We start from the raw sequence: 70467 nt of genomic DNA, 5'->3' as shown, positions 1-70467 counted from the left end.
TTTACGAGGTCTGTTGAATTTCTGTAGTTCAAAACGAGGAGTCCCATCTATCGTAATTGTCAGCAGAACTGCTACCCTGGACTTCCGGGGGGCAGACTTGGGGCTTTTCAGGAGCCTGGTTGACAAAGTCCCCTGGGAGGCAGTCCTCCAGGGCAAAGGAGCCCAGGAAGCCTGCATGGTTTTCAAGAAGGAAGTCTTAAAGGCGCAGGAGCAGGCTGTCCCCCTGTGCCAAAAGACAAGCCGTTTGGGAAAAAGACCGGCCTGGCTGAACGGGGAGCTAGGGTTGCAACCTAAGGAGAAAAAGAGGATTTATGGCCTTTGGAAGGGCAGGCCACTCATGAGGACTACAAAGAGGTAGAGAGGCTATGTAGGGAGAAAATCAGAAGGGCCAAAGCCCAGCTAGAACTAAACCTGGTTTCTGTTGTCAAGGGCAACAAACAAAGTTTCTATAAATGTATTAGCAATAAAAAGAAGACTGAGGATAATCTCTATCCTCTAGTAGATGGGACCAGTAACATCGTGACCAAGGATGAGGAAAAGGCTGAGGTACTTAATGCCGTCTTTGCCTCAGTCTTCAGCAGTAGAACCAGTTGTTCTCTGAGTGCCCAGACCCTTGAGATGGAAGACAGGGATGGGGAGCAGAACGCATCCCCTGTAATCCAAGGGGAAATGGTGAGGGACCTGCTTCAGCACCTGGAGGTACACAAATCAATGGGGCCAGATGGGATCCACCCAAGGGTACTGAGGGAGCTGGCGGAAGTGCTCACCAGCCCACTTTGCATCATTTATGAGAAGTCCTGGCTAACCGGGGAGGTCCCAGCTGACTGGAGGTTGGCAAACATGACACCCATCCACAAGAAGGGCAGGAAGGAGGATCCAGGGAACTACAGGCCGGTCAGTCTGACCTCGGTGCCTGGGAAGGTCATGGAACAGATCATCCTCAGGGCCATTACATGGCACATGCAGGAGAATAGGGTGATCAGGCCCAGTCAGCATGGGTTTGTGAAAGGCAGGTCATGCCTGACAAACCTCATCTCCTTCTATGACAAGGTGACCCACTTAGTGGATGAGGGAAAAGCTGTGGATGTAATCTACCTGGATTGTAGCAAAGCTTTTGACACCGTTTTCCACAGCATTCTCCTGGAGAAACTGGCTGCTCATGGCCTGGACCAGGTGTACTCTTCGCTGGGTAAAAAACCATCTGGATGGCCGTGCCCAGAGAGTGGTGGTGAATGGAGTTCAATCCAGTTGGTGTCCGGTCACAAGTGTTGTATCCCAGGGCTTGGTGCTGGGGCCGGTTCTCTTTAATATCTTTATCAATGGTCTGGATGAGGGGATCGAATGCACCCTCAGTAAGTTCGCAGATGACATTAAACTAGGTGGGCGTGCTGATCTGCTTGAGGGTAGGTTGGCTCTGCAGAGGGATCTGGACAGGCTGGACTAATGGGCCGAGGCCAATGGTGTGAGGTTCAACAAGTCCAAGTGCCGGGTCCTGCACTTGGGTCACAACAACCCCCTGCAGCACTACAGGATGGGGGCGGTGTGTCTGGAAAGCTGCCCGGCAGAAAAAGACCCGGGTGGACAGCCGGATGAATGTGAGCCGGCAGTGTGCCCAGGTGGCCAAGAAGGCCAACAGCATCCTGGCCTGTATCAGGACTAGTGTGGCGAGCAGGACTGAGGCAATGATCATCCCCCTGTACTCGGCCCAGTGAGACCCCAACTCGAGTACTGCGTTCAGTTTTGGGCCTCTCACTACAAGAAGGACATTGAGGTGTTGGAACGTGTCCAGAGAAGGGCAACGAAACTGGTAAGGGGTCTGGAGGACAAATCTTATGAGGAACGACTGAGGGAACTGGGGTTGTTTAGCCTGGAGAAGAGGAGGCTGAGGGGAGACCTTATCACCCTCTACAACTACCTGAAAGGAGGTTGTAGAGAGGTGGGGGCTGACCTCTTCTCCCTGGTGACAAGTGATAGGACCAGAGGAAATGGGTTCAAGTTATGTCAGGGGAGGTGTAGATTGAATATTAGGAAACACTTTTTCACTGAACGGGTTTTTATAATTGGAATAGGCTGCCCAGGGAGGTGGTGGATTCACCATCCCTGGAGGTGTTTATAAAAAGGGCAGATTTGGTACTTAGGGACATGGTTTTGAAGTGTTTTTTGTCAGGGTAGGTTAATGGTTGGACTTGATGACCTTAAAGGTCCCTTCCAACCTCAGCAATTCTATGATTCTATGATTCTACAACATGTACTGCTGAATGGTGTTACTGCTGCCTGGGCATTTCCCCTTGTTGAACTCGGTGAAGTTCCCCTCTGCTCCTTTCTCCAGCCTGCTGAGGTCCCTCAGAAGGGCAGCACAACCATCTTGTGTAGCAGCAGCTCCTCTCAGTTTCATATCATCTGCAACCCGCTGAGGGTGAACTCTGCCCCACCATCCAGGCCATTAACCTAGTTGTTAAAGAGTGTTGGTCCCAGTGTCGACTCCCCACGTACAGACGTAGTAAATGACCTCTAGATGGATTGCGTATCTCTGGACACAACCTTCTGACCCCAGGTGTTCAGCAAGCTTCCAATCGACCGCCCTTTCACAGAACCACAGAATCATAGAACCTATGATAGAGAACTCCTATATTCTTTTCTGTGTTCTCTCTCTAATCATAGAGATCTGCAGTGACAATAATGGCATTGTTCCCCTGTTCAGCCCCACATTGCCTGACAGAATTTGGGGCAGCTACTCAATTTCATGTTCAAACCTAGGCCCAGAGAGCTACATGAGATGCCAAGGCTGGCATGGACCACACGGGACCTACGAGAAAACAGTTCCCATTCAGGGTGGATGCATCACAGATGCCCCAGACAGCATCGCAGAGAGTGCTATTTGGTGTCTGTTCTGTTGTGTGATGCCATCATTCAGAGGCATCAGTCAGAGGCATCAGTCACCAGGTCTATTCAGAGGCAAGGTCTGACCCCTCTCTATCCCACAGTGACACGCGTTGCATGGCCATGAAGCACATCGCACAGGCATCTTCACTCACTCCCTTGGTGATACAGTCAATGAAAAGACCAATAACTTGAACAGTGTGCCTGGATACATCTTGCCCTAAAGGAGAGCACTGTCCAGGCGCAGCAATGGTCCATATCAAAACTGAATTGAAACTCAAAAGGAATTCCAGGGCACCAAGATGAGCTTTTGCTACTTCTGGAACAGTTAAAGAAGCCCAAGGGATAATGTAGCAGCACTGCTGAATTTAGTAGGAGTAGGTGTAGATAGATCTGAGACACTTGATGTCCTCTTTTCCTCTGTTACCACCAGCAAGGTCTCCCAGGCCTTTGTGCTTTGAGGCAGGATTCCAGAGGAGAACAACCAGCAGTGGATGGGGAACAAGCCAGGGTTCACATGAGCCAACTACACACTTACCAGTGCGTAGGACCAGAGAGTTTGCATCCAAGGGTGTTTTTTTTCACCAGGAGGTGCTGGTCTGTGATGATCCCAGCAAGAAAGGCACTCAGCCTCCATAAGGGACCTTTGAAACTGTTCTGACATCTACCCAGAGAAGCCTCCAGGTTCATGAGCAGGTTCCCATGAAGAACCGTAAGTATCCTGGCATTCAGTGGCCAGGCAAAGCAACAGGGTGCCAACAGTCTGGAGGATCTTGGGATGACTTCTTAACACAGCTGCCAGGTGGGCCAGGAAGGGTGGTGCTCACCTAGCCCAGGTACTGGCCAACATGGAAGAGCTGGTCAGGATGTGATCAACAGTGTCAGCCCTGGCTGTCGTGACCAGGAAATAGTGGTGTCCCAGGTGCCAAAGAGGAGTGAGGAAGGCCAGCAGCGGAGCACAGATGGGCGGGCTCCAGAGAAGACGACTTTGATGTGTGTGGGAGACTGATACAAGCGGTGCCCTGGGAAGCAGCTCTGAAGGGTGAAGGAGCTCAGGGAATCTCATAGGCCTTACAGGACAGCATCCTCCAAGGGCAGGAAGGATCTCTCTGAATAGCCATGAAGAGAAACATCCCTCTGAGGAGGCTGCTGGTGTAAAGTGAGTGAGCGCCAGGGCCAAAAGGCAGCAGGCAGGAGGTGGAAGCAGGGGGCAGCTGCCAAGGAGGAACTGAGAAGCCTTGGCCCAGCATGGAGGGAGGGTGTCAAAGCCAAAGCTGCCATGGGCTGGAGCGTTGCAGTGCTGGGGAGCAAAAGCCCAATGAGCTGATGCAGGCTTGGAGGGTCATGGGGAATGAGTCAGCCTCTGCCAGGAGGCCTGTGACAAGTGGGCACTGCAGAGGTTTGCATCTTGAATGCATGCCTCAGCCTAGGAGAGGGGGGGTGCCTCCTGCAAGGGATGGTGCGGGGTCTGTGCCAGTCCATCCATATGGCTCTGGATGGTGCCGACTCTACTTGAAGTCATTCCTCTAAGCCAAACGCATTGGCATTAATGCCAAAGGGGCTAGTTAAAATCAAACATGTTATTCCCTTTGTCTCTCTGCTTTGACATCTTTTCACTTTGACTGCACTCCCAAAATCTCTTTAATGAGCCACATCAGACCTGAAGACTAAAGGAAAATTATGCCCCAACTTGGTTCCTTCGGGTGGTTTTTTTTGTGGGAATGAGCCCTCTGGTGCCGAGTTCCTGAACTGCAGCTCCTGAAAGGCTGACCAAGCTTCTGGAGAAGCAGCAAACCTGGAGGTTTCTGAGGGTGTTGGCAGGCCCTGCTGACGTCCCTCACTGAAGAGACCATGGAGGGAATGAGCAGGCAAAGCACCTGTCTCTGGGGACTGGTAAAGCAGGAAGTCGAAGGCACTTGGTACAGGAGGAAATTTAAATGTGAAGACCCCTGTGAAAACCCTTGATGTGCTTTACCAAGCAGAATGGTCAAGCCCAGAGCCCCAGCCCCTGGGAAGGGGTATCCTTGGCCTCTTAAAATACTCTGGTCACTTTGTGGGGGCAATGCAATGTGGGAATGTGTAACACCAGGTGCAGATCAGCAGTAGCGCACGTCCCAGGCTCTGTGGAGGGCAGGTGAGGAGAAAAAATGCACTGGAGCTGTCAGAATCTGGTGTCCTCTCGTGGCACACAGTGGAAGAGACAGAAGCCATAGCTGAGCAGACAAGGCTCTCAGTTCTGTTTGGGTGTCAAAGCCCCACCAAGGTCCTTGGCCGTCCCCACCACAGCTACACACTCCTACTCCTGTGCCTGCTTCCTTCCTGCCAGCACTGGGGTTTTCTGGGGCTATGCCAATGCCTGTGATTTCCCGACAATGCATGTGGATTCTTCAGTCATGATGACCTTCCAAAATGTATCACAGCAGCCCTCTTGTGACATTGGGCTGCTCTCCCAACATCTTTAGATTCATCCCATCTGGTCCAATGGACTACTAAGGGTTGACCTTAGCTAAGTATCCCCAGACTTGATCTCCATCCACTGCTGGGTTTTGCATGGGGTTTTGCCTCTTAGGCACATGGAACTGGGAGGCCTTGCTGGTGAAGAAGGAGGAGAGAAGAGAACAGAGAAAAACTTGGATCTACACATGCTCTTAGCGAATTCGGCAGTGGTCACACACGATGTTCAATTCTTCTTTCAAAGTTCCTGGAGTAGTAACAGCTCATCCTTATGCCCTTGAACTTCCGTGCAAGTGTCAGCTCTATAGGACCTGTGGCTTTTCTAAAACCAACCGTATTTCTGAATTCTTCCTTTGTTTTAACACATGCCTCCTCATCTCACATGCTTCATTTTCTCTATAGAGCTTCCCCATGAATTTTCTGTTTCCCCAAGCTCCTCTCCTGACAGCTGGGCTTGTTTTTTTCTGACTATTGGTATGACTACACTCTCATACTTGACACATGCTGTCCTTGCAGATGAGGTATACTGAGCTCTGCTGCCCTTCTGTGCTGCTCACATGTGCTCCCCGACTAAAAGTCACAAGATGAGGCCAAAGGCTGCTCCTCTGAGGTCTAGCATCTACATTCTTCTATTCTCCTTCCCTCTGGGGGGACAGGCCCCACTATTTCATGGACATGATAGCCAAAACTGACATTCTTTAGACGTCCATGTCCAGCTCTACCTTCATGGAAATTAACAGATGCAGATGAGCATTACCATTGTTGGCCGATCTGGCAGCTGTGCTATAAAGACTGGGGTCCTCAGCTGTGTCTTGACCAATATTCTCGAGAAGCCTCCAGGACAGTTTGCATGCAGTTGTGGTCCCCTTCCAGTGAATGCCAGGGCAATTAAAGTTGACAGGGTGATGTAAATAGGTTTGTTGTCTCCCACCACAATGTAACCCTTACCAGTCTCTTTTCTGACCCTTACTGGTTCACCCAGTTTATTTATCACCTAGAGGAGCTCCACAAATCTAAGCAGGTCCTTCACCCTGAGGGCAAGCCTCTCTCAAAATTTCTGGCCTCCTGATCATCCTGCACCCACCCATCACAGCACCCCAGTCATGGGAGATGTCCAAACACCCCTCAGCTCTTCTTCCCTCCAAGTGGAATGAAGAGATGGCACACACAGCTCCAGCCCCTCCTCTCTGTGCCCAGGCTGAAGACCTTGGGGCATGGCTGGGCTGCGGCACCTGAGCTGTGGCACACTTGGGCTGAGAGCAGACTCACAAGACCTGCTTCCAAGGCCCCAAGACCTCAGTTGCGCAAAGGATTTGCTTCAGAGCAGAGACATGCTGGAGTGGATGGCAAAGGGCAGTGTGAAGAGGAACTGAGGTGCACACAAAGGGAGCAAACTCTGTGGTGGAGATGAAGCTGGTCTGAGGAAGAACAAGATGGTGTTGAAAATGTCCTTGGTGTGAACATGCTGTGATTCAGGCCCACTGTGAAAATCATTGGCCTGATCCATGATTCTATCATCAAGGGGATGGCTAAACAATTCAGGAGAGAAGAACCAGCATAGTTTGAGAGTGAAGGAGCATGAGAGGAGACCCTGGTGTGATGTGCTTGCTGTTCAGGCGCTGCCCAGTTTCTCTGGAGAGAGAAAGGGACAGAGCTTGTGCCAGTGCAGGGGTGGGACTCAGTCAGTGGCCCAAAGGCACCCACTCTGTCTGAGATGCTCTGGGTGATGGCTGTCACACAGCCAGGCTGGATGGGGACGGGGTTCCTGTACAGGACCTCGGCTGTCCCTGTCAGGCACATGCAGTTGTGCTGGAGAGCCCTGGCACCTCCCCTACCACTACAGCCCTGAATTTGTAAACTAAATTGAGGTTCAGCTGCCCTGAATTAGGTCAGGCAATGAAGGGATGCACGTGAGACACCTGCCATTCTACTCCAGGGACATGTGGAAAAGACAACTGATGGAGAAGAGAGAAACTTAACTCTGCCTGTGCCGCACGACTCCATTTGGTCAGCTGAATCCCTCTATGGGCTGCCCTGGGCAGAAGGAAGAGTTACAGGGGCACTTGTCCTCCACGTGGACACCTTCTGTCATTGAAGTTGGCCAAAGGGATTTCCCCCCAGCCTCCACCAAGATGCCCCCAGATGCTGCCCTGTCTCTCTGAACTGCTCCAATAGAGCTTGCAGTTCCCAACATGCCTCTTGGTCACCTCTGGCACCACAGATGTCCCCAGGTGTCTGTGTCCGAACATCTTCCTCCTGCCCTCCCTCTCCACTCATTCACAAGTGAGCTGAGACCAGGAGCTCTCATGCAGGAGCTGCTCTTGTGCCCATGTGAAGTGAGGCCAGAGGAATGCCACCTGCTGGGGGTTTGTGGTGGGCATGGGATGGAGCTAACTCCTCTTGTAGCCCCAGGGACTACAAACCCAGGCTGAGAAGCCTCCATTGACTCAGCTGAATCCCTTCCCTCCAAAGAAGAAAAGGAGATTGCTCCCTGGCATTATCCTGCTGTCATGTCTAATACTAAAACAAAACAGTTACTCTTAGACTTAAATTTGCAACAGCTAGAAATAAGTCTCTCTCCACATCTAAGGGTGGGAACACGAGGGACTCCTTCAGGCTGTTTACCAGTAGGTTCCCCTGGAGCCCCAGGGACACCTCCAGGGAGCCCAGAGGGGACAGAGAGAGTGCCACCGTGGGCTGGTCCTCTGCTGCTGAGCTGGGCCGGGCTGCTGGGCCGGAGGGAGCTCCTGGCAAGCGGGCAGCGCTGCAGAGAGACAGCTCTGCCCAGGAGCAGGGCTGGGGGCACTGCCTGCAGGCAGCGAGAGGAGACTTGCGAGGCAGAGAGAGCTTAAAGGCAGTTGGGAGTGGGGGGTGCTGAGAGCTCAATGGGGCAGAAATCTTCACCGCCCTCTGCGTGGTAAGTCTCGGGGTGCCGGGCAATGCAGCTCCAGTTCCTGGAGGGATCTCCTCAAGCTGGTCCATCTGAGAGCTGCTGGGCTCTGTCAGGAGGACTCTCTCAGTTTCTGTGCTGTAGAGGAGGAGGATGTGCTCCAGAGCAGGGCTTCCCTGCTGCCCGGTGAGAGGGACAGGGCCCGAGGGCTGCCTTCTGCTGGGGATGGTTGTGGAGGTGTGCGTAGGGGTGTGCAGGCAGGGGTGGGCAGGGCTGTCCTTGCCAGCAGGGTCCTTACACCCCAGGGGCTGTGTGCCGGGGCAGGGACTCTGCCAGGGTCAGCTCTGCGCCTGCCCGGGGAGCTCCCACGGAGCTTCTGTGGGGAGAAGCAGTGGGTGGAAGGAGTGACTGCCAGCAAGGCAGATGCCTTCTGTTGCTGAGATGGACCTGTGTGGGTCAGGGCTGCTCCAGATCCCCATCACCCCCAGGACATTTGCAGAGGGCCCGTTTTGAAGAAGGACATCGAGGCACCTTTCCCCTGAAAGGGAACAAGTCTGTGCTGTGGGATTTCTCCTCTCGGGTGCTGGGTGGGCAGTGGGAGGTGGGAAAGGATTTCTCCTTTGTGGAGAAGGCACAGAGACCCTCGTTCTCAACAGCACTTCCCTGAACCCCTCCTGAGCCCCCACACACCCAGAGATGCCCCCGGACAGCGCTGTGCTGCCAGGAGGGGTCTGCAGGGCAGAGCTGAGCACACAGCGGGTGGGATGGGCTCTGGGGCACTGGCAGGGAGGAGACCCGGGGGCAGAGAAGCAGCTCCAGGCAGGGGCAGCTCCTGGCAGCCCAGACACAGGCAGGGACAGAGAGGGAGCTGCTGCCAGAAGTGCCCAGGCAGGGGTGATCCTGGCACCTCCGGCCACCCCCTGACCTTCAGACAACTTCTCGGCAGGAAGCCTCTGCTCTTCTCTCCCGCCTGCCCCACAGCCAAAGGGTCCAGAGCCCAAGATGCCTTCTCAGCAGCTGCACCTCCAGTCAAGGAGATGTGTGTGTGTCCTACAAGTGATGCACAACATAAAAGCAAGTGCCATGCAGTGTCTCTGTCTGGAGACAATGTCACTGAGGAGAAGGCTTCACTGCACGCCTGCCTGACTCCCTCTCCTCGCTTCATTTTTTCAGAGAACATACGTGTTTCTCCTTGTTTCCCCACCCCTCTGTTGAACTCTGCATCTAAGGAGTTTGGGAGGGGGTGCGGGTCAGCTTCTCTTCTGCCTCTGACTCTGCCTCTGACTCGTGCCCCAGAGGTGCCCTCATGGAAAGTTGGTGTCGAGGCAGTATTTTACCCGATAAGGGAGAGTGTCACTGAGTTTGTGGGGTTGGGAATGAGCTGGGTCATTCCTCATTCAGCTGTGGGAGGGGGATTTCTGTGAGGAATGGCATTGGGATTTCCTCAGAGAAGTCTCTCCCAGTTTGTCACTGCCTTTTCCTCCTTGGACAGGTCCCCCTGCCCAGAGGCAGCAAATGTCCAACAGCAGCTCCATCACCCACTTCCTCCTCCTGGCATTCGCAGACACACGGGAGCTGCAGCTCTTGACCTTCGGGCTCTTCCTGGGCATCTACCTGGCTGCCCTCCTGGGAAACGGCCTCATCATCACCGCCATCACCTGCGACCACCGCCTCCACACCCCCATGTACTTCTTCCTCCTCAACCTCTCTGTTCTTGACCTGGGCTCCATCTCTACCACTCTACCCAAAGCCATGGCAAACTCCCTCTGGAACACCAGGGCCATCTCCTATGCAGGATGTGCTGTCCAGCTCTTTTTCTTTCTCATTTTTACTTCAGCTGAGTATTCTCTCCTCACCATCATGGCCTATGACCGCTACGTTTCCATCTGCCATCCCCTGCACTACGGGACCCTCCTGGGCAGCAGAGCTTGTGTCCACATGGCAGCAGCTGCCTGGGCCAGTGGGTTTCTCAATTCTTTCCTGCACACGGCCAATACATTTTCACTGTCCCTCTGCCAGGGCAATGCCGTGGACCAGTTCTTCTGTGAAGTCCCCCACATCCTCAAGCTCTCCTGCTCACACTCCTACCTCAGGGAAGTTGGGCTGATTGTGGTTAGTGCCTGTTTAGCATTTGTGTGTTTTGTTTTCATTCTGCTGTCCTATGTGCAGATCCTGAGGGCGGTGCTGAGGATCCCCTCTGAGCAGGGACGGCACAAAGCCTTTTCCACATGCTTCCCTCACCTGGCCGTGGTCTCCCTCTTTATCACCACTGGAGTGTTTGCACATCTGAAGCCCCCCTCCATCTCCTCCCCATCTCTCGACCTGGTGGTGGCAGTGTTGTACTCGGTGGTGCCTCCAGCAGTGAACCCCTTCATCTACAGCATGAGGAACCAGGAGCTCAAGGATGCCCTGTGGAAACAGGCCCAATGGACGCTGTTTCACCGACAATAACCTGCCGCCCCTTCTCCGCACATTGCCCAGAGTTGATCTTAGACCACGAGCCTGAATTTTTCTCTTGTGATAATCCTGCTTATTGATATTTTTCTGGGTTTATACTACTTTTTTTGAGGCTTGATCCTACTGGGTCTGACCCTTGCACAACACTGAGTCAGATGTAGCTGGTCAGATAACAGCTCTTAAATGAAATGGGATGTCCCAGGTAAAATAGGGAGAAAAGGGAGAAACAGAAATAAAAGACATGGGCTGAGATAAATATTGTTTAAAAGAACAGTAACAGAAAAGATATTATTACTACTACTACTACTAATAATAATAATAATAAAATATAGTGATGCAACACAAATTGCTGACACTTCCCAATGATTAACTACCCAGCCTGTCCGGAGATGTGATCACCGATCCCTGCCCCTCTGCTAACTCCCATTTATATACTGAGCATGACATCTATGGGATGGAATATTCCTTTGGCCAGCATGTTTTGTCTGTGGCCCCCCACCTTCCACAGGAAGTTGAAAAAGTCCGTGACAATATAAGCATCACTCAGCAACAACTAAAACAATATGTGTTAGCAATGTTATTCTCAAAGTCAATCCAAAACAGAGCAGCTACCAGGAAGGATATTAACTCTATCCCAGGCAAAACCAGGACAGCGTCCGCCCCTTATTCTATACCATCTACCTCATGCCCAGGTCTTACACTTTTCCATAAATCACCACCATTTTCCTGTCTTTCATATATGTATATATGCACACAGATATCATTCCCTTAGTCCATGGCCCATCCCACTGAAATGTCCCTTGAGTTCATTTAGTCCATGACTTTGGGCTCCGTCTCTTGTAACTGTCTTTCCCGGCAGGAGACGTGATGTGTGGTGTTGACTTGTTGCGTGCTGCATCTGGAGCTCGCAGCTGGTGTAGCTGGCATGGCCCATGCCCATCATCTGTGGGTTGAAGATGTCGATCTCAAGACAATTCCCGGGTGCCAGTTGCTGCAGCCACTTCTGGTTCCATCACTTCTGCACTTTGCTCAGTTTCATCAAAGTTCATTCTTCATTAATTTAGGTCACTCTCACTGTAATACCATAGGTAGAGCATATAGTGGTAATTTAGCAATAAATATCATATCATTTGATTCATTGGCCATTCTCACCAAAATCAAATCCCCTTGAGGAACACATTGATCATCCCCATCCTCCCGCATCACCCACCAAGTGCACTCAGGGCCTTTAAAATAAAGAAATCCAACAGATAATTTTGCCTTTGCCTGTGTCAGGAATATCCCAGACTGTCTTCCTGAACATATTCAAATCCTCAAATGTTACCTAACCAGGTGGCCTTTGCCAAATGTGTATCCCGACTTTTGAAGGTCCCACCACCCATGGCTCTCAGTGTAGTTTATAGCAGTCCGTTGTATTGTTTCATTTTCCCAGAGGCTCGTGCATGGTAGGGGATGTGATACACCCGCCCAATGCCATGCTCTTTGGCCCAGGTGTCTATGAGGCTGTTTTGGAAATGAGTCCCACTGTCTGACTCAAATCTCTCTGGGGTGCCATGTCGCCATCAGACTTGCTTTTCAAGGCCCACGATAGTTGTTCAGGGCGGTGGCATGGGGCAGAGGGTGTGTTTCCAGCCATCCGGTGTTTGCTTCCACCGTTGTGAGCACGTGGTGCTTGTCTTGGCGGGTTTGAGGGAGTGTGATAGAACCAATCTGCCAGGCCTCCCCGTATTGATATTTCAGCCAACGTCCTCCATATCAAAGAAGCTTTAACCGCTTGGCTTGCTTAAATGCAGCACACCTTTCACATTCGTGGATAACCTGTGCAATAGTGAACGTGATCAAGTCCACCCCCTGGTCACGAGCCCATCTATATGTCGCATCTCTTCCTTGATGGCTTGAGGCGTCATGGGCCCACCAAGCTATGAATAGTTCACCCTTACGTTGCCAGTCCATGTCCACCTGAGCCACTTCAACCTTAGCAGCCTGATCCACCTGCTGGTTGTTTTGATGTTCCTCAGTGGCCTGACCCTTGGGTACGTGGTCATCTACATGATGTACTTTCACAACCAGATTCTCTATCCGGGCAGCAATGTCTTGCCACAGTTCAGCAGCCCAGATGGGTCTACCTCTGCACTGCCAGTTGCTCTGCTCCCACTGCTGTAACCACTCCCACAGAGCATTTGCCACCACCCATGAATCAATATAGAGGTAAAGCACCAGCTGCACGGGGGCTCACAGCCGGTCCCGGGTCACCCCTGCGCCTGTGATTTCACTTTGGGGCACATTCCAGAGCCACCAGACAGGCAGGGGTTGGGAGACGATATTGGAGGGAGGGCACAGACAAAGCGCTGTAGCACCTCCAGGAGAAGCACTTTCCACTGCCACAGGCTGTGACGTGGGCGATAGCTTGGCTCCCAGCGACACTCATCCTCACCCAGGGAGAGGAAGAGGAGTGCTGTGCTTTGCACCGCCTTCAGTGAGCTTTGCCTGGAGGAGAGACTCTGTGATGGGTGGCATTGAGTTCAGTGCTCACAAGAACATCCTCTGTAGCTGCAGTCAATGCTTCAGGTCAGTGCTTGGAACAAGAGGGGATGGGGACACACAGCATTTCCCAGGCTGTGTCACGCTGCCTTAGTGTCTCTCCAGCGCTTCCCTCGGCACTGAACCTCTTTTCCAGCACTTCCCCATAGTCCTGGTGCCTCCCTGGACACCGGAATTCATCCCCAACCCAAGATCTCACAGCAGCACTGGAAGCGGTGTCTGACGAACCCCCCGATGCGGTGCAGGGCTGGAGCGTGGCCAGCCGGGCTTGTCTGCCGTGGGGCGGGAGGTGTTCCTTCCCCACACAGCGCCATTCTCTGGTGGTCTTGTTGAAGCAAGGAGGGCACTGGCCCTGTGGCTCTCTGTGCACAGCCGGAGGCGGTGACTCCTTGTTAAAACAACCGGCTCGTAACACATGAATTAATAAGCCCCACGGCCTCCCAGCGTGGCTACTGTGTGTGCCCAAATTGGTGCCCCAGGAAGGAGGCACAGGGGATAATAGGGTCCGGGTTTAATGCAGCAAAGATGCTTTTTCCCCCAGCACTGCTTTGCTTTTTTCAGGGCTTTGTTTTCCACCCGCTGGAGCAATGCCGGGAACAATGTCTATAAAATCCCCGGCACTTCACCTGAAATGATGCAGCTCATTACCAAGTACGCCTACACCGGCACAGTACCGGTCACGGCCGACAATGTTGAACGTTTGCTGATAGCAGCCGACCAGTTCAACGTCATGGGCATCGTCAGACTGTGCTGCGAGTTCTTAAAGTCCCAGCTGTGCTTGGAGAACTGCGTTGGCATCTGGAGATTCACCGAGTATTACTACTGCCTTTATTATTGACTTTATTATTGACCTGCGAGAAGACGCCCATGCTTTCATCCCCCATCACTTGGAGGGGGTGACCAGGGTGTCGAGAGAGTTTCTGCAGCATTCCGTCAAAGACCTCCTGTGTGTCATGCAGAAGGAGCAGCTCCGTGGGAAAGAAGAGGCCGTGTTTAAGGCTGTTCTGCAATGGATGGCTCACGACCCACAGAACAGGAGGCAGCAGGTTGCAGTCTTGCTGGGCAAGGAAGAGTGGAAGGGGGGACAGAGGGCATTTATTTAAAACAAAGAAAGTCTAGGTTATTCTTAGCTTAGAAAAAATAAACTCAGCATTTTTGACAGTAAGGACTTTGCTTGAAACTTTTGAAATCCTGCCTTCACAAGGGTATAAATTTGTAGTTCATATTCACTGTACATACACGCCACTCACCCAAATCCCATTGCTTGTTAGCACGCGCATGGTTTCCGAAGGCACACACACTGACACTGACACTATGGAAATGATCAGGTATGTGTTGTCTATGAGTGCCCAGGCCACAGTTGTGTGAGGCATTGCACAAGCATCGGAAATCCTTGCCCAAAAGAGTTTGCAAACCACCCGTTCCTTTCGACTGGGCTCGAAAGGGGGACCATCTTGCATAGGGGAGGATGGCACATCGCTCTCATGTTCTTGAGGCAGTCCTATTCGAGTCATGGTTTCAGTCAGAGTCCTTCCTGAACGATCATTGCCTGGGAGGACAGCACCATAAAAGCAGTCAAGTGCCTTCTGGGCCACCTCTGGGGACAATTCTCGGCCTTCGAGGATAACATCATGAAAACTTTCCAACTGCCCATGCTGTCCCAGGAGAGAGATTGGGACACAAAGTATGGAATTACATGAGTGATTCTCTGTTCACGAGCACGAGTGGTCCCAGTCAAATTGGGACACCCCAAATGCAGTTTCACACATGGTTCTTATACCTTTAGAGCATTCAGGTACAACACAATTTGAGTGATCGCTACGTAACACGCACACGCAGGCTGCTGTTTGGCAAAGCAACTCTCATGCTGTGGCATCATCATCCACCTGCTGCTCTCCTAATGGAGACGTCCCTGGAGTCGGTCTTGCTGCAGTTCCTTATCTCTGATGCCAGATGAGGGGAGGGTTTCACAGGGGTGTCAGAGGGGCTGGGAGGCTGGCGTCATCCGCGCAGTGCTGGAGTATCCTTTCTTCTTCAGGCTGGGGGCTGTCTTCTCCTCCCGACAATGAGCTGGGTCCTGTAGTCATGCTGACTGAACCATGGCTATGCAGTACACAATAGAAACGCTGTATATCTTAAGAAAGTTCATACAGTTTCGTACTCTAAAAAGTAATTGTTACAATAGTTCTGGAATGAGATTTTCCTAACAGTCCCTCCTTTTCCTTTCACCGTCAGGGTCACACTATACTCTTCATTATTTAAGTCGTAAGTCAAGTTCATAAGGTAATATTACACTGTAAACACACCCATCTAATTAGAAAGCAAAACAAGAGAGTGAATACAACCACCCAAATCCTTTCAGTTCACAGTCCTGTTCCTAAGTCTGGGAGCCAAGAGGTTAGCCACCCAAAGAGATTTAGGGGAGATCCCTTCCCTATTTCGTGTAATATTTTTAAATGAGTCTTTCTCTTGTTTCTCTCAGTTTTGTTTTTCTGGTCTTGACTGACATAAAAACCCCAGCAGCTATTATTCAAGAACGCACCTACTCTGTCCTGTACTTCTAAAGGGTGCTCTAGAGATAAGCCATTCTATATTACCATTTTTGATAATAATTTGATTTCTTCCTCTAAGGCTGTCATACTGCCTGCCCTCATTAATGGCTTTTTCCAATTCTCTTGGCACATTTGCAGTAGCCCTTTCTAGTTTTGCAGTCCCTCACTGTGGGATAAAATCTGATACAGACAGGTGGAACTCAGTGCCACATTATCAAAGATATTTGTGAAAGGCAGGTCCTGCTTGACTAACCTGATCTCCTTCTACAACGTGGTCACGCGCTCAGTGGATGAGGGAAAGACTGTGGATGTTGTCTATCTGGACTTTAGTAAAGCCTTTGACACTGTTTCCCACAGCATTCTCCTGGAGAAACTGGCTGCTCATGGCTCGGATGGGCACACGCTTTGCTGGGTAAAAAACTGTCTGGAAGGCCGTGCCCAGAGAGTGGTGGTAAACGGAGTTAATTGCAGTTGGCGGGCGGTCAGGAGTGGAGTCCCCCAGGGCTCAGTGCTGGGGCCAGTCCTGTTTAACGTCTTTATCAATGATCGGGATGAGGGGATGGAGCGCACCCTCAGTCAGTTTGCGGATGACACCAAGCTGGGTGGGAGTGTTGATCTGCCTGAGGGTAGGGAGGCTCTGCAGAGGGATTCGGACAGACTGGACCCATGGACCAAGGCAGACTGTAGGAGTTTCAATGAGGCCAAGTGCTGCGTCTCACACTTTGGCCACAACAACCCCCGCCAATGCTACAGGCTTGGGGATCAGTGTCTGGAAAGCTGCTCACAGAGAGGGACCTCTGTTGTTGGTATAGCAGCTGAACATGAGCCAGCAGTGTGCCCAGGTGGCCAAGAAGCCCACTGGCATCGTGGCCTGTATCAGGACTAGTGTAGCCAGTAGGACCAGGGAGGAGATTTTCCCCCTGTATTGGGCACTGGGGAGGCCGCATCTTGAGTACTGTGTTCACTTTCGGCCCCCTCACCACAAAAAGGATGTTGAGGCGCTGGAGCGTGTCCAGAGAAGGGCAACGAAATGGGTGAGGGGTCTGGAGAACATGTCTTATGAGGAGCGGCTGAGGGAACTGCGGTGGTTTAGCCTGGAGAAAAAGAGGCTGATTGGAGACCTTATCGCTCTCTAAACATATCTGAAAGGAGGTGGCAGAGAGGTGGGGGTCGACGTGTTCTGTCAGGTAACGGGTGTTAGAACAAGAGGAAATGGCTTCAAGTTGCGCCAAGGGAAGTTTTGACTGGGTATTAGGAAGAATTTCTTTACTGAAAGGGTCATCAGGCATTGGAATGCGTTACCCAGGGCAGTGGTGGAGTCCCCATCCCTGCAGGTGTTTAAGGGTCATGTAGTTATTGTGCTGAGGGACATGGTTTAGTGGTGGGCTTGTCTGTGTTAGGTTAATGATTAGACTATGATTAGATCTTACAGGTCTTCTCCAATATAGGAAATTCCATGATAGTGCGATTCTGTGATGATGGCGCTGGGACAACTTCCCCGGGGTGTCCATTGAGCACAGGCACAGCCCAGACCCTGCTCTGCTGGTCCCTCATGTCTCTCGCAGGAGCCCGGCTGTGCCAGGACACTGCTATGTGCCCCCACCCTGCACACTCCCCCACTTCAGCTCTTCCCTGAGGTTTTTCCTCTCTGGGGCACTTGCCAGCCCCGCCAGCCCACACCCTCCCTGAATCTGGACACCTCCTGCTCTCTCCCAGCACAGACCAGCAGAGCAGCCTCATTGGCAATGGTCCACCCAGCCTTCATGCTGAGGAGATAACCACCCCAGGCAGCTTGCAGCCCCCCGTGCCAAACGTCCTTCCCAGGATGGCATGAGAGAATTGGCCCAGGGCACCCTCAGGAAGGTCCTTTGGCCCCAGGGACAGGGCAGCCTGCCGTGAGCTGTCCCACCAGAGCAAAGGGTTCCTCTTGCCATGGCTGCCCTGCACACACACGGTGCCCTGCTCTTCTCCTACCACAGCCCATCTCCCCTCAGAGCCTTTTCCTGAGAGAGCTCATCCGTGCTGGCCTGGCCAGCCGTTCCTGCACCCCTCCCCAGGCGTCCCACAGCCCCCGAGCTGGTGGTGCGGCTCTGCAGAGCCGGGGGCTGTGGTGCCCAGGGCCATGCTGGTCAGGCTGGGAGGCAGACCCAGCTCGGGTGGCTCCTGCCCCCTTCACCTCAGCACACAGACGTGGCCCCTGCAGCTCCAGAGAAGTTCTCGGAGAAAGGATGTCAGACAAACAAGTCAGTGCAGGGTCGTTCATTTTTTTAAAAACAAAGAGAGAAGAGCTTCTTATCTACGCGAAGTCTGTGGCTCCCACAACACAGACGGATCCTGACATAGCAATAGGATAAAGGATGATTCTTCACTTTTATTGACAGCATTAACAAAACCCAGAAAAGCTAAAAAACAAATAAATGAAAGGAAAAAAAGTACTAAAGACAATCTGGGCCTGTAATGAGTTACATCATGTGCGATATGTTAGAAGATGGGCAGTTCAGTGCTGCTTCTGACAAGATACCAGTCATCAGTTTCCACAGGGCATCCCTGAGTTCCTGGTTCCTCATGCTGTAAATGAGAGGGTTCACTGCTGGAGTCACCACTGAGTACAGAAATGACACCAACAGGTCCAGAGATGGAGAGGAAATGGAGGGGGGCTTCAGGTAGGCAAACATGGCAGTGATGATAAACAGGGAGATCACAACCAGGTGAGGGAGGCCCGTGGAAAAGGCTTTGTGCCATTCCTACTCCGAGGGGATCTTCAGCACAGCCCTCAAGATCTGCACATAGGAAAAGAGAATGAAAGCAAAAGCCCCGAATGCTAGTAAGACACTAAGCACCAGAAGCCCAACTTCCCTGAGGTAGTCTGAATGTGAGCAGGAGAGCTTGAGGATGTGGGGGATTTCACAGAAGAACTGGTGCAGGGCATTGCCCTGGCAGAGGGGGAGTGAAAATGTATTGGCCGTGTGCAGCACAGCATAGGGAAAAACACTGCCCCAGACAGCTGCTGCCATGTGGACACAAGCTCTGCTGCCCAGGAGGGTCCCGTAGTGCAGAGGTTGGCAGATGGCAATGTAGCGGTCATAGGCCATGATGGTGAGAAGAGAAAACTCTGCTGAAATGAAAAAGAAAAACAGCAAGGCCCGTGTAGCACGTCCTGCATAAGAGATGACCCTGGTGTCCCAGAGGGAATTGGCCATGATTTTGGGGAGAGTTGTGGAGATGGAGCCCAGGTCAAGAACAGAGAGGTTGAGGAGGGAGAAGTACATGGGGGTACCAAGAAGACCAAGTGGATAAGGTCCTCTATAGACAGATTGGAGTAGGCTCACATTCACAAGCCCTGGTCCTCAGAGGGAACTTCAGCCACCCTGATAGCTCCCCAGCCCCTGCCCAGCTCTGCCCACCTCCCCAGCCCTCTCCCCAGGACAACCCAGCCCAGCAGCCCAGTCTGGACTGGCCCCACAGCACTGCCCGCCGCAGGCTGATGCAGAGCTCTGGGCACTCACCGCACAGCCCCAGCTCCTCCCAAGGGCGCAGCAGCTCCTGGGGGGCAGACAAGGAGGTCAGCCTGCCCATCAGCCCCGGGGCTCGTGCTGGCGCTGAGGGAACGAGGAAAAAGAGGCTGGTCACTCTCTGCTTCTCTGGAATTCATGTTGTACGTGATCCCCAGCCCTGACTGAATTTGCCCCCTTCTCTCCCCAGTCAGCCCCACGCCCCAGGACAGCACAGCAGTCCTGGCCCTGGGGTTCCCTCAGGCACCTCCTGTGTCTTCCACTCTCCCCTCCCTGTGCCTGATGAGGCCCTGCTGACTCCCTCGGCACTGCAGCGTCCTTGTGCGTGGACACATTGATTCAGTGCTTTATATTGGTGGACTTTACCTTTGAGGGTGTTTCACCTTCAGAGTCTCCATCTGTTCCAGCGCAAGGGCACGTGTCGAGTCCCTAATCCCGCCTCTCCTCCCCCTAAAAAATGCATTACCAGAACATTCGGTATATGCCATCAGTCCTGTCATACATGAAGAAGACTGAGGAGATAATGGGAGCTCATGGACCATCTCCCCTTCCACTGGGCACCAAGAAGAGTGCTTTTAAATCCAGAATATTTGGTGCAGTGGAACCCAAGAGTACCGTGAGCTTACCTCCAGAAACATTGAAAACACAAGAAGAGACTCATTAAAATATTGATTCCTTGAATATGTTCTTGGAAGGTACTTTGGAGGAACAGCCCATCCTTCAGGCACGGCACTTGGGAGGTGCCCTTTTATTAAAGAGCTGTTATCTGTGCAAGGGTCAGGCACAGTAGGATCAAGCCTCAAAACAAGCAGCGTAAACTCAGAAAAACGTCTATAAGCAGGATTATCACAAGAGAAAAAAGCAGACTCACAGCCTAAGATAAGCCTTTGGCAATGTGCGGAGAAGGGGCGGCAGGTTATTGTCAGTGAAACAGTGTCCATTGGGCCAGTTTCCACAGGGCATCCTTGAGCTCCTGGTTCCTCATGCTGTAGATGAAAGGGTTCACTGCTGGAGGCACCACCGAGTACAACACTGCCACAACCACATCCAGACATGGGGAGGAGATGGAGGGGGGCTTCAGGTGGGCAAACACTCCAGTGCTGATAAAGAGGGAGACCACAGCCAGGTGAGGGAAGCATGTGGAAAAGGCTTTGTGCCGTCCCTGCTCAGAGGGGATCCTCAGCACCACCCTCAGGATCTGCACATAGGACACCACAATGAAAACAAAACACCCAAAGGCTAAACAGGCACCAACCACAATCAGCCCAACTTCCCTGATGTAGGAGTGTGAGCAGGAGAGCTTGAGGATGTGGGGGATTTCACAGAAGAACTGGTGCAGGGCATTGCCCTGGCAGAGGGGCAGTGAAAATGTATTGGCTGTGTGCAGGAGAGAATTGAGAAACCCACTGCCCCAGGCAGCTGCTGCCATGCGGACACAAGCTCTGCTGCCCAGGAGGGTCCCGTAGTGCAGGGGATGGCAGATGGCAATGTAGCGGTCATAGGCCATGACTGTGAGAAGAGAAAAATCTGCACCAAACAAGAAGGAAAAAAAAAAGACCTGTGCAGCACATCCTGCATAGGAAATGTCCCTGGTGTCCCAGAGGGAATTAGCCATGGCTTTGGGGAGAGTGGTGGAGATGGAGCCCAGGTCAAGAACAGAGAGGCTGAGGAGGAAGAAGTACATGGGGGTGTGGAGGCGGTTGTCACAGGCGATGGCGGTGATGATGAGGCCGTTTCCCAGGAGGGCAGCCAGGTAGATGCCCAGGAAGAGCCCGAATGTCAAGAGCTGCAGCTCCCGAGTGTCTGAGAATGTCAGGAGGAGGAAGTGGGTGATGGAGCTGCTGTTGGACATTTGCTGCCTCTGGGCAGGGCGACCTGTTCAAGGAGGGAAACAGAGTAAGTCAATGCAGACTTCTGTAAGCAAAATCAAAGCCATTTTCGGTGGGCTCAGTCCCGGCTGCATACACTCCCTTCCTCACGTCCATGGCTGGAGCTCTGGTTGGCGTTGGCTGCCTGTGCCGTGAGGAGCAGGGCTCTGCCCACTGGCTGCCGAGGGGTCAGCCCTGCTCTGCAGCAGGGAGTTCATAGGGAGGGTGGCGGCAGGAGCCAGTCCTGGTGTTCTGCTTTGGCTGATGAATCCACTTCTTACGCAGATGGGCTTCTCAACATCTGAACACCCACTGCTACGGAACAGGGATGGCCGAAGGCAGTTGGAGAGGTTTGGGGTATTTTAAAGCTCCCCCATCTAACCTGGGCACTGTTCTGGGATGTCAGAAACCCTCAGCATTTCTGCTGCACTCCAGGAGAACGGAGTGAGTGCTGTGAGACATGAGGATTGCCTGGGGCAGAGAGCAGAGTCAGGGGAGATGGTTTGTCCCTCCATCTTGCACTGTCATGAGATGGAGGGGGATCACCCTCTTCTATTATGCAATCAGACACTGCTGAGAGCAGAAGGATCCATCTCAGACTATGAAATGTCTCACCCTTTCTCAAGGTCTCAGCAGCCCACCTCTAGCCAAGGACACCCACGGCTCATTTCACCCACCCAACAGCATTTCCTCAGTCACAGAGTCTCTGTGTTTCTCTGTGGGGCTTTCCGATAACACAAAGGTGCTATGGGACAGGTTGGCATCCTGGAGGGCAGCTCACAGCTTCCATAAACACCCAAAGGACTTACCCAATTTTGGGGATCTCAGTGAGAGATTTTGCAGGGGCTAAAGAGCAGGTGCCACAGATCCCGGTGAGACTGGAACAGGGATGCTGATGCTGTCTGTAGCCCCCAGAGATGGAAACCAAAGACACAGACTCAGGAAAGCTCCTTATCTCTACAGGGTCCCTCCTTTGATCTTTCATTTGAAAGTCCTCTTGGACATGTGCCACTGCCCACCCAGCCAACCAAGAGAAGAAACAGCAAAAGAAATTTAACTTCATATTAAGGGAACTCCATCTTGAAAAGTCCCTCCAGGAATGACCAGAGGTCATCTGGAGGTGTAAAGAGCCCTGACCCACACAGCACCCTCTTCAAAGCAGAAGGACCCTGCCCTGCCAGTAGTCACTCCTTCCACCCACAGCTTCTCCCCACAGCGTTGTGGGGAGCTGCCCTGGCAGGCAGAGAGCTGACCCTGGCAGGCGGCAGAGTCCCTGCCCCGGCACACAGCCCCCGGGGTGCAGGGACCCTGCTGGCAAGGACAGCCCTGCCAACCCCTGCCTGCACACCCACCTTCACAGTCCTTTGGCTGGTCCTGGGAGAAGGCAACAGTCATGCCCTGTGCCTCTGATGGTGAAGCAGGGAAGCCCAATCTAGAGAATGTCCTCTTCTTCCGCAGCAGAGAAGTTATGAGCGTCCTCCTGAAAGATCCCACGGGCTGTGGGAGGTGCCAGCTGTTGGAGATCTCTCCAGCTACTGCAGCTGCTCTGCTTTGGGAAGAGTTCTCCCCCCACTCACCCTCAGCATCCTCCCTCTCCAGACTGCCTTCAACCTCTCTCTGCCTCCCTGCTCTGCCCTCGCTGCCTGCAGGCAGTGCCCTCAGCCCTGCTGCGCTGTGCAGAGGAGCTGCTCCTGGGCAGAGCTGTCTCTCTGCAGCGCTGCCCGCTTGCCAGGAGCTCCCTCCGTCCCAGCAGCCCGGCCCAGCTCAGCAGCAGAGGACCAGCTGTGGCTTTCTCTGCCTCCTCCCCGCACTGCCCCAATCCCTCGAGGTGTCCCTGCGCCTCCAGGGCTGACAGCTCCTCCAAGGCAGCGGGGTCTCTCCTGGGGAGCAGAGTTTGAAGTAGAATGAAGTCATCACCGACTGTCCCTCTCTGAACCCTGGACAGACTGATCCCTGTGGTGGAAATTGCTCTGCCAGGGTGTGCAGACCTACAGGAGGTATCCGTGTTCCCCTCTGGAAACCCCCATTCCTGCCGCATTGCCAGGCAGAGCACGGAGGCAGTGACGGGCCGGGGATCATGCCCACCGGTGCAGGGCAGGGATGGAGCCAAGTCGATGAGGCATCTCAGCTCTCAGCAGTGTTCCTGAGGCCGGAGGGACATTCAGCTCCCCCTCTACTGGACTCTCTCCAACAGTTGCCTGTCTTTCTTGAACTTGGGTATTTAGAACTAGACACAGTACTCCAGATGCAGGGAGAGAGCAGAGGGGGAGGAAGACCTCCCTCCACCTGCTGCCCACGCTCTTTTGTAATGCACCCCAGGAGACCATAGGCCTTCTTGCCCACCAGGGCACATTGCTGGCTTATGGTCAACTTATTGTCCACCAGGACTCCCAGGTCCCTCTTAGCAAAGCTGCTTTGTAGCAAGTGAACCCCCAACCTTTACTGGTGCATGGGTTTTTTCCTCCACAGGTGCAGGACCCTACACTTACCCTTGAACTTTATTATGTTCCTCTCCACCCAGCTCTCCAGCCTTTCCAGGTCTCGCTGACCGGCCTGCCATTTCCTGGGTCCTCCTTCTTGCCCTTTTTGAAGACTCGCGTGACTTTGGCTTTCCTCCAGTCCTCAGGCACCTCTCCTGTCCCCCTGACCTTTCAAAGATGATGGAGAGCACCTTCGCAATAACATGTGCCAGGTCCCTCAACACTCCTGGGAGTGACCCATCAGGGCGCTGGGTGTCAAGTTTGCCTAAATGATCTCTAACCCGATCTTCCTCAACCAAGGGAAAGTCTTCATTTTCTCAGATCCTTTTCTTCACTCCAGAGTCTGGGATTGCTGAGGGCTGGCCTTACCAGTAAAGACTGAAGCAAAGAAGGTATCAGTAATTCTGCCTTCTCTGCATCCTCCGTCACCGGGGCACCCACCTCATTCAGTAGCAGGCCCACATTTTCCCCGGTCTGCCTTTTACTACTGATGTACTTGGAGAAGCCCTTCTTATTGTCCTTGACATCCCTGGCCAGGTTTATTTCCACGTGCGCTTCAGCCTTCCTCGTTGCACCCCTACATACTCTCGCAATGTTTATATACTCCTCCCAAGTGGCCAGTCCCTTCTTCCACATTCTGTAAACTTCCCTCTTGCACCTGAGATTTTCCAGAAGGTCCTTGCTTATCCATGCAGATTTCCTGCCTCCTGTGCCTGATTTATTACTCATAGGGATGCACTGATGTTGAGCTTGGAGGAAGTGGAGCTTTTCTATTAACCAGCTCTCCTGCACCCCCCTTCCTGCTAGAGTCTTTGCCCATGGGATTCCTCCAAGTATGTCTTTGAAGAGGCCAAAGTCAGCTCTCCTGAAGTCCGGGCTTGTAATTCTACTTTTTGCCCTGCTTCTTCCACACAGGATCCAGAACTCCACCATCTCATGGTCACTGCAGCCAAGGCTACCCCCAGCCTTCACATCCCCAACTAGTCCTCCTTTATTTGTCAGTAATACGTCCTGCAGTGCACCTCTCCTCGTTGGTTTCCCCACCAACTGTGTCAGAAAGTTCTCATCAATGCTCTGCAGAAACTTCCGGGACTGTGTGTGCCTGGCTGTGTCTTTTCCCGCAAATATCGGGGTGGCTGACGTCCCCCGTGAGAACCAGGGCCTGTGACCAGGAGGCTATTTCCAGCTCTCTGTAGAAGGCCTCATCAACTTCCTCTTCCTGATCTGGTGGTCTGTAGTAAACACCCACAGCAGTGTCTCCCACATCGCCTGTCCCTTAATTCTTAACGATAAGCTCCCAACACGTTCTTCATCCAGCTGCAGGCAGAGCTCAAGACATTCCAGTTGCTCTGTCTTGTAGAAAGCAACTCCACCATCTCACCCTGCTGGCCTGTCTTTCCGAAACAGTACATAGCCGTCCGTGACAGCATTCCAGTCCTGCGAGCTATCCCACCATGTCTCTGTAATTGCAATGAGACCATGGCCCTGTGGCCATCATCCCCTCCGGATGGGTTTTGTGGAAAGGAAGGCTGGGACACTGTGTCAGGGTTTTCACTGAAGGAAGTATTGACCCTGAAGCCTCATCATTTTACTGCTGTCCTTTAGTCCTTGTACCATACACATGTTGCTCAGACAAATGTCCTTCAACACATCTCCTCCCAGAAATGGAGGAAAGTATGCCAAAGAAAAAATTATCAGGGGATTTGTTGGGAAAGAGCACAGGATGGGCTCAAATATGTCTCCCTTAACTTGTCAATGTCTTCTCTTTCAGCAGTGCGCCATGCCCAGAGTAGCTGTTCAATAGCAGCTCCATCACCCACTTCCTCCTCCTGGCATATGCAGACACTGGGGAGCTGCAGCTCTTGACCTTCTGGCTCTTCCTGGGCATCTACCTGTCTGCCCTCCTGGGAAATGGCCTCATCATCAGCGCCATCGACTGCGACCACCGCCTCCACACCCCCATGTACTTCTTCCTCTTCAACCTCTCTGTTCTTGACCTGGGCTCCATCACCACTCTCCCCAAAGCCATGGCCAATTCTCTGTGGGACACAAGGGCCATCTCTTACTCAGGATGTGCTCTTCAGGTGTTTGGTTGTTTTTGGTTTTTTTTTTTTTTCTGTGTTGCAGCAGAGTTTTCTCTTCTCACTGTCATGGCTTACAAACACTACGTTGCCATCTGCCATCCCCTGCACTACGGGACCCTCCTGGGCAGCAGAGCTTGTGTCCGCATGGCAGCAGCTGTCTGGGGCAGTGTTTTTCCCTATGCAGTGCTGCACACGGCCAATACATTTCACTGCCCCTCTGCTAGGGCAATGCCCTGCACCAGTTCTTCTGTGAAATCCCCCACATCCTCAAGCTCTCCTGCTCACACTCCTACCTCAGGGAAGTTGGGCTGATTGTAGTTAGTATCTGTTTAGCATTGGGATGTTTTGTTTTCATTGTGGTGTCCTATGTGCAGATCTTCAGGGCTGTGATGAGGATCCCCTCGGAGCAGGGGCAGCACAAAGTCTTTTCCATGTTCCTCTCTCACCTCCTCATGGCCTCTCTTTGTCAGCACATCAGCGTTTACCCACCTGAAGCCCCTGTCTATCTCACCTCCCTATCCCTTGACCTGGTGGTGTCAGTGCTGTACTCAGTGGTGCCTCCAGCAGTGAACCCCTCATCTACAGCATGAGGAACCAGGAGCTCAAGGATGCTCAAAAAAATGATGGTTGGATGTTTTTCAGAAGCAATACATTGCCTGTTTTCTTCTGCACAGCATTCAGAGTGTAACTCATTACAGGCCCAGCCTGTCTTCTCAGGTTTTTGCTGTGTGTGTGTGTGTGTTTCTTTGTTTTTCTTGTTATAATGTTGTGCTCAGCAAAATTGTATTATTCTTCCCACTTCTAATTCATTGTGTACCTGTAGAATTTGACCCACAGACTGTGTAAATCAGGTGCAGTGCTCTCTGTGTATTCAAACAAAAGAAAGGACCCTGCAGTGACTTGTTTGTCTTAGATCCTTCCTCTGAGACCTCTGTAAAGACACAGGGCAGTGCCTGCGTGCAGAGGTGGAGGGGAACGAGTCCCAGCACAGCAGCACTGCCAGGGCGCACCAGCCTCGGTCTTGCCAGAGCTGCTCTCTTGCCACTCCCACGCTCTCCTTTGGAGCCCTTGTGTAGGTGTAAGCCTCAGGGGTCACAGTCCTGCTGTGTGGTAGTCCTGTGACTGCAGGCAGGGACAGGCCATGAGCACTTCTGTGACACAGCTGACCTCTATAACGGCATCTCCATCATGACAGGGGATGTCCTCAGCACAGTGCTTGAAGGCTTCGGTCTTCTTCCAAAGTTGCTCTCAGGAACATGCCCAAGGAATAGACTCTAAAGAGCCTTGTTGCTTTGTTTGTTCTCTGTGGGCTCAGTGCGATGAGACTGTGGTCCCAGAATGGCCTTCTAGGGACTTAGGGCTGGTTCATGTGTTGCTTGTTGGTGGCCAGGGCCCATGCAGACAGTGAATGGTCTCCAACGAACCTGCCTGGGGCTCTGCAGCAGTTCATAGGGCTGATGGCAGAGCAGCGTTTTTCTGGAGGGACTTGGGAGCTGCCAGAAGAGCACAAGGGATCTGCAGGGACAGCGTGTGCCAGGGAGTCAGCAGTGAATGGTGCCGACTGAGCACGAGCCTGTCCATTGTGGTGTCACCCACAGACAACACACCAAGTCTGTGTATGAGCCTGCAAATGAGAGCTCTGCAGCCGCGAGGGAGACAGCTGGCCCAGGGAAAGGAGTCTGGCAAGTGATTCATTTTACCCTCAGTGAACTTTCACAGACTGGATCCAGCGCAGAACCCAAACACATCTCACAGCACTGGAGTAAGGCAGGGTACCTCTGAGCACCTTCCATGGCCACCTAAGAGCTTGTGTGGGAGGTGCTCAGTGGCAGTGACCACCATCAGCTGGGTCTGCCTCCCAGCCTGACCAGCACAGCCCAGCAGAATCAGCCCATTGGTCCTGGGCACCACAGCCCACTTGCTCTGCAGAGCAGCATCACCAGCTCGAGGGCTGTGGGGACCATGGGGACAGGGCGCAGCAATGACTGGCTGAGCCAGCACAGACGTGCTGACCTTGGGAAAAGGCTCTGTGGGCAGGTGGGATGTCCTGGGAGAAGAGCAGGGAACGGTGTGTGTGCAGGGGAGACATGGAAAGAGAAACACTTGGCTGTGAGTGCCAGCTTGGGCCAGGTTGCCCTGCGGCTGGGACAGCAGAAGCTGCCGGAGGAGCACCGGGTCCAGGACTCTGTGCTTTCCTGGGGAGCGCCACTGGTAACGGGGGCTGCACGCTTCCTGGGATGGGATCTCCAGGACATGACAGCAGAAGAGACACTGCCACTTACCTCCGTTTCCTCCTTGCTACAAGGCCCAACCAGACCGGGCTGCTCTGCTCGGCTGGGGAGAAGGTAGAGGAGTGGGGATTGCTGGGAAGGGGCTGGGACGGCTGGGCTTGGAAACGCTGGGGAGGAAGAAACACCAATGTACAGCTAAAGTGTGTGAGCATGCAGGGTAGGGGCACACAGCAGTGTCCTCACACAGCCCGGGCTCCTGGGAGGGACACACAGGAGCAGCAGAGCAGGGTGATGTCTCTGCCTTTGTTGATGGGACACCCCAGGGAAGCTGCCCCGGGGCAATCGTCACAGGGCAGCCACTAACAAGCACCGTTTCCAGGACTGCCCTCTCACCCAGCTCAGAGAGGTTGTTCTTCCCTCCAGAGAGGGACATTGAAAGACGAGGTGTGAAGACCATGTTTGCGTTGTACAGAGGAGACAGAAGCATACACATTGCGTGCGGGTGGTAAGATGAACCCAAGTGAGCACAAGCGCCATCAGCTGTTCTTAGGGGTGCCATGAAGGACTGTGGGACAGACGGTGTCTTGAGGTCACTTCACCTGGAGAGTAAGGTCCCCTGGGAAACCCCCTTAATGCAGCACTGGAATGTGCATCCTTGAACTGAGGTACCCCTGTTCATTCTTCATGATTTGGGGCATCTCAGATGAGTGAAGAGCAGGAGGACACACCACAGGGCTGAGGTGCCGGCCAGCCTCTGGGACTGGCAACAGGAGGCCAGGGAGACACTACGACTGCTGCAATGCTCTGCCTCTGCCTGTGGAAGGGAAGGACTCGTTTCTCCAAACACCCCTGTGTGTATGAGGTGTGTACGAGGTGTACGAGGAGTGCATGAGGCCAAATGAGGTGGGGACACCTCACAGCCCTGACATTTGTGTGACTGACTCCAGGAACAACCCCCACCATCCCAGTGAGGTTCATCTCACCTGCCTTGGACAGGCTCATTACCAATTCCTCTGTCTGCTATGTTATCCCTCCTTGGCTTTCTGGCCAAGAAAGGGAAGGGGGACAATCAAACCTCCTTGATGCAGTTTCCCCTCCTGCAAATGGGGAACATCACCAACACTTGACAAATCTCTTCATCCTCTTTCATGACTTGCCCCGTATCTTCTTGCATTAAAAGGCTGCCAGGCTCTTCCTTGTTGTGCATGATGGGAGGAGGAAGGCCAATGGGCATCAGCTGAAAAACATGAAGAAAATCTTTCTCCCCATCAAGATAGTCAAGCACTGGAGGAGATCTCTCAGAGAGCTTATGTCATCTCTATATTTCATGGAATCATAGAATGGTTTAGGTTGGAGGGGAATTTAAAAACCATCTACTTCCAACCCTACTGCCATAGGCAGGGACACCTCCCACTAGACCAGGTTGCTCAAAGCCCCATCCAGCCTGGCCTTGAACACCTCCAGGGATGGGGCATCCACCACTTCCCTGGGCAACATGTTCCAGTGTCTCACCACCCTTGGAGTAATGAATTTGTTCTTAATATCTAATCTCAGTCTCCCCTCTTTCAGTTTCAAACCATTATCCCTCATCCTATCGCTACACTCCCTGAAAACAGTGCCTCCCCAGATCTCCTGTAGGCCCCCTTTAGGTAATGGAAGGCCACAGTAAGGTCTCCTTGGAGCCTTTTCTTATACAGGCTGAACAACCCCAACTCTCTCAGCCTGTCTTCAGAGGAGAGGTGCTCCAGCCCTCTAATCATCTTTGTGAGCCTCCTCTGGACTCACTCCAACAGGTCCATGTCCTTTTTCTGTTGGAGGCTCCAGAGCTGGATGCAGTACTCCAGGTGGAGTCTCACAAGAGCAGAGTAGAGGGGAAGAATCACCTCCCTCGACCTGCTGGCCATGCTGCTTTTAATGAAGCTCAGGATGTGCTTGGCTTTCTGGGCTGCAGGCACACATTTCTGGCTCATGTTGAGCTTCTCATCCACCAACACCTCCAAGTCCTTCTCCTCAGGGCTTCTCTCTATCCATTCTGCACCCAGCCTGTATTTGTGCTTTGGTTGACTTCCTCTTGCAACTCTAAACTTCAAACATTTTTGGTGTTGTTATTCTCTTTGCTTTGTTTTGTCTTGTTTTAATAAGTGATTTCTCAGCGATTTTGTGTGCTGCCTTTGTTTGCAAAGGCAAGTGATCATAAAATTGGGGTGGGATGCAGTGGCAGGGACACGGGAGCGCAGTGCCAGTGTAGGTGCCTGGGACCCTCTGCCCAGGCTCCAGCTGCAGCTTCCCAGGGAGTCTGGTCTCCAGCAGCTCCTCTGGGACAGTGGCCAGGCCCAGGCATGTGCTTCGGAGACACAGGGTCCTCTGGAGGTACCACTGGGTACTGATGGTCAGACAGCGGAGCGCTGCCTGGAAGCCTGAGACATTTTGACATGTGTATGAGCACGACCTCATCAGCTAAAACAAGAGAATAATTTTAATAAACATTTGGTGTTCTCCCATGAGATGTAAATGAGGAGTTTTCAGGATGTCCATTGACAGAAAGACGAGAGCTACTGACCTTTCCCTCTCTTTGCATTGTCAGGACTCTCTCTCAGCCTCTGAATTTAATCTCCCTCATCTTTCACGTATTTCCACCTCTCCTAAACGAAGTGGCCATGTCTGAAGGCACCTTTCCAGCAATGCACGTGCACAGAAGCACTTGCGATTTCTCTCTACATTCCCCTTCCCCTTCCTCTTTCATCATTCAGACACCTCTCAACAATCCCACTGCTGCTTTGAGCTTCAGGCAGTTAAAATTTGACTTTCAGTAGTCTGTTGAATTCTGGTTTTAGGAAACTCTTCATTTGTGCTTATTTCCATAAGAACAGGTTCAACAAGGCTTTAGGTTCAACAAGGTTTCAGGTTCAACAAGGCCAAGTGCCGGGTCCTGCCCTTGGGTCACAACAACCCCATGGACACTACAAGCTTGGGGCAGAGGGGTTGGAAAGCTGCCTGGGGGAGAAGAACCTGGGGCTGTTAGTTGACAGCTGCCTGAATATGAGCCAGCATTGTGCCCAGGTGGCCAAGAAGGCCAATGACATCCTGATTTGTATCAGAAATAGTGTGGTGAGCAGGACTGGGGCAGTGATCATCCCTCTGTACTCAGCACTGGTGAGGACCCACCTCGAGTACTGTGTTCAGTTTTGGGCCCCTCACTACAAGAAGGACATTGAGGTGTTGGAGCGTGTCAAGAGAAAGGCAATGAAGCTGGTGAGGGGTATGGAGGACAAGCCTTATGAGGAGCGGCTGAGGGAACTGGGGTTGTTTAGCCTGGAGAAGAGGAGGCTGAAGGGATACCTTGTTGCTCTCTACAGTTCCCTGAAAGGAGCTTGTAGAGAGGTGGGAGCTGACCTCTTCTCCCTGGTGACAAGTGATAGGACAAGAGGAAATGGGTTCAAGTTATGCCAGCAAGGTTTAGATTGGATATTAGGATTTTTTTTTTTTTTCACTGAAAGGGTTATCAAGCATTGGAATAGGCTGCCCAGGGAGGTGGTGGATTTGCCATGCCTGGAGGTGTTTAAAGAAAGGGTAGATGTGGTACTTGGGGACATGGTTTAGAAGTGGTTCTGCCAGGGTAGGTTAATGGTTGGATTTGATGATCTTAAAGGTCCCTTCCAACCTCAACAATTCTATGATTCTGTGATTCTATTCTATGAAATCCATGCTGATGGTTCTTGGACACATTCTTCTGCTGCTGGTGCCCAGAAATGTCACCACGGAGGACTCTGATGGCACAACACTCCTCACCAAAGTGAGCTTGTACAGCCTGTGGCTCCCTGGGTTGCACATTTGGACTCTTTCAAAGACAGGTGCTACACTTGCTTGTCCTCTTTCACCAGAGACCTCTGCAATCCCATGACCTTTCAAAAGGGATATTCCAAAGAAATATTGATCTTCCTCTGTAACCTCATTACCACTCTTCTCCCTGTTACACACTGTGTGTACTTTCTCTAATCTTTCGGATGTATACCCTTCTCCTGAGACAATGTTCATTTCTAAAGTCATCTTTGCAGATGCAGACTCTCTGGGCAAAGGCCCTTTCCATTCTTCGCCAGTTTTCTCCTCCCCTTACTCTTTCTTCGCTCAGATACCTCTCACCTGTGCTGCTGCTTTGACTTTCAAGGAGTTCAAAGCTTGCCTGTCTTTCAACAATCTAATTGTCTCCTCAGCCAACTCCTTAATTGTGTTTATATCTGTCTTGTCTATCTACCTTCCTAAACTCTTTCTCATAAGAACTCCCTTGTAGAAAGGCAGCCTCATTAGAGGTAGCTTGTCCTGAGCCTGTGATTGCGGACTGTGTGTTATTGTTTAGGAAAACTGATTATGCTTTACTTTTCTTTTCTTACAAACAGGAAAAGTTCTCCTGTGCCTGGGTGCAGCCAGGGCTCTGAGGAGCGCAGGTGGGAGATGGGGCAATGGAGCTGTGACATCCAGCTGCAGACTTCAGTGGAGAAGTCTGATGCAAGGACCAGGGGTGCCAGTCCCAGGTGGCCAATGTCAGAAATGGGGAGGGTGGGGAGGTGAGGAGCAAAGCTGTCCTACAGTGTCAGACCTCCAGGGACTGCTTCTCCTCCCTGTCCAGACCCCCTGAAGGGACACCCTGTATCCAGAACAATCAGGGAATGCTTCTATCCTAATCATAAGTGATAATCAGGAGTAATATAGTATATCCTTTAAAATAAAAAAGACATTTTTCTTAGGTGCGCTTTGAAATCTCCTCCTTAACTACACTCTGAAACCTCTCTAATTGGCTGTACAAGTCTTGAAGATTTGAAGAAAATTACAAGAACGATGAACACCTTGTTAGGGCTTTCTGTCTTTTAATGAGCCCCACGGTGTATTTGGTGCTGAGTCCATGAGCCTCAGGCACTGAGAGAAGATTGAACAAAGTGCTCCAGAAGTCCAAGTCAGAAGCAAAGTACCTTGAAGCCTTGATTGGCCCCACTGAGGGTCGTTACTGCCAAAGCCTCCCCAGGGACTCGTTAGAGGAGATAACTGGAGGCTGTGGCTGCAGGTAGGCAAAGGCACTGTGCAGGTGGCTGTAATGCTGAGGAACCCCTTGGCTTGGTTTGATGCAGCAGAAAGGCCAACCCCTGACCCCCAGGCCCTGGGAAGGCAGGTCCTGCCCCTCACTGGTGGCTCAGGGCTCTTCCTGGGGGCCGTGGGGTGTGAGGGTGAGCGAGGCTGAGTGTAAGAAAATTCTGTGACACCTCCTGGCCTCCCAAAAAGGGGCAAGGACTAAACAAAATCCAGAGTCCCAAAAGAATCATAGAATCATTTCGAATTGCAAAAGACCTTTAGGATCATAGAGCCCAACTGTAAACCTAACACTGCCGAGTCCACCACTAAACCATGTCCCTGTGTGCCACATCTACACATCCATTAAATACCTCCAGTGATAGTGACTCAACCACTTCCCTGGGCCGCCTGTTCCAGTGCTCGAAAGCCCTTTAGCTGAAGAAATTTTTCCTAATACGCAATGTAAATCTCCCCTGGAGAAACTTGAGGCTATTTCCTCAAATCCTCTCTCTCATTACTTGGGAGAAGAGACCAACCCCCACCTCGCTACAACGTCTTTTCAGGGAACCGGAGAGAGCGAGAAAGTCTCCCCTCAGCCTCCTCTTATCCAGGCTAAACAACCCCAGTTCCCTCAGCCGCTTCCCACAAGACTTGTCCTCCAGACCCCTCACCAGCTTCATTGCCTTTCTCTGGACACGCTCCAACACCTCAATGTCCTTCTTGTAGTGAGGGGCCCAAAACTGAACACAGTATTTGAGATGGAGCCTCACCAGTACTGAGTACATGGGGACGATCACTTTCCTAGTCCTGCTCACCACACTCTTACTGGTACAAGCCCGGATGCTGTGGGCCTTCATGGCCACCTGGGCACACTGCCAGCTCATATTCAGCCACCAACATCCCCAGGTCCTTTTCTGCTGGGCATCTTTCCAGCCACTCTGCCCCAAGCATGTAGCGCTGCGTGAGGTTGTTGTGACCCAAGGGCAGGACCTGGCTCTTGGCCTTGTTGAACCCCGCACTATTTGGGACCCATGGATCCAGCTTGTCCAGATCCCTCTGCAGAGCCTTCCGACACTCAGGCAGATTAACACTCCCACCTTAATTGGTATCATCTGCGAACTTACTGAGGGGGCACTCCACCCCCTTGTCTAGATCGTTGATAAAGATATTAAAGAGAACCGGTCCCAGTACTGAGCCCCGGGGAACATCACTTGTGACCGGCCGCCAAATGCATTGAACTCCATTCAGCACCACTCTTTGGTCCCGGCCGTCCAGCCAGTGTTTTACCCAGCAGAGTGTACACCTGTCCAAGCCATGAGCAGCCAGTTTCTCCAGGAGGATGCTGTGGGAAAAAGTGTCAAAGGCTTTAATGAAGCGCAGGTAAACAACATCCAGAGCCTTTTCCTCATCCACTAAGCCGGTCACCTTGTCATAGAAGGAGGTCAGGTTTCTCAGGCAGGACTTGCCTTTCATAAACTCATGCTGGCTGGGTCTGATCGCCTGGTTGTCCTGTATGTGCTGCATGATGGAACTCAGGATGATCTCCTCTGTAACCTTTCCCAGCACCGAGGTCGGACTGATAGGCCTGTAATTCCCCAGGTCCTCCTTCTGGTCCTTCTTGTAGATGGGCGCCGCGTTTGTTATCTTCCAGTCAACTGGGACCACCCCAGTTAGCCAGGAATGCTGATAGATGATGGAAAGTGGCTTGCTGAGCACTCCCGCCAGTTCCCTCAGTACCCTTGGGTGGATCTCATGCGGCGCCATAGACTTGTGTATTTCTAAGTGATGTAGCAGGTTCCTCACCATTTCCCCTTGGATTGTGGGGGCTTCATTCTGCTCCCCAACCCTGTCTTCCAGCTCAGGGGGCTGGGTACCCAGAGAGCAACTGGTCTTACTCTTAAAGACTGAGGCAAAGAAGGCATTAAGTTCGTAAGCCTTTTCCTCATGCCTGGACACCGTCTTTCCCTCCACATCCAATAAAGGATGGAGATTCTTCTTGGCCCTCCTGGTGTTGATGGTGTATTTACGAAACATTTTTCATTGTCTTTTATGGCATGGCCAGATTAATTTCTAGTTGTGTTTTAGCCCTTCTACTTTTCTCCCTGCATAACCTCATGACATCCTTGCAGTCCAACCGAGTTGCCTGCCACTTCTTCCAACTGTCATAAACCCCTTTTTTCCCCTCAGTTCCAGCCAAAGCTCTCTGTTCAGCCAGGTCTTCTTCCCTGATGGCTCGTCTTTCGGCACATGGTGACAGCCTGCTCCCGTGCCTTTACAAGTTCCTTCTTGATGAATGTCCAGCCTTCCTGGACTCCTTTGCCCTTCAGGACTTCCTCCCAAGGGACTCTGTTAACCAGACCCCTAAACAGGCCAAAGCCCGCCCTCCGGAAGTCCCAGGTGGCAGTTCTGCTGACCCCCCTCCTGACTTCTCCAAGAATTGAAAATTCTGTCATTTCATGATCACTATGCCCAAGACGGCCTCCAATCCTCACATCCCCCACAAGCCCTTCTCTGCTGGCAAACAACAGGCCCAGTGGGGTGCTTCCCTCCTTTGCTCCCTCCCCAGATGTGTCAGGAAGTTATCCTCAACACACTCCAGGAACCTCCTGGGCTGCTTCCTCTCCACTGTATTGCATTTCCAGCAGACATCCAGTAAGTTGAAGTCCCCCACGAGGACAAGGGCTGACTATCGTGACACTTGTCCCAGCTGCTTCTAGAATATTTCATCTGTCTCTTCATCCTGGTTGGGTGGTCTATAACAGACTCCCACCATGACATCTGCCTTGTCGGCCTTTATTTAACACCTCCCAGTACAGACAGGGTCCTGTCCAGTACAAAGTGGGTTATTTTAACGTGTCCCAGTATAGACTGGGCCGAATCCCAGTAGCAGGGGGATCCCCTGATCCCCTCAGAATGCAGACTGGGCACCATCCAAGTACAAACTGCATCTCCTGGCAACCTCCCAGCACAGACTGGGCCCTTTCAAGTCCAAAATGGGGCCCTTTGAACCAAGCCCAAGAAGACTGGGCCTTGTCTCTGTACAAACTGGATCCCCAATCCTGTACAGACTGAGCCTTCTCACAGTATAAACTGCACCCCTTTAACCCCTCCCATGACAGACTGGTCCCTGTCCCACTAGAAAGTGGATCTCCTCAACCCCTCCCAGCAGAGACTGGGCCCTGACCCAGTATGAAGTGGATCCCCTCAACCTCTGCCAGAACAGATGGGGCCCTCTCCTAGTACAAACTGGATCACTCGATCCCCTCTTAGTAAAAACTAGTTCCTGTCCCAGTACAAACTCCACCACCTCACCCCCTCCACACAGAAACTGGGTCAGGTGCCAGTACAAACTGGATCCCATGGCCCCCTCCCTGTAACCCCTGGGCCCCATTCCACTAGAAATTTTATCCCTTTAAACCCTCCTGGTATACACTGCACCCTTCCCAGTACACTCCAAATCCCTTAACCCCTCCCACTACCGACTGGTCCCCGTGGCAGTACGAACTAGATGCTGTGGGCCCCTCCCAGTACAGACTGGGTCCCCTCCTGGTACAAACTGGATCCCGTGCTCCCCTCCCAGTACAGAACTGACTGTCAACAAATAGAGATTACTCCATTTTACCCCTCCAAGTACAGACTGTGTTCTGTCCCTTTATAAACTGGATCCCTTAAACACCTGACAGTAAAGACTGGGCTCCGTCCAAATAGAAACTGGATCCCTTTAACCCCTCCCAGTACAGACTGGGCCAATGCCGAGTCCAAAATGGACTCCCCGGTCCCCACCCACTACCAACTGGCCACCTCTAATACAATCTGGATCCTCTAACTTATGTCAGGACAGACTGGGCCCTGTCCCAGTCCAAACTGCATGCCCTGATTCCCTCCCAGTACAGAAGGGGCCTTGTCCCAGTATGAAGAGAATCCCTTTAATTCCTCCCAGCGGAGAAAGAGCCTCTTCCTAGTCCAAAGTGGATCCCAGCCCAGCTCCCAGTGCAGACTGCTCTGTGTACCAGTACAAAATGGATCGCTTTAACACTGCCCTGTACAGACTGGGCCTCATCTCAGTACAGACTGGATCCCCCACTTTCCTCCCAGTACAGACTGGGCCCTCTCCACGTAGAAATGGGATCCTCTGAGCCAATCCCAGCAGAGTCTGGGCCTCGTCTCAGTACAAACAGACTGGGTCCTGTCCCAGTACAAACTTTATGCCTTTAGACCCTCCCAGGGTACACTGGGCCACCCTCCCAGTCCAAACTGGAGCCCGTGGCCCCTTCCCACTACAGTCTGGGCTCTATCACAGTACAAACTGGGTTGCTTTAACCCCTGCCAGTACAAACTTGGCCCCTCCCACTACAAACTAGTCCTCTTTAACCCCTCCAAGTACAGGCTGAGCACGCTCCCAGTATAAACTGGATCCTCTCATCCCCTCCCAGTACGACTGGGCACTGCCATTTCAAACTGGATTTCATTAAACCCTTCCAGTACAGACTTGGTCCCCTCCCAGTAAAAACAGGCTCTGTTTAGAATCATGGAATGGTTTGGGTTGGAAGGGACCATTAAAGGCCATCTAGTGCAACCCCCCTGCCATGAGCAGGGACACCTTCAACTGGATGAGCTGTCTCCAAGCCCCGGCCAACCTGGCCTGGAATGTTTCCAGGGATGGGGCATCTCCTGTCTCTCTGGGCAACCTGGGCCAGTGTCTCACCATCCTCATTGTTAACAGGTCTTTATATCGAGTGTAAATTTCCCCCCTTTTAGTTTAAAGCCCTCACCCTTTGTCCTATCGCAACAGGCCCTGCTAAAAACTCTGTCCCCAGCTCTCCTGTAGGCCTCCTTTAGGTACTGGAAGGCCCAAATAAAGTCTCCCCAGAGCATTCTCTTCTCCAGGCTGAACAAACCCAACTCTCTCAGCCTTTCCTCACAGCAGAGGTGCTCCAGCCCTCGGAGCATCTTTGTGGCCTCCTCTGGACCCACTCCAATAGGTCCATGTCTGTCCTGTGCTGAGGGCTCCAGAGCTGGAGCAGCACTGCAGGTGGGGTCTCACCAAAGCAGAGCAGAAGGGCAGAATCCCCTCCCTCGACCTGCTGGTAATGCTTCTTTTGATGTATCCCAGGATACCGTTGGCTTTGTGATCTGCGAGCGCACATTGCCAGCTCATGTCCAGCTTTTCATCCCCAAGTATACCCAAGTCCTTCTCGGCAGGGCTGCTCTCCATCCCTTCATCCCACAGGCTGTATTGATATCACAGATTGCCCCAACCCACGTGCAGGACCCTTCACTTGGCCCTGTGGAACCTCATGCTGTTTATACGGGCCCACTTCTTGAGCCTTTCCAGGTCCCTCTGGATGACATCCTGTCCGCTGGGAGTTTCAATTGCACCACTCAGTGTGGTGTCATCAGCATACTTGCTGATGGTGCACTCGATCCCACTGCCTATGTCATTGATGAAGATATTGAACAGTACTGGTCCCAGTACGGACTGCTGAGGTTCACCGCTTGTCACCAGTCTCCATCTGGACATGAGGCCGTTGACCACTACTGGATGGGACCATCAAACCAGTTCCTCATCCACCGAACAGTCCACCCTTCAAATCCACATCTCTCCAGTTTCACAGAATCACAGAGTGGTCAGGGTTGGAAGGGTCTTCTCGAGATCATCTAGTCCAAGCCCCCTCCAAGAGCAGGGTCACCTACAGCAGGTTGCACAGGATGGCAACCAGGCGGGTTTGGAATGTCTCCAGAGTGGGAGACTCCCCCACCTCTCTGGGCAGCCTGTGCCAGTGCTCTGCCACCCTCAAAGGAAAGAACTTCCTCCTCATGTTAAGATGGAACTTCCTACATTCAAGTTTGTGCCTGTTCCCTATAGTCCTATCACTGGGCACCACTGACAAAAGACTTCCCACCCCCCTGGCACCCTCCCTTTAAGTATTTATAAGCATAGATAGGGTCCCCCCTCAGCCTCTTTTTTTCTCCAGACTAAAAAGCCCCAAGTCCCTCAGCCTTTCCTCATAAGAGAGATGTTCCAATCCCCTCATCATCTTCGTAGCCCTTTGCTGGACCCTCTCCAGCAGTTCCCTGTCCTTCTTTAAGTGGGGATCCCAGATCTGGACACAGTACTCCAGATGAGGCCTCACCAGGGCAGAGTAGAGGGGGAGGATGACCTCCCTCGACCTGCTGGCCACACTCTGCTTGATGCACCCCAGGATGCCATTGGCCTTCTCGGCCACCAAGACACATTGCTGGCTCATCGTCATCCTGTTGTCCACTGGGACATGCTGCTGCATGTTCCCGCAAGATCTTCCTTTCTTCCAGCTGGACAAGCCCAGCTTTTTCAGCTTCTTCTCACAGCACAAGTGCTCCAACCATGACCTTGGTGGCCCTCCACTGAACGGGCTCTTTTAACAGTGTCTCTCAGGCATTGCAGCGGGTCAGAACCTGGGGGAGTATTCTGGATCAGTTCTCAAATGTGCGGAGCCCAGGGCGATAATCACTCCCACTGGCTGTGCTCCTGCTCATACTGCCCAGGATGCTTTTGGCGTTTGCAGATGGCTCCATGTTTTGCCTAATGAAACAGAAGTACCACCAGAGCCTTTCCTGCAGTGCTGATACCAACCTAGGCAGTCCCTGCCCTCTGTCACTTCAGGCCCTTAGTCAACCTCAGCAAAAAAACTTTAGATCTGTCTTTGTTGGATAACATGATGTTACTAGTGGCCTGTCCTTGTCTAAGTCCCTTGGGATGGCAACCCTGCCTTCTAATATAGTGTCTGCTCTCCTCATTGAGGTGTCATCTACAAATGGTATAAAAAAAGGATTTTGTCATCTCCTTTGTGTAATTAAAAGCCCTTGAAACATGGTGGAACCCGACTAGATACATCCCTCTGGGCAGAACACTATGCGTTCACCAAGTTCCTTCAAGCCCGAGTACTGATCTCAGTTATTACCCATCTACTTATCCACCCAATCAGACCATAATGTTGTAACTGGACACAAGAATACTGTGGGGAATGAGGCTGATAGCATAGTGTTCGGCGCAGAGTCTAGTTGGAGGCCTGTAAGTAGCAGTGCTCCCCAGGGGTCAGTACTGGCCAGTCTTGTTCAACATGTTAATCAACGTCCTGGATGAGGGCACAGAGTGTACCCTCAGCAAGTTTGCTGACATCTGTTGGAAGGGTAACACAGCAGGGCATAGGCAGTCCAGGAGGTTCTTGGATTGTATTGACAACGTTTTTCTCCCAGTGGTAGAGGAGCAAACGAGGAGAGGAGCTCTGCTGGACCTTGTCCTTACCAACAAGGAGGGGCTGGTAGGCAGTGTCAAGCTCAAGGGCAGCCTGGGCTGCCGTGACCATGAAATGGTCAAGTTTGAGATCATCAAGGCAGCGAGGAAGGTGCGCAGCAAGCTGACCACCCTGGGCTTTAGCAGAGCTGACTGTGTCTTCTTGAAGAATCTGCTCAGTATAGTGCCATGGGATGAAGTGCTGGAGGGAAGAAGGGCCCAAGTAAGCCAGTTAATATTCAAGGCTCACCTTCTCCAAGCTCAGGAGTGATGCATCCCTACAAAGAAGAAGGCAGGCAGAAAAGCCAGGAGGCCTGCATGGATGAACAAAGAGCTCCTGGACATGCCCACAAGTGAAAAGGAGGCCTACAGGGGGTGGAAACAGGGGCGGGAAGCCTGGGAAGAATACAGAGAAATTGTTCAAGCAGCCCCGGATCAGTTTAGGCAAGCTAAAGCCCAGATTGAACTAAATCTGGCCTGGGGCATCAAGACAAACAAAAGTCCTTCTTTAAGTATGTCAGCGAGAAAAGAAAGACTAGGTAAGAGCATGCAATATTTGGATGCTGCCAGTCATCAGGGAGTTCCCTCCCTCAACCTCCATGGCCTTTCAATGATTACGGAGTGTCATTGGACACGCTGGGACATTGGCTTACCCTGTCATCTCCCTCAGCTGCCACCCCTCCTGTCCCATAGACTGGTAAGGATTGTCTTAGTTAAGGTGACTTGGGAACAATCCACTGCTGGTGGCGTTCCTCCAGATTCCTGCCCCGAGTCACAGAGCCCTGGGAGACCTTGCTGGGGCAGACTGAGGCAAAGAGGATGTAGAGAATCTCCGATATAGCTCCACCCGCTCTATGAAACTCAGCAGTGGCCACACAGTGGCTTTGTTTCTCCTTGAACTGTTCCTGAAGGAGTAAACACTCATACTGGTGCCCTTGAATTGCCTTTGGGGTTAGATTGAATTGTGATCTGGACTATAGCTGAGCTTGGAGGAGGCTGTCCTTGAAGACCAGCTGGACTGAGCTCTGCCACCATGTCACAGCTCTGTCTGCCACAGGAACGGCTCCAGCTCGTCCTGTCTGTGCCCCTGGCTGAGATCATTGCTGCACGTTTGGGCTGAAGCCCCCCAGCTGTGGCACCAGTCAGCTGGGGACTTGTCATAAGGACTCCTGGTACCAAGAATCCAAGAACCCGTGTGTGCTACTGATTGGACAAGAAGAGGGGTTACTCATGGCCAGGTCTTCTTCTGCTGGGAGAAATACCACTGGTGGAAGTAAGTGTCTCTGCGCAGCTGAGGGAGGGAACATCAGAGATTGCATCAGCCTTTTTCACAGGCGGTTCCCCTGGAGCCCCAGGGACACCTCCAGGGAGCCCAGAGGGGACAGAGAGAGTGTCACCGTGGGCTGGTCCTCTGCTGCTGAGCTGGGCCGGGCTGCTGGGCCAGAGGGAGCTCCTGGCAAGCGGGCAGCGCTGCAGAGAGACAGCTCTGCCCAGGAGCAGCTCCTCTGCACGGCACAGCAGGGCTGAGGGCACTGCCTGCAGGCAGCGAGGGCAGAGCAGGGAGGCAGAGAGAGGTTAAGGGCAGTCTGGAGAGGGAGGATGCTGAGAGCTTACTGCGGGAGAAACCTTCATAGCCCTTGACATGGTAAGTCTCTGGGTTAGGGCAATTGCAGCTGCAGTTCTTGGAAAGATGTCCAAAAGCTGCTCCTCCCATGGCCTATGGGATCTTTCAGGAGGACTCTGACACTTCCTCTAGTGTAGAGGTGAAGAATGTGCTCCAGAGGAGGAATGCCCTGCAGTGCCTTCAGAGGGAGAGGGCACGACGGCTGCCTTCTCCTTAGGACCACTGCCATGTGTGATGGTGGGTGTGCAGGCAGGGGTGGGCAGGGCTGTCCTTGCCAGCAGGGTCCCTGCACCCCAGGGGCTTTGTGCTGGGGCAGGGACTCTGCCGCCTGCCAGGGTCAGCTCTCCGCCTGCCCAGGGAGCTCCCACGGAGGTGCTGTGGGGAGAAGGTGTGTGTGGAAGGAGCAACTCCTTGCATGGCAGGGTCCTGGTGTTGCCGAGAGAGAACTGCGTGGGTCAGGGCTGCTCACAGCTGAAGGGCAGTGGCAGAGGAAACTTTTCAAGAAGAACCTCAAGGCAGGGGCTACCTGAAAGCGAAGGAGTTTGTGCTTTCAGTCTTCTGCTTTTTTTTTTTTTTTTTTTGTGTGGGGAGTGAGACGTGGAGATTTGTCTCCCCGTTCTTCAGAAGGCACAGAGCCTCCAAATCTTTTTCACTTAGAGGTGAATAAATCAGGGAGTAAGAAAAATCCATATGCTACAGCTTACAGAGAGCACCCAGCATCACCTTTCCAGCCTTATCAGCGTTGGTCAGATGTTCCTGTCAGAGCCTGCACCCACAGAAATGCTCCTGGGCAGTGTTCTGCTGCCAGGAGGTGTCTGCGGGACAGAGCTGAGCACACAGCATCTGTGATGGGTTCTGTGTGCACTGCCGGCGAGGAGACGCGCTGCCAGAGAAAGAGCTCCCAGCAGGGACAGCTCCAGGCAGCAGAGCCCTGGGCTGGGAAAGAGAGGGAACAGCTCCCATGTGCCTTGGGAGGGTGATTCGGGCACCTTCCTGCCATCTCCTGTAATGAGGGCGCCTTCTACTGGCCTCCTCTCTCGCCCAGCAGAGCTTCTGACATCAAGGCTGTGGGGTTTCTGGCTGAGGTGCCTCCTCAGCAGCCACACACCAAGGAGGAGAAACTCCTTAGTTCTATGGGTCTCTGTCTTCTCTCAGCAGGAGCATTTCTCCACCTTCCCCTCCTGTCCATGCTGCTCTTGTTCTTACATCCATACTCTCTAGTAAGAGGGGGTTCAGGTGTGGCTCACACGCCAACACTGCCATGCAGCTGTGTCCGTGGGACCAAAGTCCTTCAAACCACCCAAACCTGTGGGGCTGTGGAAAATGCAGTGTGGAGCTGGGGGGTGAGCTGGCTCTGCTGAGATCACTGCACTTTGAGCACTTGTGGGAATTTCCCTGGCATTCTCCTGCTGGAAAATGCTGACCAGCTTGTCTTCATGACACAGGGATTACTGATGAGGCAAACGGTGACTTTCAGAAGCTGCCCCACGTTTCCCAGATGCCCACTGCTGTCAAGCAGGGGTGACTGCTCGGGAGCCCATGGGCAGAAGCCTCCTTCTCGTGTCATGTTTGGCCAGCACAAAGCAGAGCTCAGAACTTGGGGAAGTCCAAAGGTGCTGAAAGGAAGGAGGAAGGCAATGTGTGTTTGGGAAGGACAGAGGAGAATGGGACACAGGAATGTGAAGAGATGTGCTCAGAGCAGTCCTAACCTGTGAGTGTGTTTTCCTCCTTTGGCAGAACCTCATGAACAAAGGGATCAGATGTCCAACAGCAGCTCCATCACCCACTTCCTCCTCCTGGCGTTCGCAGACACACGGGAGCTGCAGCTCTTGACCTTCTGGCTCTTCCTGGGCATCTACCTGGCTGCCCTCCTGGGAAACGGCCTCATCATCACCGCCATCGCCTGTGACAACCGCCTGCACACCCCCATGTACTTCTTCCTCCTCAGCCTCTCTGTTCTGGACCTGGGCTGCATCTCCACCACTCTCCCCAAAGCCATGGCCAATTCTCTGTGGGACACCAGGGCCATCTCCTATGCAGGATGTGCTGTCCAGCTCTTTTTCTTTGTCTTTTTCATTTCAGCAGAGTTTTCTCTTCTCACCATCATGGCCTATGACCGCTACATTGCCATCTGCCAACCCCTGCACTACGGGACCCTCCTGGGCAGCAGAGCTTGTGTCCGCATGGCAGCAGCTGCCTGGGCCAGTGGGTTTCTCTATGCTCTCCTTCACACGGCCAATACATTTTCACTCCCCCTCTGCCAGGGCAATGTTATGAACCAATTCTTCTGTGAAATCCCCCACATCCTCAGGCTCTCCTGCTCAGATGCTTACCTCAGGGAAGTTGGGCTTCTTGTTGTTAGCACCTGTTTAGCCTTTGGGTGTTTTGTTTTCATTGTGGTGTCCTATGTGCAGATCTTGAGGGCAGTGCTGAGGATCCCCTCTGAGCAGGGAAGGCACAAAGCCTTTTCCACGTGCCTCCCTCACCTGGCCGTGGTCTCCCTCTTTCTCATCACTGCCATGTTTGCCTATCTGAAGCCCTCCTCTGTCTCCTCCCCATCCCTGAACCTGTTGGTGTCATTCCTGTACTCAGTGGTGCCTCCAGCTATGAACCCCCTCATCTACAGCATGAGGAACCAGGAACTCAAGGATGCTCTAAGAAAATGGATGACTGGTTTCTTTTCAGAAGCAGCAATGAACTGCACATTTTCTTCTACATATCACTCATCATGTAACTCATTACAGGCCCAGACTTTCTTTGCTAGGTTTTTTTCCTTTCATTTCTTTGGGTTTTAGCTTTTCTGGGCTATACTAATGCTGTCAACAAAAGAACAGAGTCATCCTTTATCTTATTTCTATGTCAGGATCTGCCTGTCTTGTTTGATCCAGAGACTTTGTATAAATAAGGAGCTCCTCTCTCTGTGTGTTTAAACAAAATAAAGGACTCTGCACTGAGTTTTGTGTCTGAGATCCCTTCTCTGAGACCTTCTCTGGAGCTGCAGGGGCCTCATCTGTGTGCTGAGGTGGAGGGGGCAGGAGCCATCTGAGCTGGGTCTGCCTCCCAGCCTGACCAGCATGGCCCTGGGCACCACAGCCCCCGGCTCTGCAGAGCCGCACCACCAGCTCGGGGGCTGTGGGACGCCTGGGGAGGGGGTGCAGGAGTGGCTGGCCAGGCCAGCACGGATGAGCTCTCTCGGGAAAAGGCTCTGAGGGGAGATGGGCTGTGGTGGGAGAAGAGCAGGGCACCACGTGTGTGCAGGGCAGCCATGGCAAGAGGAACCCTTTGCTGCGGTGGGGCAGCTCGGGGCAGGCTGCCTGTCCCTGGGGCCAAAGGGCCTTCCTGAGGGTGCCCTGGGCCAATTCTCTCATGCCATCCTGGGAGGACGTTTGGCAGCTGGGGCTGCAAGCTGCCTGGGGTGGAGGTCTCCTCAGCATGCCGGCTGGGTGGACAGTCTCACTGGCCTGCACATCCTGCTGTGGGACCATTCCCAATGGGGTTGTCTCTGCTGGTCTGTGCTGGGGAGAGGGCAGGAGGTGGCCAGATTCAGGGAGGGTGTGGGCTGGCGGGGCTGGCAAGTGCCTCAGAGAGGAAAACCCCAGGGAAGAGCTGAAGTGTGGGAGTGTGCAGGGTGGGGGCACACAGCAGTGTCCTGGCGCATCTGGGCTCCTGCGCGAGACATGAGGGACCAGCAGAGCAGGGTCTGGGCTGTGCCTGTGCCCACTGGACGCCCCGGGGAAGTTGCCCCAGGGCCACCATCATGGGCCAGCCAAAAACAACCTCCATTTCCAGCACTGGACTCTCATCCCACCTCAAAGAGGTTCTTTGTCCCTCCACAGAGGGACACCAAAGACAAGGTCCATCTTTGCATTGTACAGATGAGACTTAAGCATGCACATCTTGTGCGTGTGGGGAGATGGACACGTGTGAGCACAAATGCCATCAGCTATTCCTGGGGCTGCCATGAAGGCGTGTGGGACAGACGAGGTCACTTCACTTGGAGTGTAACATCCCCTGGGGAAACAGCTGGATGCAGCACTGGGATGTGCTTCCTTGAACCGAGGTCCCCGTGTCCATTCCTCATGAGGAGTGCAGAGCATGGCGACACACTGCAGGGCTGTGGTGCCTCCCAGCCTCTAGGGTTGACTGCAGGAGGTCAGAGAGACACTGTGACCTGTGCAGTGCATTGCTTCTGCACGGGCAAGGGAAGGACTCGTGTCTCTGATCACCCATGTGTGTATGAGAAGTGCCCGAGGCCAGCTGAGGTGTGGGCACCCGACAGAGCTCTGACATTTCTGTGTGTGACCTCACAAACAAATCCCCACTGTCCCAGGGACAGTCATCTCAGCTGCCGTGGACAGGCTCATTGCAAGTGCTCCTCTCTGCTCCATCACCCTGTCCTGTGACTCTGGATTGTGCCCTCAAAAGTGCCAGAGCAGCCAGACAGGTTCCGGGGTCCTTGGAAAAAGCAGATGTCAAACCCATCTTCAAGAAGGGCAGGGGTGAGGATTGGGAGAATTACAAGGTGGTGTGCCTTCCTCAGTCCCTTAGAAGGTGGTGGGGTATGTCCTCCCGCAGCCGTCTCCAGGCACTGGAAGGAGAAGAAAGGCATTGCTGGACCAGGATGGTTAGGGGAAACAAGGGCATGTTGTGTACCTGGCCTTGTGCACGGCCTTTGACATCATCTCCCACAGTCTCCTTATGGCCAGATTGATGCTCTCTGGACTGAAGCAGTGGATCGTCTGGTAGGAGGGAAGTTGGCTAGATGATCAGGCACAAAAGTCAACAGCGGTACAAAGTCCTGCCTGAAGCCAGTCATAACAAGAATCCCTCAGTGATTAGCATTTGGGCCAACGTTGTTGAATGTCCTTATAATCCCCCTGTACGGTGGAGCCCCATCCAAGAAGAGGACGTGGATGTGGGCTGGCATGTCCCTTCTGCCTGAGTACCTGATGGGACAGCAGCAGGCAGATGGCTTGTTTGTGTCTTTCCAAGAAGCTGAAAGGCCAGCAGTAGTCACATGGTTTAGAAGATCATGGTGAGGTTACTTCTGTCTGGTCAAGTGAAAGGCCACAAGAAGGCTGATGAGTGAGGTCACCTGCCTGGAGGGTGCTTCCTCAGATTTTTGAGCTTTCCTTGGAAGTGGGACAAAGCAGGAGAGAGCAAAACTGCTACAAAGTGCAGCTGGGAAAGTGGAGACTGGACATAAGGAAGAAGCAATTTCCCTGGAAAGGTAGAGCTGTGATGCAAGAGGTCACCCAGAGAGAGCTGGTGTCCCGGTTTGAGGTATAACAGGGACCATTTTCTTCAGTAACTTTGCTTCTTAGCCGGGTCTCTTCTAACTGCTGAAATTAACAGCGTATTGTGCAGACACTATTTGCTCTCATAGTGATCAGACCTTTATAGTTGATGCCCAGGCATGGTGTGCAGAGAGGATCTTGCTTATACTTATTGCTATAACAACCAAGGCCAACCAACGTTGTTATTTGCCCCGTTGGAGGGTCAGAAGTGGAAAAGCGCGGTGGGGTCCAACCAAATATACCAATACCAATACAAAATATACCAGGATTATACTCAGCCAACTATAACCGTAGGAAGCTGTGCACTCCCAGCAGTGGACAGCAAATGTGGGACACTGTGGGCGCTGCGGCTTCAGGAGGAAGGGAAGGGCTCAGGGCTCTGGCACCAGGGCATGAAGTTCTCAGGATGGCAGCCATCAAGGGAGAGAGGGCACTTCACAACAAACTTTATATTGAATGTGACAATGCTCATGGTATGAAATAATCCTGTTGGCAGCTCGGGTCAAGTGCTCGGGACTCGCTCCTCCTCATCCCTGCACCCGGCAAGCTCGAAAACATTGAGACCTTGAAACCCCCACACCATAGTTGGCTATAAAGTATATATATTGACAAATTCAGAACCCAGAGCCTTCTAAAAGTGCAGTCTTCCCAAGTATTAAAAGAGAATTTAGTCCTGTCTCACTCAAACCAGGAGAACGGATCACAAGGTTGACCTCTTTGCTTAATCCAAGGAGAAAGAGGCCTATTTGAGGTGAGCCTCTTCTTGGCACCAGCTTTGAGAGCAGAGCTGAGATTTCAGGCAGTGCACTTGGGAAATCACGTTGTATTACAGACCAACGAAGAGAACTTCAGCTCTTCCACAGTGTTAGATGTACATATATATGGGCTCCAGGTGAGACAGCGTGGGTTCATTCCTTGCTAGAAGTACGCTGAATCTAAACAATTGTGGGGGATCATCATAACCACCGATTATCACAAAAGATTATTCATGGCAAAAATAAAAATGCTGATAATGATAATGAAAATGATGCCAATAATGGCAAGGTAGATAAGGGAAAGGATAAGCCACACAAACAACAAACAGGTCTGGAATGGGATAACCCAGGATTCATTCCTGGACTGTGGGTGAAATGTTACCACTCTTGACAAACATCCGTGAAATCACTTTCCTACTGCCCTGCTTCAGCTTCTCATTCCTCATGCTGTAGAAAAGGGGGTCACAGCTGGAGGTACCACAGAGTACAGGACTGCCACCACCAAATCAAGGGATGGGGAGGGCCTTCTGGTCAGCAAAGTGCTGACAGAGAGAGCACGACCAGGTGGGGCAGGCACCTGTACAAGGCTTTGTGCCGTCCCTGCTCAGAGGGGATCCTCAGCACATCCCTCAAGATCTGCATACAGAAGAAAAGAATGAATATAAAACACCCAAAGGCCATACAGAGGCCATCCACAAGTACCAAAACTTCCCTGAGGCAGGAGTCTGAGCAGGAGAGCTTGAATGTCTGGGGGATGCTCTTACTGCTCCAGGGACAGGGCAGCCTTCCCCAGGCTGGTACAGCCAGAAAGGTGTTTTCACTTCCCATTCCTTCCTGCTGTGTTAAGAAGGGTTCTTAGGCAAAGAAGTTGATGCAAGGTAATTATTATTTTTTTTTTATTAAATGCAATGAGACACTGGATCCCCATTTACAGAAGTCTCTGGGTCAAACAAGATGTGTGGATACGTAAGTAGGAAGAGATTAATAATGACATTTCTTTGAATACAAAATCATCACAAGTGGAAAAAAAATATAAAGAAACAGTCTTATTTGGTCATGACATACAGTGGGAATCCTTTGTAGAAGCACATAGGTAGTCTATGGCTACCGAAAAATTTCCAGTCAGTTTCCTAAGGTCATCCTTGAGCTCCTGGATCCTCACACTCTTGATGAGGGGCTTCAGTGTTGGAGGTACCACCAAATGACAACCAGCCATCACCACATGCAGGGCTGGGGAGGAGATGGAGGGGGACTTCAGGCAAAGATGGCAGTACTGACAGACAAACAGCCAGGTGACAGAGGCATGTGGAGAAGGCTTTGTGTCGCCCTTGCTCAGAGGGCATCCTCAGCACCACTCTCAAGATCTGCACATAAGAAAGCATGAGGGGGAAAAAAAAAAAGGCACCAAAAATAGAAAGGCACTAAAAGCAATAAGCCAACTTCCCTGAGGTAGGAACGTGAGCAGGAGAGCTTGAGGATGTGGGGGATTTCACAGAAGAACTGGTGCAGGGCATTGCCCTGGCAGAGGGGCAGTGAAAGTGTATTGGCCGTGTGCAGCACAGCATAGGGAAAAACACTGCCCCAGGCAGCTGCTGCCATGTGGACACAAGCTCTGCTGCCCAGGAGGGTCCCGTAGTGCAGGGGATGGCAGATGGCAACGTAGCGGTCATAGGCCATGATGGTGAGGAGAAAATACTCAGCTGAAATGAAGAAACTGAAAAGTAAGGTTTGATCAGCACATCCTGCATAGGAGATGGCCCTGGTGTTCCAGAGGGAATTGACCATGGCTTTGAGGAGAGTGGTGGAGATACAACCCAGGTCTATGAGGTAGAGGTTGAGGAGGAAGAAGTACATGGGGGTGTGGAGGCGGTGGTCGCAGGTGATGGCGGTGATGATGAGGCCGTTTCCCAGGAGGGCAGCCAGGTAGCTGCCCAGGAAGAGCCAGAAGTACAAGAGCTGCAGTTTCTGTGTGTTCAGGAACGTCAAGAAGATGGAATCTGTCATGGAATTTCCATTGCACATTTGGTCCATCAGGATATGGAGGGCTCTTCATAGAGGAAAACGCATCAATACATTTGGACAGACTTCTCATTTCTCTCTATTCCCTTTGTCATGGGGCTGCTGGATATCAGAGAGATGCCATGGGTGAGCTGTGCTCTTCAGGAGCCCAGCTGGATTCAGCCCAGTAGGACCTCATTGGAAAGAGTGGAATGTCCTAAAGATGGGATGTCCTGAAGGGCGACTTAGCTCATTTGTATCACCCTGACTGTGCAGATTAGGAGGACATTTTACTCCCATGGAAGCATCCGCATAGCAGCAACCACAGATATTTTTCACGGCTGAATCCAACCCAACCCCAGAAACTCCGGTGATACCAACAAGGGGAGCAGAGGCAGAAGGGGAAATGTGGAGAAATGCCAGGAGTGTTTCTGTGAGGAGGCAATAGAAGGACAGAGGGTTGGGCTGTGCTGGGTGGAAGAGGAGACCAGGGCGTTCCTTCAGAGTGGGTGTCTGCGCTGCAGGGGATGGCAGGGAGGGTGCCCAAGTGCCCTCTCCCAGGGTGTTTGTGGGAGCAGGTCCCTCCGACTCCCTGCCCACGTCTCTGCTGCCTGGAGCTGTCCCTGCCGGGAGCTGTTTCTCTGTCCCAACATCTCCTCCCTGCCAGTGCTCACTGACCCCATCCCTCCCGCTGTGTGCTCAGCTCTGCCCTGCAGATCCCTCCTGGCAGCAGGGCACTGCCCAGGGACATCTCTGCATGCCAAGGGGATAAGAAGAGGCTCAGACAAATGCTAACGAGAACTGGGGTCTTTGTGCCTGCTCCAGAGTGGAGAAAAAAAATTCCCATCTCCCACTGTCAGGGATGTCACAGTCAGGGATGAGAAGGTAGAGTTGAGGCTCCTGAAAGAAGGGAACAAGGCCAAGAGGGGGACTTCAGGAGAGCAGGCTTTGGCCTTCTGAGGGACCTGATCAGAAGAATCCCATGGGATAGGGCCCTGTGGAGAAGAAAGCTCTTTGCTAGTCAAGGATGGACTCTTGCAGCTCCAGAACAGTCCACCCCATCATATAGGAAGTCTGTCAAAGCTGTCAGGAGCCTGGCATGGGTGAGAAAGGAGGTCCTGACTAAAATGAAGCATGAAGGGGCAGCCCAGAGAAGTTGGACGCTGACTGGTTTCTGGCCTCAATGATTCTTTGACTCTGTGCTGGAGAGAGCCATTTGTGTGAGCATGTGCTTGTCTGTGCCTGAGGTCGAGCAGGGGGACGAGGGGATCCCGGGGCCAGGTTCTGGATACATGGAAGGTGTCAGACCAGCTCTTGGAAGGATCCATTTTTGCTGTGTGTCTATATGGGTAGATATCTTACACTAACATAATACAGCACACAAAGAGCCCACCCTTGTTTCCCTCTCTCCACTGAGCATGGTTTTGATTGCCCTAGAAACCTCTTTGTGTACCACAAGTCTTCCCGTGATGATAATGCATTTGGGGGCGGGGGTGGGTGCAGGGAGGCTGGGTGAGTAGAGGGACGAGGCTGGCTCTGACAGGGGCCATGAAGCAGCTGCCCGGAGGTGACAGCAAGGACATTACAAGGAAGAAACTTATCTCTGTTGACGTCATTGTTTTTAGGAAGGCAAAGCTCCCCTTGAGCCAGTGGTTGCAAGGAAGGTCAAGAGCAGAAAGAAGGGTTACGGGGACCTCCTTGCAGCCTGTCAGAACCTAGGAGGAGGTCAAAAAAATACAGAGATTGGCTCTCCACCTCTGGTGCATATTAAGAGGATGAAAGAGAAGTGTTGGGTGAAAGAGGGGATGTTCAACCTGGAGATAAGGAGAAGATTTTCTGCCAGTGTCAGGGCTCGTCCTGAGCCAGGTGGCCATGAGCCCCACCTGCCCTTCCGTCTGCCATGGTTGGTCAGGTTGCTGTAACAGAGGTGCCCCCAGGATCAGAACCCAGGTGGGCCTCTTCCACCTGCCTCACCCCCTCCCCTCCCCAAGGATGGGGTTCCTCTCGGGTGGGGACTCTGATGCGCTGGATAACCTCAGAATGACTGCTGGCCAGCATGTCTCCTGAGGGCCAACCAGGCTGCTGCTGTGGAAGTGCCCTCAGAATCATCACCATGCCAGCCATCTCCCCTTGGCCTGCCGCTCCCCTTTCCCTCTGCCCCTATCTTGGCTCTGCTGGGAAGAGCGGTTTTGTGATAAACCTCTTGTCCCCAAACTGCTGGGGCCAGCTGCTGCACAGTCATGCTCCTACAACTGTAGTGGCCTCACAATCAAGATCAGAACTTGTCTCACCTTTGCCTATCTCTCCCCATCCACTCCCTTGACTCCTCATCTCTGCTGGACCCCACCTTCAACATCCAAACCCCGTTACTGGCTTTTCCCTCTCCTCTGCCCCACGGGTTGCCAGAGACAGGGTGGCACATCTTACATTTAGGATTTGCAGTGCTCATGCATAATTCTTGTGGTAAAGTCAGTACTGAGATCAGACTCTATGGTGTGGAGCAGTTAAAGCAGCAGATTGGCAGTGGTGACCAACCATGTTGGTTTTGCAAGGGGGGGCTTCTGTCTGTTTTAGAAAAGGAAAATTTGCTTTCCCTTATGATGCAGGTTGACTTGATGGGTCTTTTCACATTAATTCCTTTCATTGCCCTGGTTGGAAGATGACATTTTCCCACCTTGGGTCAAGACGATGGGCTCTCTCATAGCCACTCAAAGTGACTATAACAAAGTGACTCTACTCTGGAGTTATTTAGCCTGAGTTTGCCATACATGAAGAGGGTCCGTGCATGTTCATGCGTCCTCTAATAATAGGGCCAAGTTTCTCCTATTCCCAATGGCCACTTCAGCTGTGCGTTATCCCCAAGAATCTGCTGGCAAGCACTCCAGGATCCCTGGTGCCAGCCCACAAGAACCTGGGCCTTCCCAGTAGACCCTATGGATCTTGTCCAAGACATACTCTTGAATTCCCAGACTGAGGGGAGTGCGCTGCATTGATTGTGACTTCTGTTCATGACTATATGTTACTCTGCTGGAAGCTGAGCTGCTGTTCCAGCTTTCTGTAGCTCAGTTTCTAAAACCTTTAGTTCTGTTTCTAAATCTTGTGCTTGTCCAACTTGTAAGTCCAGCTGTTTCATTTGTAACCAGGGTCTATGTCTGTTTACCCTGAGATCTTCCTATCAAACTTTGATTAAGATGATTGTCTTTATTTTGGGAAATTCCTCCTCCTTCAATTTACGGGTGTCTTTTTTTCACATTCTTTACCTCGTCATCCATTTCTCTCAGGAGATCCTGTGAATCATACATGGCACACCACAGGGTTCCAATGGCACCGGCTTCCTTTTTCACTTTGCCATGACTAACGTAAACTTGACAGGCTGGAGAAGTAGGATCTGCTACTTTAAGACAGTGGGATCTCCTAGGGCATTGCCCTGGTTCAATCACCTGCTTATTGAGTTTGTAACATCCTTTTCCTCCTTAACGCATATTTTAGCTCAAGCTGCATGGTCTGTTTTATGCTGTGCACTTCCCATACAGCCTTTACACAGGCAAACACTAACAGGAATTTTGCTGCTCCAAGCGACTCAGTAGAAAAGAGTTTTAAATGTGTTTTCTGTAAGCTCCAATTCCAGATTGACTTTCCTTCAGAGGTCCATTGGTTCTGAGCATCCAGAAAGCCACACCAAAGATGCATTGTGGGTCATTTCAGTCACCACCATCACCCACAAACCTTCCACTTTGACTGCAGGGCTTGCCTCTCCATTTACAGACCACGCAATGAAGTTGGGATGAGGCTGTTCATTAGGAGAGCTTCCCAGACAAAATGCTGTTTGAGCCCAGCCAAGGGTGTGTCAGGGGCAATTCCTCGAGGCAGCCAACCAAATATTAAATGAGCACAGAGCTACTTGTGGCTGGAATTCTGTGTGCAGGAGCAAGGACTGCCTTCATTCCAACAGTGCAGTTCCTTCACCCTTGTCGTGGTTTGGGCCGGCCTGGCCACTGCAACAAACGACAGATGCTCTCCCTCACCTCTCTTTCCAAGGAGAGGAGGGAGAGAGAGAAAGGACTTGTCAGTTTAGATAAGTTAGTCAGTTTTGGGTCACTTCTCATCTCCGCTCCTATCCAAAGGTGTGACCCCTCTACACTTTATGGCTTCCGACCCTCCAACGGGGCATATAACAAAGTGAGCTGCCCTTGGTTGTTATAGCAAAAAGTCTAAGCAAGAGCCTCTCTGCATACCATGCCTTGGCATAAATTATAGATGATCAGGTTTTGTCACTCTGAGAGCCAACAGCTTATGGACAATATGCATTAAATTTCAGAGAGTTCAGTTAGTTCGAGGAGGCTTGGCTGCAAAGTCAAATTACTGAACAGAAAATGGGTTCTGTTTCATTTCAAACCAGCACAGGTGGGCTGTCCTTTTGGGAGGGCATAAGGAGAATAAAAGAGAAGCACTCGGGATTTCAGGGAATGGAAAGAGAAGCAAAGGATGCTGTTGGCCTTCTTTGCCCCCTGCTCCTGTTTTGCCTAATGAAACTGAAGAACCAGCAGAGCCTTTCCCGCAAAACTGCCACCCAGCCACACCGCCCCTGCCCTCTGTCATTGTATGGGGTTAGTGCACTTCAAGGGCAGAACTTCAGAGTTCTCTTTATCGGACATCATGATATTACTTTTGGCCCATCCCTCTGGCCTGTCTATGTCCTTTGGCATACCAGCCCTTCCCGCCAGAGTAGTGTCTTCAAATCCTATGAAAAAGAACACTTGCATCTTCTCCAGGTCCTTATAAACATGATAAACAGGGCAGGTGGCAGGACAGACACTTGCAGGAGCTTTCAAGCTAGATGCCTCAAGGAAGAGTACCACACATTGACCACAGACCTCTGAGCCCAATCTGCCATCTGGTTAGTTACCCATCTCCTTATGCACCCATGCAAGCCATGACATCCTAATTCGGGCACAAGCATATTGTGGGGGAAGATGCTGAAAACTATGCTGACTTCCAACTTAAAAGACCAGCACTGCTCTCCCTGCGCTGAGCAATCCTGTTCTTCCATCACAGGAAGCAGAGAACGGTGGGACACAAGCTGTCCTGGGTAAATCCAGGGTTTCAGACACCCACAAATGGGTTCTGAGCGGACACACTCTGGGGCACAACTTCCCCTATTTATCGGTTGGCCATTTTTTTAAAAGAGCATGCAATATTTGGATGCTGCCAGTCATCAGGGAGTTCCCTCCCTCAACCTCCATGGCCTTTCAATGATTACGGAGTGTCATTGGACATGCTGGGACATTGGTTTACCCTGTCATCTCCCTCAGCTGCCACCCCTCCTGTCCCATAGACTGGTAAGGATTGTCTTAGTTAAGGTGACTTGGGAACAATCCACTGCTGGTGGCGTTCCTCCAGATTCCTGCCCCGAGTCACAGAGCCCTGGGAGACCTTGCTGGGGCAGACTGAGGCAAAGAGGATGTAGAGAATCTCCGATATAGCTCCACCCGCTCTATGAAACTCAGCAGTGGCCACACAGTGGCTTTGTTTCTCTTCAAACTGTTCCTGAAGGAGTAAACACTCATACTGGTGCCCTTGAATTGCCTTTCGGGGTTAGATTGAATTGTGATCTGGACTATAGCAGAGCTTGGAGGAGGCTGTCCTTGAAGACCATCTGGACTGAGCTCTGCCACCATGTCACAGCTCTGTCTGCCACAGGAACGGCTCCAGCTCGTCCTGTCTGTGCCCCTGGCTGAGATCATTGCTGCACGTTTGGGCTGAAGCCCCCCAGCTGTGGCACCAGGCAAGCGGTGACTTGCCATAAGGACTCCTGGTACCAAGAGTCCAAGACCTCGTGTGTGCTACTGATGGGACAAGAAGAGGGGGTACTCATGGCCAGCTCTTCTTCTGCTGGGAGAAAGAACACTGGTGGAAGTAAGTGTCTCTGCGCAGCTGAGGGAGGGAACATGAGAGATTGCATCAGCCTTTTTCACAGGCGGTTCCCCTGGAGCCCCAGGGACATCTCTGAGGGAGGCCAGAGGGGACAGAGAGAGTGCCACCGTGGGCTGGTCCTCTGCTGCTGAGCTGGGCCGGGCTGCTGGGCCGGAGGGAGCTCCTGGCAAGAGGGCAGCACCGCAGAGAGACAGCTCTGCCCAGGAGCAGGGCTGGGGGCACTGCCTGCAGGCAGAGAGGGGAGACCTTCGAGGCAGAGAGAGCTTAACGGCAGTCTGGAGTGGGGGGCGCTGAGAGCTCACTGGGGCAGAAATCTTCACCGCCCTCTGCGTGGTAAGTCTCAGGGTGCCGGGCAATGCAGCTCCAGTTCCTGGAGGGTTCTCCTCAAGCTGGTCCATCTGAGAGCTCTGGGCTCTGTCAGGAGGACTCTCTCAGTTTCTGTGCTGTAGAGGAGGAGAATGTGCTCCAGAGCAGGGCTTCCCTGCTGCCCGGTGAGAGGGACAGGGCCGGAGGGCTGCCTTCTGCCGGGGATGGTTGTGGAGGTGTGCATAGGGGTGTGCAGGCAGCGGTGGGCAGGGCTGTCCTTGCCATCAGGGTCCCTGCACCCCATGGCTGTGTGCCGGGGCAGGGACTCTGCCAGGGTCAGCTCTGCACCTGCCCGGGGAGCTCCCACAGAGCTTCTGTGGGGAGAAGCAGTGGGTGGAAAGAGTGATGGCCAGCAAGGCAGATGCCTTCTGTTGCTGAGATGGACCTGTGTGGGTCAGGGCTGCTCCCGGATCCCCATCACCCCCAGGACATTTGCACAGAGTCCTTTTGAAGAAGGACATCGAGGCACCTTTCCCCTGAAGGGGAAGAATTCTGTGCTGTGGGATTTCTCCTCTCGGCTGCTGGGTGAGCAGTGGGGGGTGGGAATGGAGTTCTCCTTTGTGGAGAAGGCACAGAGACCCCCGTTCTCGATAGCACTTCCCTGAAGCCCTCCTGAGCCCCCGCACACCCAGAGACGCCCCTGGGCAGCGCTGTGCTGCCAGGAGGGGTCTGCAGGGCAGAGCTGAGCACACAGCGGGTGGGATGGGCTCTGGGGCACTGGCAGGGAGGAGACCCGGGGGCAGAGAAGCAGCTCCAGGCAGGGGCAGCTCCTGGCAGCCCAGACATGGGCAGGGACAGAGAGGGAGCTGCTGCCAGACATGCCCAAGCAGGGGGAATCCCGGCACCTCCTGCCATACCCTCACCTTCAGACAACTTCTCCGCAGCAAGCCTCTGCTCTCCTCTCCCGCCCACCTCACAGCCAGAGGGTCCAGAGCCCGAGATGCCTTCTCGGCAGCTGCACCTCCAGTCAAGGAGACGTGTGATTGTCCTACAAGTGATGCACAACATAAAAGCAAGTGCCCTGCAGTTTCTCTGTCTGGAGACACTGTCACTGAGGAGAAGGCTTCACTGCACGCCTGTCTGACTCCCTCTCCTCGCTTCCTTTTTTCAGAGCACAGACACATTTCTCCTCTTTCCCCATCCTTCTGTTGAACTCTGCATCTCAGGAGTTGGGAGGGGGTGCGGGTCAGCTTCTCTTCTGCCTCTGACTCTGGGAGTCCTGCCCCAGAGGTGTCCTCATGGAAAGTAGGTGTCGAAGTAGTATTTTACCTGATAAGGGAGTGTGTCATTGAGTTTGTGGGGTTGGGAATGAGCTGGGTCATTCCTCATTCAGCTGTGGGAGGGGGATTTCTGTGAGGAATGGCATGGGGATTTCCTCAGAGAAGTCTCCGAGTTTGTCACTGCCTTTTCCTCCTTGGACAGGTCCCCCTGCCCAGAAGCAGCAAATGTCCAATGGCAGTTCCATCACACAGTTCCTCCTCATGGAGTTTGCAGAAACACGAGAGCTGCAGCTCTTGACCTTCGGGCTCTTCCTGGGCATCTACCTGGCTGCCCTCCTGGGAAACGGCCTCATCATCACCGCCATCGCCTGCGACCACCACCTCCACACCCCCATGTACTTCTTCCTCTTCAACCTCTCTGTTCTTGACCTGGGATCCATCTCCACCACTCTCCCCAAAGCCATGGCAAACTCCCTCTGGAACACCAGGGCCATCTCCTATGCAGGATGTGCTGTCCAGCTCTTTTTCTTTCTCTTTTTTATTTCAGCTGAGTATTTTCTCCTCACCATCATGGCCTATGACCGCTACGTTGCCATCTGCCATCCCCTGCACTACGGGACCCTCCTGGGCAGCACAGCTTGTGTCCGCATGGCAGCAGCTGCCTGGGGCAGTGGGTTCCTCAATGCTGTGCTGCACACGGCCAATACATTTTCACTGCCCCTCTGCCAGGGCAATGCCCTGCACCAGTTCTTCTGTGAAATCCCCCACATCCTCAAGCTCTCCTGCTCACACTCCTACCTCAGGGAAGTTGGGCTTCTTGTGGTTAGTGCCTGTTTAGTCTTTGGGTGTTTTGTTTTCATTGTGGTGTCCTATGTGCAGATCCTGAGGGTGGTGCTGAGGATCCCCTCACAGCAGGGACGGCACAAAGCCTTTTCCACGTGCCTCCCTCACCTGGCCGTGGTCTCCCTATTTATCATCACTGGAGTGTTTGCCCACCTGAAGCCCCCCTCCATCTCCTCCCCATCTCTGGAACTGGTGGTGTCATTTCTGTACTCGGTGGTGCCTCCAGCAGTGAACCCCCTCATCTACAGTATGAGGAACCAGGAGCTCAAGCATGCCCTATTGAAACTGACCCAATGGACGCTGTTACACCGACAATAACCTGCCACCCCTTCTCTGCACACTGCCCAGGGGTTATCTTAGATCATGAGCCTAATTTTCCTCTTGTCATAACCCTGCTGATTGATATTTTTCTGGGTTTATACTACTTGTGTTGGGGCTTGATCCTACTGTGTCTGACCCTTGCACAACACTGAGTCAGATGTGGCCGGTCTGGTAACAGCTCTTAAATGAAACGGGATGTCTCAGGTAGAATAGCAAGAAAAGGGAAAAGCAGGGAAAAAAAAAAAAAAACAAACATGGGCTGAGATAAATATCGTTTAATAGAACAGTAACAGAAAATAAAAGCATTAGCAGTAACAACATCAATAATAATAATAAGTATAAGTATATATAGAATAAAGTGATGCAAAATATATTACTGTCAACACCCAATGATCATTTGCCCCGCCTGTCTGGAGAAGTGATCACCGATTCCTTCCCTCAAGCCAACTCCCATTTATATACTGAGCATGACAGCTATGAGATGGAACATTCCTTTGGCCAGCTTGTCTTGTCTGTGCCCCCCCACCTTCTACGGGACGTTGAAAAAGTCCGTGACTTAATATAAGCATCACTCAGCAACAACTAAAACAATATGAGTTAGCAATGTTATTCTCATAGTCAATCCAAAACAGAGCAGCTACCAGGAAGAATATTAACTCTATCCCAGGCAAAACCAGGACAGCGTCCGCCCCTTATTCTATACCATCTACCTCATGCCCAGGTCTTACACTTTTCCATAAATCACCACCATTTTCCTGTCTTTGATATATGTATATATGCACACAGATATCATTCCCTTAGTCCATGGGCCATCCCACTGAAATGTCCCTTGAGTTCATTTAGTCCATGACTTTGGGCTCCATCTCTTGTAACTGTCTTTCCCGGCAGAAGACGTGGTGTGTGATGTTGAATTGTTGCGTGCTGCATCTGGAGCTCGCAGCTGGTGTAGCCGGCAGGGCCCATGTCCATCAACTGTGGGTTGAAGATGTCGATCTCAAGACAATTCCCGAGTGCCAGTTACTGCAGCCACTTCTGGTTCCATCACTTCTGCACTTTGCTCAGTTTCATCAAAGTTCATTCTTCATTAATTTAGGTCACTTTCACTGCAATGCCATAGATAGAGCATATAGCACCTGTAGTAGTGATGACATAGAGTGGTAATTTAGCAATAAATATCATATCATTTGATTCATTGGCCATTCTCACCAAAATCAAATCCCCTTGAGGAACACATCGATCATCCCCATCCTCCCGCATCACCCACCAAGTGCACTCAGGGCCTTACAAAAAAGCTATCCCACAGATAGTTTTGCCTTTGCTTGTGTCAGGAATAATCCAGACTCTCTTCCCGAACATATTCAGATCCTCAAATGTTCCCTAACCAGGTGGCCTTTGCCAAATGTGTATCCCGACTTTTGAAGGTCCCACCACCCATGGCTCTCAGTGTAGTTTATAACAGACCGTTGTATTGTTTCATTTTCCCGGAGGCTCGTGCATGGTAGGGGATGTGATACACCCGCCCAATGCCATGCTCTTTGGCCCAGGTGTCTATGAGGCTGTTTGGAAATGAGTCCCACTGTCTGACTCAATTCTCTCTGGGGTGCCATGTCGCCATCAGACTTGCTTTTCAAGGGCCAGGATAGTTGTTCAGGGCGGTGGCATGGGGCAGAGGGTGTGTTTCCAGCCGTCCGGTGTTTGCTTCCACCGTTGTGAGCACGTGGCGCTTGCCTTGGCGGGTTTGAGGGAGTGTGATAGAACCAATCTGCCAGGCCTCCCCGTATTGATATTTCAGCCAACGTCCTCCATATCAAAGAAGCTTTAACCGCTTGGCTTGCTTAAATGCAGCACACGTTTCACATTCGTGGATAACCTGTGCAATAGTGAACGTGATCAAGTCCACCCCCTGGTCACAAGCCCATCTATATGTCGCATCTCTTCCTTGATGGCTTGAGGCGTCATGGGCCCACCAAGCTATGAATAGTTCACCCTTACGTTGCCAGTCCATGTCCACCTGAGCCACTTCAATCTTAGCAGCCTGATCCACCTGCTGGTTGTTTTGATGTTCCTCAGTGGCCTGACCCTTGGGTACGTGGTCATCTACATGATGTACTTTCACAACCAGATTCTCTATCTGGGCAGCAATGTCTTGCCACAGTTCAGCAGCCCAGATGGGTCTACCTCTGCACTGCCAGTTGCTCTGCTCCCACTGCTGTAACCACCCCCACAGAGCATTTGCCACCACCCATGAATCAATATAGAGGTAAAGCACCAGCTGCACGGGGGCTCACAGCCGGTCCCGGGTCACCCCTGCGCCTGTGATTTCACTTTGGGACACATTCCAGAGCCACCAGACAGGCAGGGGTTGGGAGACGGTGTTGGAGGGAGGGCACAGACAAAGTGCTGTAGCACCTCCAGGAGAAGCACCTTCCACTGCCACAGGCTGTGACGTGGGCGATAGCTTGGCTCCCAGCGACACATCCTCACCCAGGGAGAGGAAGATGAGTGCTGTGCTTTGCACCATCTTCAGTGAGCTTTGCCTGGAGGAGAGACTCTTTGATGGGTGGCATTGAGTTCAGTGCTCACAAGAACATCCTCTGTAGCTGCAGTCAATAGTTCAGGTCAGTGCTTGGAACAAGAGGGGATGGGGACACACAGCATTTCCCAGGCTGTGTCACGCTGCCTTAGTGTCTCTCCAGTGTTTCCCTCGGCACTGAACCTCTTTTCCAGCACTTCCCCACAGTCCTGGTGCCTTCCTGGACACCGGAATTCATCCCCAACCCAAGATCTCACAGCAGCGCTGGAAGCGGTGTCTGACGAACCCCCCGATGCGGTGCAGGGCTGGAGCATGGCCAGCCGGGCTTGTCTGCCGTGGGGCGGGAGGTGTTCCTTCCCCACACAGCGCCATTCTCTGGTGGTCTTGTTGAAGCAAGGAGGGCACTGGCCCTGTGGCTCTCTGTGCACAGCCGGAGGCGGTGACTCCTTGTTAAAACAACCGGCTCGTAACACATGAATTAATAAGCCCCACGGCCTCCCAGCGTGGCTACTGCGTGTGCCCAAATTGGTGCCCCGGAAAGGAGGCACAGGGGATAATAGGGTCCGGGTTTAATGCAGCAAAGCTGCTTTTTCCCCCAGCACTGCTTTGCTTTTTTCAGGGCTTTGTTTTCCACCCACTGGAGCAATGCCGGGAACGATGTCTATAAAATCCCCGGCACTTCACCTGAAATGATGCGGCTCATTACCAAGTACGCCTACACCGGCACAGTACCGGTCAAGGCCATCAACGTTGAACATTTGCTGATAGCGGCCGACCAGTTCAACGTCATGGGCATCGTCAGACTGTGCTGCGAGTTCTTAAAGTCCCAGCTGTGCTTGGAGAACTGCGTCGGCATCTGGAGATTCACCGAGTATTACTACTGCCTTTATTATTGACTTTATTATTGACCTGCGGGAAGCAGCCCACGCGTTCATCTCCCATCACTTGGAAAGGGTGACCAGGGTGTTGAGAGAGTTTCTGGAGCTCTCCATCAATGACCTCCTGTGTGTCCTGCAGAAGGAGGATCTCCGTGGGAAAGAAGAGGCCGTGTTCAAGGCCGTTCTGCAATGGATGGCTCACGACCCGCAGAACAGGAGGCAGCAGGTTGCAGTCTTGCTGGGCAAGGAAGAGTGGAAGGGGGGACAGAGGGCATTTATTTAAAACAAAAAAAGTCTAGGTTATTCTTACCTTAGAAAAAATAAACTCAGCATTTTTGACAGTAAGGACTTTGCTTGAAACTTTTGAAATCCTACCTTCACAAGGGTATAAATTTGTAGTTCATATTCACTGGACATACACACCACTCACCCAAATCCCATTGATTGTTAGCACGTGCATGGTTTCCGAAGGCACACACACTGACACTATGGAAATGATCAGGTATGTGTTGTCTATGAGTGCCCAGGCCACAGTTGTGTGAGGCATTGCACAAGCATCTGAAATCCTTGCCCAAAAGAGTTTGCAAACCACCTGTTCCTTTCGACTGGGCCTGAAAGGGGGACCATCTTGCATAGGGGAGGATGGCACATCGCTCTCATGTTCTTGAGGCAGTCCTATTCGAGTCATGGTTTCAGTCAGAGTCCTTCCTGAACGATCATTGCCTGGGAGGACAGCACCATAAAGGCAGTCAAGTGCCTTCTGGGCCACCCCTGGGGACAATTCTCGGCCTTCGAGGATAACATCATGAAAACTTTCCAACTGCCCATGCTGTCCCAGGAGAGAGATTGGGACACAAAGTATGGAATTACATGAGTGATTCTCTGTTCACGAGCACGAGTGGTCCCAGTCAAATTGGGACACCCCAAATGCAGTTTCACACATGGTTCTTATACCTTTAGAGCATTCAGGTACAACACAATTTGAGTGATCGCTACTTAACACGCACACGCAGGCTGCTGTTTGGCAAAGCAACTCTCATGCTGTGGCATCATCATCCACCTGCTGCTCTCCTAATGGAGACGTCCCTGGAGTCGGTCTTGCTGCAGTTCCTTATCTCTGATGCCAGATCAGGGGAGGGTTTCACAGGGGTGTCAGAGGGGCTGGGAGGATGGTGTCATCCGCTCAGTGCTGGAGCATCCTTTCTTCTTCAGGCTGGGGGCTGTCTTCTCCTCCCGACAATGAGCTGGGTCCTGTAGTCATGCTGACTGAACCATGGCTATGCAGTACGCAAAAGAAACGCTGTACATCTTAAGAAAGTTCATACAATTTCATACTCTAAAGAGTAATTGTTACAATAGTTCTGGAATGAGATTTTCCTAACAGTCCCTCCTTTTCCTTTCACCGTCAGGGTCACACTATACTCTTCATTATTTAAGTCGTAAGTCAAGTTCATAAGGTAATACTACACTGTAAACACACCCATCTAATTAGAAAGCAAAACAAGAGAGTGAATACAACAACCCAAATCCTTTCAGTTCACAGTCCTGTTCCTAAGTCTGGGAGCCAAGAGGTTAGCCACCCAAAGAGATTTAGGGGAGATCCCTGCCCTATTTCGTGTAATATTTTTAAATGAGTCTTTCTCTTGTTTCTCTCAGTTTTGTTTTTCTGATCTTGACTGACATAAAAACCCCAGCAGCTCTTATTCAAGAACGCACCTACTCTGCCCTGTACTTCTAAAAGGTGCTCTAGAGCTAAGCCATTCTATATTACCATTTTTGATAATAATTTGATTTCTTTCTCTAAGGCTGTCATACTGCCTGCCCTCATTAATGGCTTTTTCTAATTCTCTTGGCACATTTGCAGTAGCCCTTTCTAGTTTTGCGGTCCTTCGCTGTGGGATAAAATCTGCTATAGACAGGTGGAACTCAGTGCCACATTATCAAAGGCATTTATGAAAGGCAGGTCCTGCTTGACTAACCTGATCTCCTTCTACAACGTGGTCACGCACTCAGTGGATGAGGGAAAGACTGTGGATGTTGTCTATCTGGACTTTAGTAAAGCCTTTGACACTGTTTCCCACAGCATTCTCCTGGAGAAACTGGCTGCTCATGGCTCGGATGGGCACACGCTTTACTGGGTAAAAAACTGTCTGGAAGGCCGTGCCCAGAGAGTGGTGGTGAACGGAGTTAATTGCAGTTTGCGGGCGGTCAGGAGTGGTGTCCCCCACGGCTCAGTGCTGGGGCCAGTCCTGTTTAACATCTTTATCAATGATCGGGATGAGGGGATGGAGTGCTCCCTCAGTCAGTTTGCGGATGACACCAAGCTGGGTGGGAGTGTTGATCTGCCTGAGGGTAGGGAGGCTCTGCAGAGGGATTCGGACAGACTGGACCCATGGGCCAAGGCAGACTGTAGGAGTTTCAATGAGGCCAAGTGCTGCGTCTCACACTTTGGCCACAACAACCCCCGCCAATGCTACAGGCTTGGGGAGGAGTGTCTGGAAAGCTGCTCAGCAGAGAGGGACCTCTGTTGTTGGTTGATAGCAGCTGAACATGAGCCAGCAGTGTGCCCAGGTGGCCAAGAAGCCCACCGGCTTCGTGGCCTGTATCAGGACTAGTGTAGCCAGTAGGACCAGGGAGGAGATTTCCCCCCTGTACTGGGCACTGGGGAGGCCGCATTTTGAGCACTGTGTTCAGTTTTGGCCCCCTCACCACAAAAAGGACACCAGAGCGTGTCCAGAGAAGGGCAACGAAATGGGTGAGGGGTCTGGAGCACATGTCTTATGAGGAGCGGCTGAGGGAACTGCGGTGGTTTAGCCTGGAGAAAAGGAGGCTGAGGGGAGACCTTATTGCTCTCTAAACATATCTGAAAGGAGGTGGAAGAGAGGTGGGTGTCGACGTGTTCTGTCAGGTAACGGGTGTTAGAACAAGAGGAAATGGCTTCAAGTTGCGCTAAGGGAAGTTTCAACTGGATATTAGGAATAATTTCTTTACTGAAAGGGTCATCAGGCATTGGAATGCGTTACCCAGGGCAGTGGTGGAGTCCCCATCCCTGGAGGTGTTTAAGGGTTGTGTAGATATAGTGCTGAGGGATATGGTTTAGTGGTGGGCTTGTCTGTGTTAGGGTAATGATTGGACTATGTGATTTTACAGGTCTTCTCCAATATAGGAAATTCTGTGATACTGTGATTCTGTGATGATGGCGCTGGGACAACTTCCCCGGGGTGTCCAGTGGGCACAGGCACAGCCCAGACCCTGCTCTGCTGGTCCCTCATGTCTCTCGCAGGAGCCCAGCTGTGCCAGGACACTGCTATGTGCCCCCACCCTGCACATTCCCACACTTCAGCTCTTCCCTGGGGTTCTCTTCTCTAGGGCACTTGCCAGCCCTGCCAGCACAGACCCTCCCAGAATCTGGCCACCTCCTGCCCTCTCCCAGCACAGACCAGCAGAGCAGCCCCATTGGGACTGGTCCCACAGCAGGACACAGAGGCCAGTGAGAATTTCCACACAGCCAGCATGATGAGGAGATCTCTGCCCCAGGCAGCTTGCAGCCCCACCTGCCAAATGTCCTCCCAGGATGGCATGAGAGAATTGGCCCAGGGCACCCTCAGGAAGGTCCTTTGGCCCCACGGACAGGGCAGCCTGCCCCGAGCTGTCCCACCAGAGCAAAGGGTTCCTCTTGCCATGGCTGCCCTGCACACACGCGGTGCCCTGCTCTTCTCCCGCCACAGCCCATCTCCCCTCAGAGCCTCTTCCCGAGAGAGCTCATCCGTGCTGGCCTGGCCAGCCACTCCTGCACCCCTCCCCAGGCGTCCCACAGCCCCCGAGCTGGTGGTGCGGCTCTGCAGAGCTGGGGGCTGTGGTGCCCAGGGCCATGCTGGTCAGGCTGGGAGGCAGACCCAGGTCGGGTGGCTCCTGCCCCCTTCACCTCAGCACACAGACGTGGCCCCTGTAGCTCCAGAGAAGTTCTCGGAGAAAGGATGTCAGACAAACAAGTCAGTGCAGGGTCCTTCAGTTTTTCAAAAACGAAGAGAGAACAGTTTCTTATTTACACAAAGTCTGTGGCTCCCACAACACAGATCCTGACATAGCAATAGGATAAAGGATGATTCTTCACTTTTATTGACAGCATTAAGAAAACCCAGAAAAGCTAAAAAACAAAGAAATGAAAGGAAAAAAAGTACTAAAGACAATCTGGGCCTGTAATGAGTTACATCATGTGTGATATGTAGAAGATGGGCAGTTCATTGCTGCTTCTGCCAAGATACCAGTCATCAGTTTCCACAGGGCATCCTTGAGCTCCTGGTTCCTCATGCTGTAGATGAGAGGGGTCACTGCTGGAGTCACCACTGAGTACAGAAATGACACCAACAGGTCCAGAGATGGGGAGGAAATGGTGGGGGGGTTCAGGTAGGCAAACATGGCAGTGCTGTTAAACAGGGAGATCACAACCAGGTGAGGGATGCCCGTGGAAAAGGCTTTGTGCCATCCCTGGTCCGAGGGCATCCTCAGCACAGCCCTCAAGATCTGCACATAGGAAAACAGAATGAAAGCAAAAGCCCTGAATGCTAGTAAGACACTAAGCACCAGAAGCCCAACTTCCCTGAGGTAGTCTGAATGTGAGCAGGAGAGCTTGAGGATGTGGGGGATTTCACAGAAGAACTGGTGCAGGGCATTGCTCTGGCAGAGGGGCAGTGAAAATGTATTGGCCGTGTGCAGGAGAGAATTGAGGAACCCACTGCCCCAGACAGCTGCTGCCATGCGGACACAAGCTCTGCTGCCCAGGAGGGTCCCGTAGTGCAGGGGATGGCAGATGGCAACGTAGCGGTCTTAGGCCATGATGGTGAGAAGAGAAAACTCTGCTGAAATGAAAAAGACAAACAGCAAGGCTCGTGTAGGACGTGCTGCATAAGAGATGACCCTGGTGTCCCAGAGGGAATTGGCCATGACTTTGGGGAGAGTGGTGGAGATGGAGCCCAGGTCAAGAACAGAGAGGTTGAAGAGGAAAAAGTACATGGGGGTACCAAGAAGACCGAGTGGATAAGGCCCTCTATAGACAGATTGGAGTAGGCTCACATTCACAAGCCCTGGTCCTCAGAGGGAACTTTAGCCAGCCTGATAGCTGTTGGAAGGAAAGCACAGCAGCGCATAGGCAATCCAGGAGGTTCCTGGAACACCTTAACGATTACATCCTTCTCCAAGTGACAGCAGAGCCAATGAGGAGAGATGCTATGCTGGACTTTGTCCTGACCAAGAAAGAGGGGCCCATGGGGAATGTCATGGTCAAGGGCAGCCTTGGCTGCAGTGACCTTGAGGTGGCAGAGTCTGGGATCTTTAAGGTGGCTAGGAGAGCACACAGTAAGCTCGCTATCCTGGACTTCAGGAGATAGACATTGGCCTCTTCAGGGACCTGCTTGGTGAACTACATTGGGACAAAGCCCTGGAAGGAAGAGGGACCCATGAAAGTTGGCTATTATCCAAGGGCTACCTCAGCCAAGCTCAGGAGCAATACATCCCGGCAAAGAGGAACTCAGGGAAAGACAGCAGGAGGCCTGCGTGGATGACCAAGGAGGTCCTGGTCAATCTCAAAAAGGAAAAGGAAGCCTACAGAAGGGTTGAAGCAAGGACAGGTATCCTGGAAAGAATTGTCCGAGCAGCGAGAGATCAGGTTAGGAAAGCTAAAGACCAGGTAGAAGTGAATCTGGCCAGGCGCATGAGGGCACAGCAGTCCTGGCCTTGGGGTCCCCTCAGGCACCTCATGCGTCTCCCCACTCTCCCCTCCCTGTGCCTGATGAGGCCCTGCTGACTCCCTCGGCACTGCAGCGTCCTTGTGCGTGGACACATTGATTCAGTGCTTTATATTGGTGGACTTCACCTTGGAGGGTGTTTCACCTTCGGAGTCTCCATCCGTTCCAGTCCAAGGGCAAGTGTTGAGTCCCTAATCCCGCCTCTCCTCCCCCCTAAAAAATGCATTTCCAGAATGTCCGGTATATGCCGTCAGTCCTCTCATACATGAAGAAGACTGAGGAGATAATGGGAGCTCATGGACGGTCTCCCCTTCTATTGGGCACCAAGAGCGCTTTTAAATCCAGAATATTTGGTGCAGTGGAACCCAATAGTACCGTGAGCTTGGCTCCAGAAACATTGAAAAAACAAGAACAGACTCCTTAAAATATTGATTCCTTGAACATGTTCTTGGAAGGAACTTTGGAGGAACAGCCCATCCTGCCCTTGGGAGGTGCCCTTTTACTGAAGAGCTGTTATCTGTCAGGCCACACCTGACTCAGTGTTGTGCAAGGGTCAGACACAGTAGGATCAAGCCTTAAGACAAGCAGCGTAAACTCAGAAAATTATCTATAAGCAGGATTATCACGAGAGGAAAAAGCAGAATTGCAGCCTAAGATGAGCCTTTGGCAATGTGCAGAGAAGGGGCAGAAGGTTATTCTCAGCGAAACAGTGTCCATTGGGCCTGTTTCCGTACGGCATCCTTGAGCTCCTGGTTCCTCATGCTGTAGATGAAGGGGTTCATTGCTGGAGGCACCACCGAGTACAGAAATGACACCACCAGGTCCAGAGATGGGGAGGAGATGGAGGGCGGCTTCAGGTGGGCAAACACTCCAGTGCTGATCAAGAGGGAGACCACGGCCAGGTGAGGGAAGCATGTGGAAAAGGCTTTGTGCCGTCCCTGCTCCGAGGGGATCCTCAGCACTGCCCTCAAGATCTGCACATAGGACACCACAATGAAAACAAAACACCCAAAGGCTAAACAGACACCAACCACAAGAAGCCCAACTTCCCTGAGGTAGGAGTGTGAGCAGGAGAGCTTGAGGATGTGGGGGATTTCACAGAAGAACTGGTGCAGGGCATTGCCCTGGCAGAGGGGCAGTGAAAATGTATTGGCCGTGTGCAGGAGAGAATTGAGAAACCCACTGGCCCAGGCAGCTGCTGCCATGCGGACACAAGCTCTGCTGCCCAGGAGGGTCCCGTAGTGTAGGGGATGGCAGATGGCAACGTAGCGGTCATAGGCCATGACGGTGAGGAGAGAACACTCTGTTGACATAAAAAAGAAAAAGAAAAAGAGCTGGACAGCACAGCCAAAGTAAGAGATATCCTGGGTGTCCCAGAGGGAATTGGCCATGGCTTTGGGGAGAGTGGTGGAGATGCAGCCCAGGTCTATGAGGGAGAGGTTGAGGAGGAAGAAGTACATGGGGGTGCGGAGGTGGTTGTTACAGGTGATGGCAGTGATGATGAGGCTGTTTCCCAGGAGGGCAGCCAGGTAGATGCCCAGGAAGAGCCAGAAGGTCAAGAGCTGCAGCTCCCGTATGTCTGCCAATGCCAGGAGGAGGAAGTGGGTGATGGAGCTGCCGTTGGACATTTGCTGTGTCTGGGCAGGGGGACCTGTCCAAGGAGGAAAAGGTAGTGACAAACTGGGACAGACTTCTCTGAGGAAATCCCAATGCCATTCCTCACAGAAATCCCCCTCCCACAGGTGAATGAGGAATGACCCAGCTCATTCCCAACCCCACAAACTCAATGACACACTCCCTTATCAAGTAAAATACTACTTCGACACCTACTTTCCATGAGGACACCTCTGGGGCAGGACTCCCAGAGTCAGAGGCAGAAGAGAAGCTGACCCGCACCCCCTCCCAAACTCCTGAGATGCAGAGTTCAACAGAGGGGTGGGGAAACAAGGAGAAACACGTCTGTGCTCTGAAAAAATGAAGCGAGGAGAGGGAGTCAGACAGGCGTGCAGTGAAGCCTTCTCCTCAGTGACAGTGTCTCAAGACAGAGACACTGCAGGGTACTTGCTTTTATGTTGTGCATCACTTGTAGGACACAAACACTTCTCCTGGACTGAAGGTGCAGCTGCTGAGAAGGCATCTCGAGCTCTGGACCCTGTGGCTGTGGGGTTGGCGGGAGAGGAGAGCAGAGGCTTGCTGCGGAGAGGTTGTCTGAAGGTCAGGGGATGGCGGGAGGTGCCGGGATCCCCCCTGCCTGGGCACTTCTGGCAGCAGCTCCCTCTCTGTCCCTGCCTGTGTCTGGGCTGCCAGGAGCTGCCCCTGCCTGGAGCTGCTTCTCTGCCCCCGGGTCTCCTCCCTGCCAGTGCCCCAGAGCCCATCCCACCCGCTGTGTGCTCAGCTCTGCCCTGCAGACCCCTCCTGGCAGCACAGCACTGCCCGGGGGCATCTCTGGGTGTGCTGGGGCTCAGGAGGGCTTCAGGGAAGTGCTATCGAGAACGGGGGTCTTTGTGCCTTCTCCACAAAGGAGAAATCCACTCCCACCTCCCACTGCCCACCCAGCAGCAAAGAGGAGAAATCCCACAGCACAGACTTGTTCTCTTTCAGGGGAAAGGTGCCTCGATATCCTTCTTCAAAAGGGCCCTCTGCAAATGTCCTGGGGGTGATGTGGATCTGG

General features: G+C 52.4%; 4 protein-coding genes across 4 annotated transcripts; 3 read left to right on the top strand and 1 right to left on the bottom strand.

Annotated features, from left to right (window-relative positions):
- Nucleotides 1–9739: 9739 nt before the first annotated feature.
- On the top strand, nucleotides 9740–10675 carry LOC309683823 (olfactory receptor 14I1-like; the record flags this gene model as incomplete). The annotated part of the gene is made up of 1 exon (XM_082499826.1): nucleotides 9740–10675. One exon carries the CDS (start codon nucleotides 9740–9742, stop codon nucleotides 10673–10675), a length of 936 nt encoding a protein of 311 aa, XP_082355952.1.
- A 9533-nt stretch (nucleotides 10676–20208) lies between these two features.
- Nucleotides 20209–21138, bottom strand: LOC309683822 (olfactory receptor 14I1-like; the record flags this gene model as incomplete). The annotated part of the gene is made up of 1 exon (XM_082499825.1): nucleotides 20209–21138. The coding sequence occupies one exon, from the start codon at nucleotides 21136–21138 to the stop codon at nucleotides 20209–20211; it is 930 nt and encodes a 309-aa protein (XP_082355951.1).
- A 22529-nt stretch (nucleotides 21139–43667) lies between these two features.
- Nucleotides 43668–50238, top strand: LOC309683821 (olfactory receptor 14C36-like; the record flags this gene model as incomplete). The annotated part of the gene is made up of 2 exons (XM_082499824.1): nucleotides 43668–44637; nucleotides 50234–50238. The coding sequence occupies 2 exons, from the start codon at nucleotides 43668–43670 to the stop codon at nucleotides 50236–50238; spliced, it is 975 nt and encodes a 324-aa protein (XP_082355950.1).
- Nucleotides 50239–57702: 7464 nt separating this feature from the next.
- LOC309683819 (olfactory receptor 14I1-like) lies at nucleotides 57703–58638 on the top strand (the record flags this gene model as incomplete). The annotated part of the gene is made up of 1 exon (XM_082499822.1): nucleotides 57703–58638. One exon carries the CDS (start codon nucleotides 57703–57705, stop codon nucleotides 58636–58638), a length of 936 nt encoding a protein of 311 aa, XP_082355948.1.
- Nucleotides 58639–70467: the final 11829 nt, after the last annotated feature.

Source organism: Vanellus vanellus (assembly GCF_965231255.1).
Source record: "Vanellus vanellus genome assembly, contig: HAP1_SCAFFOLD_896, whole genome shotgun sequence".
NCBI lineage: Eukaryota > Metazoa > Chordata > Aves > Charadriiformes > Charadriidae > Vanellus > Vanellus vanellus.
The sequence above is the reverse complement of the archived record's forward strand: the minus strand, read 5'-3'. Positions and strand labels throughout refer to the sequence as shown.